Source organism: Vanellus vanellus (genome assembly GCF_965231255.1).
Source record: "Vanellus vanellus genome assembly, chromosome: 22".
In the NCBI taxonomy this organism is placed as follows: Eukaryota; Metazoa; Chordata; class Aves; order Charadriiformes; family Charadriidae; genus Vanellus; species Vanellus vanellus.
In genome coordinates this window covers 7,215,873-7,285,777 of record NC_138927.1, presented here as the reverse complement: position 1 = coordinate 7,285,777, position 69,905 = coordinate 7,215,873, and the positions used below count along the sequence as shown (strand labels likewise).

General features: G+C 51.7%; 3 protein-coding genes across 3 annotated transcripts; 1 reads left to right on the top strand and 2 right to left on the bottom strand.

The window, feature by feature from the left end:
- Positions 1-2,808: 2,808 nt before the first annotated feature.
- Positions 2,809-26,278, bottom strand: TFAP2E (transcription factor AP-2 epsilon; the record flags this gene model as incomplete). The annotated part of the gene is made up of 8 exons (XM_082494184.1): positions 2,809-3,097; positions 3,496-3,637; positions 6,982-7,100; positions 7,384-7,612; positions 10,254-10,472; positions 25,326-25,377; positions 25,686-26,132; positions 26,252-26,278. 8 exons carry the CDS (start codon positions 26,276-26,278, stop codon positions 2,809-2,811), a joined length of 1,524 nt encoding a protein of 507 aa, XP_082350310.1.
- A 5,831-nt stretch (positions 26,279-32,109) lies between these two features.
- Positions 32,110-35,882, bottom strand: NCDN (neurochondrin; the record flags this gene model as incomplete). Its single annotated transcript, XM_082494139.1, has 6 exons — positions 32,110-32,841; positions 33,165-33,307; positions 33,531-33,755; positions 33,931-34,157; positions 34,378-35,364; positions 35,781-35,882. The coding sequence occupies 6 exons, from the start codon at positions 35,880-35,882 to the stop codon at positions 32,405-32,407; spliced, it is 2,121 nt and encodes a 706-aa protein (XP_082350265.1). The 3' UTR covers positions 32,110-32,404.
- On the top strand, positions 35,881-69,517 carry KIAA0319L (KIAA0319 like; the record flags this gene model as incomplete). Its single annotated transcript, XM_082494169.1, has 21 exons — positions 35,881-35,888; positions 35,959-36,257; positions 42,625-43,319; positions 48,662-48,953; positions 51,071-51,172; positions 52,101-52,198; positions 53,386-53,473; positions 54,738-54,830; positions 55,518-55,650; positions 56,774-57,002; positions 58,045-58,168; positions 58,731-58,863; positions 59,761-59,909; positions 60,230-60,381; positions 60,573-60,711; positions 61,047-61,206; positions 63,415-63,557; positions 64,536-64,658; positions 65,208-65,298; positions 65,674-65,765; positions 67,798-69,517. The coding sequence occupies 21 exons, from the start codon at positions 35,881-35,883 to the stop codon at positions 67,983-67,985; spliced, it is 3,531 nt and encodes a 1,176-aa protein (XP_082350295.1). The 3' UTR covers positions 67,986-69,517.
- Between the last annotated feature and the right edge of the window lie 388 nt (positions 69,518-69,905).

Genomic DNA, 69,905 nt, shown 5'->3' with positions numbered 1-69,905 from the left:
CATGTAGGGAAACCTGTACTGTAGCACAAAAGCATCTTATTCTCCTTTATCATAATCTATTTTAAACATGGATTACGCTGATGCAGAACAGGGCACTCCTATTTTGGAACAACTTTAAATAGGAATAGTTTTTGTGCTTTCGGCTCACACCCTGCATTATCCAAAATAGCTTTGAAGTGTAAACAAGCCTCTAATGTGTCTGTAGTATTTCCATTCCGCTCCCTGACTCCTCCTTCTTCCCTGGCTCTTCCTTTGGGAAGGTCCAGAGCAAAACCAGACCTGCACAGCCCGTCATTTAGGTCTTTGCTTTCACAAACTTCATACCAAGGGACGTTTCCAATCCAATTCCTAATTTAAATGCATCCCTGAGATTTTGAAGGGAGTATTTAGATGCAAGTTTCTGACTCTGGGCCATCCCCACAAATGATATTTGTGCATAAAATATTTTCTTTCGTTCTTTTCTAAAAGGGAGCTCCCTCTGGAAGCCTGTGCTGCTTTTCGGGACTGTTTCATTATTTCTCTATTATCATCAGCCTATTCTGCAGCCTCCAGGGAAAACCGATGGGTACAACCCTGAGAAAGGTTCAATATAACGAGTGCTGTAATGACCCAGACCCACATCCCTCTGCCCAGTCTCGAGCTGTGACGAGCAACGGGTGTGTGGGGAAGACTGCAAACGTGCCGTCCGAAATCACCCCTCTCCCACTGCCATTTACACATCTGCTTCCATGACACGCCACGGCTTTTCACTTGTCTGCTCTCCATTCATTTAAACTCGCTTCCTGACTCTTTCGTTCGGCGTCCTGCCTCTACTTTTAGCGTCATCGGTCCCTGTTTGTATTCTTTTATACCGTTGTTTTCCACGCCTCTGTCATATACTGCTCGTGTCCTTATGAGCGGTGCAGCTCGAACCCCTTCATCCCTCCGCGCACAGAAGTCCGTTCCCACCTGCGGTCTCCCTGGCGGCTTCTCTCCACGGCGTTGCCCGTTCGAGGTAGAGCAATACCCTGCAAGCACATGTGTGTCATGCGGTATAATCTGCCTTCTGGTTTGTTAATCCTTTTCTAAGAGTTCTCATCATCTTGTTTGTGTTTCCAACCTCCTGTGAGTACGAGGTGGCTGTTTTCCGAGTCCTATCCCTCACGCCACAAACACAGCAGCTAATTTAGAGCGCTTCGCTGCATATAGATTAGGAGGGTTATCTTATCTGCTAATTTATCGCTCGTTGTCTTGATACCATGAAGTCCTTCTGCAGCTCTTCACAGACAGGTTTAGATGTGGCTGTCCTGAGTAGTTCCGAGCCACCCGCAAACACATCGTCGCGCTGTTCCGCGCCGGCATTAGCGGAGGCGCCGGCCGGGCTGCGACACCTCACGAGGTCGGGGCACCGACGCCAGCGCCCCTCCTCCCGTGAGCGCCCGGTCTGGGACGGCGCAGAGCAGTCGGACGTCAGCCGTGGAACTGGAGGATGTTGTTTCTTAAATCTATATAATATTTCAAGATACAACCGCAGAGGCGGAAGGATCTTTGCTCACAAAGACGATGGAGGTGCTTTCTTCAAATAAAAAGAGGTTTATTAAGATAATGAGAATGACATCGTGGTGTGGGTGTTGTACATCTATTGCAGCATTAAGAGAAACAACAGCAAGTACAAAATCCTGCAGAACTTCTATAGTCATTATCATCACAGCCTATCTTGTCCATGCTACAGTTTTGTGTATCCAAAACTTCATTCCCATTTCTAATGGCAGAAAATCCAAAGACTTTCATCTTCAAAAAAAAAACCAAAACCAAAACAAACGAACAAAAGGCAAAACAAAACAAAACCAAAACAAAACAAAAAACTCAATTTGATATAAATAACTTGCACTGGACATTTTAAAACTTTCAGATTTTAATTACACATAAATAAATATATACAGATTTAGAACAGTTCAGTTTGGCCTGGTTCAAGTTCTGCTCCTTGTGCTTTATTAATCAATATTAATTTTAGAAACTTGTGTGCTGTTATCTGTAGTTTGTGGAGTTTTAATTAGTCCTGGGTTTAACTTAACCTGCTTTAACCCCAGCTGTGAGCGTGGCAGTGGGGACGGCTCCTCGGTGGGTTCCTGCCCGGGAACCGTGGGCTGTGCGGTCGGTTCCTCCCCGGGGTACGGCTCCGGGCTCCTCAGCCCCGCCGAAAACCCTCCCCCAGGCTCAGTCTGAAAACTGTAAACGAAGTCTGAAACCGCTTTAAACCCAAAGCAGTTCTGCTGGCAATTTTCTCTTGGCCTGGCGTTAGGACTGGGCTGCAGGTGGGGAAACGGGAAGGTTTCCCGGGTGTTTGCCTGTCAAAACCAGCTGATAAATCCAGGCGGAGGCAGCGATCCAACGCCCTGCCCTCTGCTGCGCGTGCCTCCGGTTCCTGCCTTGAGGAGGCTTTTGTTCTTTCTTCTCAGTTTTTCCGTTGGAACGAATTCCTGGAGCATGTCAGGATTTCACTCTGGGTTTTTAAAAAAACAAAATAAAATTGCACATGACTTGGCTTCCTGCATCCACGATTTAAAAAAAAAAAAAGAAAATAAAAGTAAAACCCAAAAGCCATTAACCTGGCTTATCTTCTCAATTTCACCACGTCCATTAGAGTTGTTTTCTTCTTAAATTCTTTAAGTCTTCTTTTTTGTCTTTTCTCTGTTCGCTTCACGAGTTTCATCCCAAATTCAAACGTAGCAGTTCCAAAAACAGTGCACTGGATCATCTTTCTGCCCCGGTGCCATCTATCGTGGCCGGGGCAAGCTCCCCCCGGGGAGAAGGAGGGAGACGGCACGGTTATTTCCGATGCTTCACTTCTTTTTCTGACGCTTTGGAGTCTCCGGCCGTGTGCCCGTTCCCTGTGCTGTTCATGAACATTTTATCCAGCCCCTTGAGGGACTCCACCAGGTAGTTCTGGAAGGCTGTGAGCGCCGCGCAGATGGCCGGGCCCCCGAAGCCGTGGGTTATCAAGCTGAAATGAGTCAAACAGCTCTGGACGCCGGGCTCTAGGATGAGTGAGGGGCGGCTGTTCCCCAGCGGCGAGCGATCCTGGGCTATCAAGTCTGCAAACTCTTTGCAAATTTGCCTGAAAGAGAGAGGTTTGCGTTACCGCGAGCGCTGGTGCAAAGCCGCAGGGCCATAGGTGTGTTGGGGGGCCCTTTTCCCCCTCCCTGCCCAAGCAGCTCTCTCCCCTCCGGGAGCTCTCGGCTCCAGCCCCGGGAAAGCCCACGAGTGCGGAGTTGGAGCCGGTGCGGCTGCTGCTGCTTCGAAGGGGCACGTGTGGCCGAGCCGAAATGCTCCCTGGGGTTGGGGTACCCTCTCCCACCGCGGGGCAAGCCCGTCCGTCCGCGCTGACCATTGCCCTTGCTGCACACCTTTCAGATCCGCCTGCAGTGCGCGAGGCCATCTCTCCCCCGCAGAAGAGGATGCTTTCGGGGCTGCAGGTACCTAACGCAGCGGCGGCTGGTTGCCATCTGTACTCACTTGGTAGCCAGCAGCATGTTTTTCCTGGTGTGGAGCTCCGTGGGGTCGGAGTGCTGTCGGCACAGGTACTCTGCCGCCGCCTTGGCTGGGAACTCTGTCTCACACACGTACCCAAAATCCCGAGCCAGGTGAACGGCTTCGCCTACGAGCAGGACAGATTAACAAACTGTCAACACCCACATGAATCATAGAATCACAGAATGGTTTGGGTTGGAAGGGACCTTGAAGACCATCCAGTGCCACCCCCCTGCCCTGGGCAGGGCCACCTCCCCCCAGCCCAGGGTGCTCCCAGCCCCGTCCAACCCGGCCTTGAACCCCTCCAGGGATGGGGCAGCCACAGCTCCTCGGGGCACCCTGCGCCAGGGGCTCACCGCCCCCACAGGAGAGAATTTCTTCCTCATATCTCCCCTCTTTCAGTGTAACACCGCTCCCCCTGGTCCCACGGCTCCCCTCCCTGATCCAGAGTCCCTCCCCCGCTCTCCTGGAGCCCCTTTAGGCACTGGAAGGGGCTCTGAGGTCTCCCTGGAGCCTCCTCTTCTCCAGGCTGACCCCCCCCACCTCTCCCAGCCTGTCCTCCCAGCAGAGGGGCTCCAGCCCTCCCAGCATCTCCGGGGCCTCCTCTGGCCCCGCTCCAGCAGGTGAAAGAGGAGCGCCTTCTGTAGCAGCTTCAGCATCTCCCTGAGGTGCCTTATTTCTGCTGGGACTGGAGCACTGCACTTTCTCAGTCGCCACCCAGGAGCTCTCTCCACCTCTGGCTCTTGGTGCAGAGACACCACTGTGAGTTTCTTGTGCTCATCTGTAAGACGATTAGTCCATGTGGGTCCAAATGAACCATTGTCAACTCTAAAGAGAAGCTGGTTCCCTCCTTTGCTGGCTTTTAAAAACCCATCAAGATGGTGCTGGAGTCAGAGTGGGACGAGGCGCCACTCTCCGGGCTGCTCCTCCAAGAACAGCAGAGGCGTTTCTCACTTGGGAGCTCCCCTTGCTGCATCTTTCTCTCCCCGCTTCCAAAGTTTCCCGCTTGATGTCTCCAAATTGAGCAGAGGTTTAAACAGGGGCTGGAGGGTGAAAGAGCGACCTTAACCCCGCGACCGCAGGGCAAAAGGGGGATGTGAGAAACGGGCAGAAGGAAGGGGGTTGCATCCTCCCGCGGTGAGCAGGGGCCCTCGGGCTGGATGTGCAGGCAGCGTATCCATCACCCCGTGGAAATGCCCACCCATTGGTGGAATTGATCCATCTCCAGGCGTCCCCGCGGAAATAATCAGAGCTGATGGCAATTGATCATGCCCAACACCCGAAATCCCGGCCGGGCGGGCAGAGCTAATGTGACTTGCCCCCCTGCTGCTCATACGTATTAGCCCATCCATCCTAATAGCGTTAACCTAGATCCCACCACAGCCTCCCCAGCTCCCGCAGCTCAGGCTGGGAAGGCACATTATGGGGAAAGTGCCCGTGCTTCCCCTGTAACGACAGTTCTTTCCGCTTTATCTCCTCCTCCAAAGAAGGAGCACAAAAGGTAAACCTAGAGCATGGGAATTGCAGTTGTCTGCACGTTAAAAAACAAGCAAGAAAGTAATAGCTGCTGAAAAACAGTTATTGTGGCAACAAAAAAGGGCTGTGCGACCTCACGGCGAGAGCCCGGGCTGGAGCCGGGATTTCTGTCCTCCACGAGCGTGCGCGAGCGGCCTCGCAGCCGAGTGCTTTAAGGGCGATTTGGATGCTGCCTCGGAGAGGCTCCGGCAGAGGGGAGAAGGTGTCCGGCTGTTGCGAGCGGTGTCGGAGCCGGGGGGAGGAGAGGCCGGAGCAGAGCGTGGGACAGGAGGCCGCGGCAGGCGGAGGGGCCACAGGAGCCCGTCTGGACGCTCAGCTCCTTCTGAGAGCTCAGGGGTGTTCCTGAAGTTGAAGGAAAGCCCTGCTGCCCCCCGGGGTCCATGCTGGAGCTACTCCCCCGGAGCGGGCGAGTGCTCGCTGCTCGTGGCCAGGGCGCCCAAAGGAAGCTGCGTTTCTACCTGCAGCCCTCGCAGTGCTCCTCGGGTCCCCCCGCACCCATCCTCCCCCACCCCTATGGACGGCTGTGGGTCAGTGTAAGAAAAAGTCTATCATTAGCACTCAAAAACCACTCAGTTGGGTTTTTTTTTTTGACGTGGACAGACATTGCGAAGGCAGAGGGGAGAAAACAAATTAAGCCAAGACAGCAAATGTCCGAGAAAGAGGGTGCCCGGGGCATAGGGGCCCGAGATGGTTTCTGGGTGCTGAGTAACGACAATGCAAAAGCATCTTCCTCTGGGTGAAACCTCTCCCGGTACCATAACACTTACGTGCAGGAGGAAATGATATCCATCAAGCACCCACGGCACCACTCTTTTATTTACTATGAGCCGGTAAGCAGGAACCAAAACATCAGCAGCCACCTGAAATCAAAATGTACTTTTCTTCCTTCCTTTCTTTCTTTCTTCCATTCTTTTCTTTCTTTTCTTTTAATGGAAATCAGCCTTTCATTCAGCACGAACCAACTGCCCTCAGTAACAACCTCCGCCTAATGAAGCGGGTCATTTAATTTGCTGGCAACAATGGAGATGATTTTCTATTCAGAAACTGCAGGCAGCTGCCTCCAACACGCCGGGCGCTAACACAATGGATTCCAAAGCTGGAAGGGAGTCGGAGCTGTCATTGCGTTTGTTTGCGTCCCGTGCCCTTTTCTCCCAAGATGCAGCGGCGACATCATCATTTCCATCGCGCAAAAAGTAGGAGGGGAGCAAACAAACCAGCGGCTTTCCGCAGGGGCAGCTCACACGCGGGGCGGTCGCACGCCGCCTGCCGAGGCTGCGCTGCCCGCGGCACGTTGCCCGTACTCCGCCCTTACCGCCACGCTCCGAGGGATGCTACCGCACACTGCGCCTCCACCTGCAGCACCTCAGAGCTGTGCGGCGTCTCCTCCATGTCTCGCTTCTCCCCTGCCGTCCCAGCGGAGGAGGGCAGATATGGGCATCTCCTTCTTACCGGAGACAAGACACGGACCGGCCCGTGGTGCTGGAGCCTCCGTGGAAGAGGTCGGCAGCACCCGGGTCGTGTCCTAAGTGGACGCACAGTGCTACAGAGCAGCTGCTAAATTCTTGGCAGCGTTATTCAAGCTTTTGTGTGTGTGTGTGTGTGTTTGGCTTCTGTGCACCTGACTGAGCGTTATTAGAACGGGTTCACAGCGCGAACGGTACATTTAGATACAGCCGAAAGGAAACTGGCAGCCCCGCTCAGCTGTGGATGCCGCTGCCCCGCGGGCTGTGACTGGCCCGACAGAAACGCCTGAGTTTCGGAAGACAGAGGTGCTCGGATCAGCATGGAGACCTACGTGGGGATATTCCCAGTCCCAGTCGGTGGTGACCGCTGCGTACTTTGTTCTAAGTGTTCTCGTTTGTGGAAAGCTGCAAATGAAGGGTAGTTGAAGTTTCGGCTCTCCCACCCTCTGCGGGAGCGGAGAGGGACTCTTACCTTCCACCAGGGACGTCAGCAGGGTGACGTTGGCAGCTTTGCGCCTTCCTGCAGGTAGATTTAGGCCGATTTTCTCTAACCTTTCCCTTAAACACCGACCCCCGTTTTTTGATTTTGCTCTGAGGAGAGGAAACAAGGAGGGGGAAAAAATCATAATGTAATTAATGTTAAAATAACTATAACCAACCCAAGTTTAAGCTTTTAGGTCTGAAGGGATAGAAGAAAAAGCAACAAAAATGCTGTTCCCCAACGCCCACGCACCAGAACTTCTCGTCTCCATTAATCTGCGGGGTAAGAGCCGGTGCGGAACACACAGCTTGCTTTGGCGTTTCCCCCTGTACCCCAGCGCGCAGCCCAGCCCTGCCTCCCCGCGCTGTCCCAGGGCCCTCCGGAGCAGCCCACCTGCGGAGGACTCCTCCGAGGAGAGAGGCGTTGAGACACTCGGGGGGCGAGAGCCTTCTCTGCACCTCCCCGACGGTCACCTTGTACTTGGAGGTGGAGCTGAGAAGAGAGAGGCGGCCAGGCACGGAGCAGAAGACCTCGTTGGGATTCGTCACCCCTCCGATCAGGCCGTCTTTGTTCATTGACAGGGTGGAAATGGTGGTGCCGTTGGCCTTGGAGGGGATGGGCACTGGGAGACAAGGAAGGGAGAGAGAAGAGGAGACTGTGGCTGAGAGAGCCCAGGGCCGGGGACGCTGAGCGGTGACTGCTGGCAGCTCTCTGGTCCCCAGCGCCCGCGCACTGCCCTCCGCAGGCGTCAGCGCGGCTGGCTGGGATATCGCAGGTAGTTTCACATTTTCCTCAATAAAAGAAGAGAGGTGAGGTGATGAAACTACACTAAAGAAAGAAAGAAAAAAAAAAAAAAAGGAAGAAGCCTGGGCTCCGCTCTCGCCCGCTCTCCCACGCCTGCCCGCTCCGCTGTAATTAAACCCAAGGTTCTGGGCTGCTCTCCCGGAAGGTTAAGGACCGGCCACAGCATCGCTGCCTGGACCTGTGGCCAGCCTCGCCTGGGGGTGGGCTGGCCCGGCGGAGCGCTGGCTGCCGGCCCTCTCCCGGCTTCGGGACGGGACCGCGGCTGCAGCGCGGCTCTGCCCGGGCACGGGGCTGCGTCCCACCGCGCGGGAGCGACGGGGTGGGCCACCACCTCCACACCCGGCGTAAACCCCGGGCAATGCCGGGCTGGCCCAGAGCTGTGTTTGCCGGTACGGGCCCACAGGAACCCGGGGAAAGGGTTTCTTTGACTTTGGGATTAGCCCCACGACAAGCTGCAGCCCTGAACTTTCATCGTCCCCGGCTTAAAGGAAGCTTGAGAAGATCAAACCCAATTAATCCAGCACAGACTTCCTTTGACTTAATGGGAAAAAGTCAGTTAACACAAGAGGTTAGGCAGGCAGTGGTGAGCGCAGCATCGCACCGGGCCCGTGGCATCGCACCCGGGGGGAGGTGGGCACAGTTTTCCCATACGTCATTCCTAAGAAACGTTCTGAGACGCAATAAAGGTTTATAGGTTAAAACTGTGGCTGAAACCTCTGCCAAATCTCTTTGGCTTTTATGTTCTGAAATTAATAACCAATTTAACTCTGGGGAAAAAAACAAAAAACAAAAAACCAAAAACCACCAGGTTTTGAAAGAATCCAAAGAGGACTGCAAATGCCATCGCTCCAGATCATTCCGGCCCTGGCATTCCTTGCGGCTCCTCGGTAACGGCTGTTCCACAATGCACATTCAGGTGGTTCCTGCAAGTAACGCAGCAGCAAATACCAGGGCGAGATGCAGGTTTTATAAAGGAAATACACATGCCCAAAATGAAAAAGAAAACCCGAAAATTAATTGGGGAGCGTACGTAGACTGGACCTATTAGGGGGTGCTTACAATCAGCATATTGTAAATACAGCTCAACAACGTGTTAGTGTGGCAATAAAAAAGTAGCACATGTTACATAAAAATGGCGAATGTTTTAAGAGTAAAGGATGAATGGAAAGGAGCGAAGGTCTATTAAGTTTCCTCTCAGCATGAAACTTGGACAAAGGGGGGACTGAAGGGCAACATGCACCGGTGCCCTGCTGGGGTCAGCCCCGGCGCTGTTGGCGTTTGCCACGGCTGAAGCAGGTTGAGGATGCTCAGGGAAGAACGTACACGGGAACATCACTGTGCGGCGTAGGAAACCAGAGCTGCTTCCAGGAAGCGGCAACTTCAAAGCTTTCTTCCACGCTCCCAGAACAGGTTATATTTGTCTCTAGGGGACACCCTTAAAATAAAAAGTCAGAGCGTGTTTTACAAATATCCATGCATTGCTGCTGCCGGGGTGTGTGTCACCGCAGGTCGGGGTACCCCGCGGACGTGGGTTCTGCTGCAGCGAGGGCACCCCCGAGCCCCTGGAGAGACGGTGTTGCTTGTAGTGTCGCACACTCTGTCTGTCCACAAAGAGCTCTGCAGAATTCATACACTTCTATGTATTTGTGCGTGCCTGCAACCATGCGGTGGCGTGCATTCGAGCCGCATGCGTGGCTGGGGACCTGCAGACGCACGAGGGACTGAACGGCCATGCAGGAGCGAGGGGGGGCGCGCCTCACCGCCCGCGTCCGTGAAACATGGCATCTGGGGAGGAGGCAAACCCCGCCGGCACCGGCGTGAGTTAGCACCGGAGCCGACGGAAAACCGGGCGGGAGATGGGTCTGACAGAGCCCCCGGCAGCGCGCGGGGAGGGGACGGGCAGGACAGGGCGGTGGGAGGGCGCGGGTGGATGGCGATGCACAGCGGGGTGATGACATGGAGACACCACGACACTTTCGAAACACGTACTGGCGTTTTTGGGAATGATCCTACTGTCGGAAACAAATCCGCTGAAGAGCTGTAACCCAGAGCCCACCGCTGAGGCGGCTAATGCCCAGAGCAGGCGAGTCAGCCCCGCTCCGTGCCACGAGCAAACCGTGCAGGCACCGGCGCCCGGCACCCGGCACAGGACATGGATATTGGCATCGCTCCGCCGGGGCCAGAGCTCCGCCGCGTTTGGCACGTGCAGGCAGGGGCCGGGGCCGGCCGTGTCGCGGAGAGCTGCCCCCCCGGCCGCGGGGCAGAGGGAATGCGAGGGGAGAAACAGGACCGGTGGGTGGCCCTGCGTCAGGCAGGGGGGAGCGGCAGCGCTGGGAACTGAGCCGGTCTCTTGAGTCCTGTAACAGTGCTTCATCCGTTAGACAGCGTTGCCTCGACACAACAAGAATAAACACAGCCACAATCGCCATTAATTATTAATTATTGGTATTTGGCCTCACCTGCTGCTGTTTGCCTGGTCTGATCTGCAGCTTGTTTGCCCATAAACATGCTGCAGGAGGGAGACAAGCTACCATTAAAGCCTGACAGCTTTGTTTCCTTGGCTTTTGGGGAACCAAAATTGTCTCTTGTCATCTGAGTAAACCAAAAGTCCCCCTCGATCTTCAGTTGCTGCTTTCCCGTTCCCGCAAGCAGCAGGTGATCGGAGCACCTGAGCCAGCCTGCAGACAAGAAGGAAGCATGAGACCGTTGCGGGCCGGCACGGCGCGCAGCCGACAGCCCAACGCCCCGGCGCACCGGCACGCCGACCCCCTGCGCCCGCTGCCGCCGGCGGGAACCGCGGGACCCTTCCAAACCAAGACGGGTGCATGCAGGCGCCCGGCCCCGCCGGGAAACGCTACGCGCTGCTTCGCGCAGCCTCGTGCCGAGGGGTCACCCGAGCCACGGGGCGCAGAAATAAACCGCCGCAGCAGAGACGGCGTTTTCACCACGAGGCGCTGAATAGCCACGAGGCGAGTGGGAGGCACTCGGTGCACTGCCCCAGCAGAGGAGCGGCCGAGCACGGCGCGGACCTGAGCCCCCCGCGGAGCTTTGCAACTGGGAATAGAAATGTCACATCGGCGTCACTGCGCGGGTCGCCCCTTCTGAGGTTTCCTGCGTTCGGCCACAGGAGATACGTGTCCTCGGCACCGGGGCAGGGCAGCGCCTTTCCCTCGATGAGCCGACACTCGCCCGGCTCACCCCCACGGCAGTGGCTCGGGCAGGCTCAGCTCCCGCTCCTGACCGCGGAGAACGGGATTTTCAGCAGAAACACCCCCCAGAGATGCTCGTTGGTACAGTGATGGACCGACCCATCACGCAGGCTGCTGAGGAAAGGGTTAGCTGCCGGAGCCCAAACCGCCAGGGCGCCCAGGTGCTTGGCCCCCTCCCTCCGCCCCCCCCAATGAGTGGGACAGGGCTCAGCTGCGTCCCCCCACCCCACCCCAGGAAGCTATAAAGGGCAGGACACAAGCTGGATTTCCCTCTGCAGGGCTGTGCTTGGGTTGATTCAGCCAAAGAAAGGAGAAGAAGGGGATATTTGAGCAACTGCTCACAAAACTCCTGGGGAGCGCCAGGTCTCTTTCCCTTATGCCCATCTTTGCTATCTGTTATTATTATTAATTCCTCATTATTTCCTAATTGTGCCTATGTGAGCTCTGCAAGCCGCGTGATAGACGGGGGAATGGGGGGTGAGCTGGGGAGCCTGCGGCAGCGCTGGGGAAAGGCTGCTCCCGAAAGCTGCAGCCGGAGCCACCGGTGCTGGTGGCTTCTGATCAGCGTCCTCATGGCCAAGACACCGCTGAGTCGGGGGAACGAGAGGGTGAAGAGCGGTGCTGTGCTGCTGGCTGGCTTGTTTAAGCAAGAAATGCTGTAAGCGTGGGGGGCTTTGAGAAAATGAGCTGCCACGTGGGTTAGTGTCTCCTGGGGAGCTGGGGATGGTGGGAGAGGGACCGAAGCCCCGGGCACGGTCCTGGACAGGCGAGTTACTGGAGAGAATGTAGATGTGTCTACATTGGGGAAAGCTAAAGCTAAAACAAAACCATCTTAGTCTGCTCCCTGAAACGCCTCGGTCATTGAGGCTTGGTTGCTTTGCTTTGTCCCCCTAAAGTTTTTTTGCTCTTTCCTTTAGCTGCCAGGCGCTCCTGAGAGGTGTTTTCCCCACGGGAGGATTGCTTAGTTCAGATTAATCCCGCTGCTTCCAATTCGGCGAATCCAGAAGGGCCGGACTGCTGTAGCCGACTCTCAGCTCCTCATGCAGAGGTGAGCTCGGCTGCGGATCTCACACCCCGAAACCCCAGCGAGGCCTTTTGCCCTGGAGAGCCTCCGGTCCTGCGGCTGCTGCCGGACTAGGGACCAGTGGGGCTGGAGCGTTGGAGGGATCTGATTTGAAAGGGAAAACTGATTTCGAAATAAGGTTCTGCTGATAGACCTCAAAGAGCTTCGCAGGTTGCTAATCCCCCGCCCAGGGCTGGTACAGCACCGGCCGCTTCGGTCATTAACTCTCTCCCAGCGCCTGTGTGAGCTGGATCATTGTGGCAGCAGGGGAAAACTGAGGCACAGAACAAGTTAAATGATTTACCAAAGATCAGGCGGATGGGCACGACCTGAACGCGGGCACTTGGGTCTGTGGGAATGCTTTTATAAGCGATCGGGGCTTCACAGCACTTCCTGACACTCGGGCAATAGCTGTAGAAAGCTGATTAAATACGGCCTCTGCGTTTGTAACGCCAGACTTTCTTTTTAATGCTGTGCAAGAGTTGTCACTGCACCACCTCGTCTCACGATGCCGTTGTATTTTGACGTCAGCTGCGGAGAATGGCCGCGTGTCAGTAATAGGTGTACGATGTCTCACTGAAGGAGGGGAGGGAAACTGTCCTCATTTCACCTCTGTAATGTCACGGGCAGCGTTTCCACGAGGCTCAGCCTTTCATGTCGCAGGGCAGGTACCGTGAGCAGTGCGTTACACATTTCACGAGGGCGCTGAGCAGCAACGCGGAGTGACACAAACTCCATGCGAGTCGCCTGTCCTGGTGCTCCGCAGCAGTTACCCACAGCTTCGTCTTCCCTTTGAACCCGCGAGACCGGTGATGTCCCATCAGAGGCGCCTTTTTTTGTGCCAAGACAGATCTAGTTTGTCTTTTAAACATACCGTGGGTGTAACTGTCAGATGATGAAACTCGCACAACTCCGTTTGCTGTGGCACAAAACCCCCCGATTCAGAAAGAGAGAGTGATTTCGAAACAGGTGCTGGTCTCCAAGAACACCGAAAGCTTTGTCCCTCGATCTTCCTGAGCCGGAGAGCGCCCTGCCTGCCTGCAGTATCCCCCCACCGCACGGGGGTAGCGGGCAGCCCCTGGGCCGGGACGGCTGCAGCCGGCTCCCTGCTCTGCCGGGGAACTGTTTTATGACAGCGGGCACGTCATCTCCCCGGTTTGGGCTTGACCGTCTCCATCAACAAAACGGAGATGATAATATCTACCTGGGAGGGACGCTGCGATCCCCGATTAAAACTTGCCAAGTGATCCCTGGATGAAAGATTTCTCCAGGTGAGAAGCCCCTGGGCGGTGAATGTAGCCAGAGGGAGTTGGTCCAGCACCCAGTCCCGGGATGTGGTGATGCTCCTTGGAGAGGCAGGCAGGCGCGGGACGGCGATGCCCATGAACACGAGGTCCCGATCCCTCCAGCCGTGCCGCAGTGTGATGGGACACCACAGCCCTGTTTCCATGAGGGCTTTTCAGGAGACATCGGGCATCGGGAGAGAGAGAAGAAACACCCCTGAACTGATGACGAGTGGATGGAGAGATGAACTGGTGCTCAGTTGCGAATCGAGCTGATGGAGTTAAGGAGCTGAGTGCCTTCAAAGTGTCCCGAGACAAAGCCTGAAGTTTCTGACACTTTTGTTCTGGTTTGCAGAGGTGGGTCCCTTGTTTTTTTAAGATCCAGGTACAAAGAAGAAGGAGGAGGAAAAGAAACCCATTCTTCAAAGGCTTTTACCCAGGAGCTAGAAAGCCTCGGAGAATTTCCTGCTTTTCCCTGACGAGTTTCGGCACAGACCGATGCGCAGCCCTGTGCCTCTGTCGTCATCCGGGCTGACGGTGCTCCGTCCCCTCGCGCTGCCATCTCGCTCCCTCTCCCCTTCCCCATCCGCGCTCCCGAACATTTATTTGCGTGTGAAAATACCGCTCTGATTCCTGGAAACAGCCACTTCCACATGCAACTATTCAGTGCAAGAGGCGCAGCTGCAGCCCGGGCTCGGGCTCCGCGCGTGGGAGCTGTGGGATCGCGGCGCCCGTGCTCGGGGGCTGACTGCGCGCCGTCCGCTTTTGGGGGGTTTGAAGGGAAAAAAAAGAGATTTTTGCCTGCAAAAAGAAAAAAAGATGAAGTACTGACTCGTTTCCGTCTGAGAAACGTGCTACCTGCTTGCAAAATGATCTGTAAGCAGGAAAATCTGTGGTACTTGGAAACTGAATTGCTTATCGTGGTGTTATTTGTTCAGTTCCCGTTCCAGCTGGAGCCCGGGGTGCTGCGAGGGGAAAAACAAGTCCGGAGGGAACATGCAAATCGCCGCCCGCCTTACAAGTCTGTTTTCTTCTCTCCTCAGATACATTACAGGTAAATCCTCCTCCCCAGCAGCACCGAATCCCTGGATATTGGAGCTGTTGTTGCAACATCTCTTTCAAAAGTGGGAGTGTACTACGGCGTCGATTGCATTTTAAAGAGGTATCAGTTAATCCTTTTAGGAGACTACCTGGGACAAAGCAACCTCTCATCTTCAGGCAGGGTGCTGTCTCCAGCCGCCCCAAAAGCGTCTCCTCCCCCCTTCGGTCCCTCTCCGGGGCCACGCGGCGGTCAGCTCGGCCGCGGCGGGCAGCGCTGCGGATCCAGGGCAGCCCCCAAAACGCCGGCAGGAGGCCCGTGGCGTGCTGCCCTGCAAAGGGGACGCCCGCACCACGCAAAACTATTCGGGCCGCTCCTCCCGGCAGCGGCTGGGCTGGGCTTCCACGACACTGCAGGTTCGGTGCCGACAGCCCCGAGCCCCCCCCGGGCTCTGTTCCCCCCGCAGAAGCTCTGCCTGGTGGGCGCTTGTGCGCAGCCCCTGATGAAAGGTGCTCCGGGAAGGCGAGGGATCACTGCTGTCTTTCAGGAAGAGCTTTCAGTGAACTTATCTAACCTTCGTTTGAATGTCTCTGATGTAAATTATAAGCCGAGATACATACATAAAGAAGTATCTGCATGTGGGTGTGAGCCAGAGGCGACTGCTCCACCATCGCTTTAAAAGCCCTTTTCCACCGAGGAGGTGCTGCAGAGTTCAGCTGCTTCAATTTCCTGGTGGTTCAGCGGAGAGGTATTTATTGATGGTCCGGGGAAGGAGGTCAGTGCCATCAGCTATATTTCAAACCCGCAGTCTGTAATTATCCTTTCTTCCTAGAGGGGATTATACAGGTATTTTCTTTATCTTGAGCGCACAACCTGAACCAAGTCCCCGTGTCAAAGAGCCTCTCTAGGAAACGCCGTAATCGGCTCGAAGGCCTTTTCAAATGGAAGGATGGAAAGAATCTTGTTTTTTATCTCTGGCCTTTCCAGATGGCGGAGTCCCGATAGGGGAGTGGATCTCGGACCCTCGGAAGAAGAGAGGGAGCAGAGATACAACCCGGCAGCCTCCAACCGTTCCCATGAGAAAGCTGATCGGGAGAGGTCCCATGCCTATGCAAAGCTCCCGTACTTAACATTTTGTTTCCCATGCAAATCGATACATTAGGTTACGAACTAAATATTAAGGTGCCGTGTGACATTAATTGCATTTTTCTTTCTGTGCCTCTATTTTACCCAGCGAAGTACCTGTGTGTCACCGCAGGTGTCTCCTGGGGAGCTCTGGGACGGATCGATGGGGCAGGAAGGTTCAGCCCCCCCGAGACCCGCAGACACGTCTCGGTTGCGGACAGTACCCGCTTAGTACATCGTGTTTTGATAGGAATGGCCAACCGGGGTAACAACAAAATTTACTCAGACCTCTGCAAAAGCACCCCGTGCCCCTTCAGGACTGGGAAGGGAATTAGTAAGCGGTTTGCAGTTAATAATTCCAGCTAATGCATTTCCCTGCTTTACCGTTTAGGAGTGACTCGGCCTCAATTGTGCTGCTTGCTCTGAATATTTTGTGAATTTTTCAGAAACTGCTCACAAACAATTTGTTGTGAGTTCACACGCGTTTCCCTGCTGCGCTTCATTTTAGGGCTTGGGCTGCGCTCCGGGGAGCCTCTGGTGCAGCAGCCTGAGCAGCAACCTCGGGAATACCCCACTGGAAAGCAGAAAACACTCATGATTAAAACATCCTCCTAACGAGCAAAACCCTCGTGTTCAAACCTTTGCAGGAAACGAATGAAAAGGGATTTGGATTCTGCTTTTGGATGTCAAAGCGTATTTGTTGCCTGTGGGTGTTGCTGCTCACTGGGAGAGCCGCTCCGGTGCAGCAGTGCCCCGTGTCCCCCCCGAACACTGCGCTTCTCACTCCCCCCTCTGTGACTTCATCCAAAAAGTCAGTTTAGTGCAGTCACTCAGATTATTTCATTCCCCCTGATTCAAAATTATTTTTTTTCTGAATCTGCAGCAAAGCCCTTTCACATATCTGCGTTAGAGAAATGGCAACGACTTAAAATTGAGTGGAGTCCCGCGCTGCCCTGGCTGGCCCCGCGCAGCTCTGCCTCTGCCGGTACGCAACTCCTGCGTGTCGCAGCACAAAGCGCGCAGGTGGCGGGGAGGCAGGAACCCAGACGGGAGGCTGCAGAGCCCCGGGATTTCAGCCAAAGGAACGGGAAACCCGCGCTGCTCCGTGCTGAGGCCGAGAAAAGCTGCTCATCCGCTGTCACCCCCAGCCCGGTGCGGCAGTGCCGCGCGGCAGCGAGCGCTCCCGGACCCGCACACCCTCCGCCGCTCTGCCCTGTAGCATCAGCCATCACAGGTTTATTCATTTAGAGCAGCACAAACTCCCATTACGTTTTGGCAACCAGTCTACGGGATCTTTATGTGTTTAAACAGTATAATCCATTTTACAGTAACATGCTTGAGAGGTTTACCCTGTATTCCCTATAGAAGCGCCTGAATTTGTGTGGCTTGCATCTACATAATCTAAAGAGGGAGAACAAAGATGCGGTGTCTTTTGCGAACGGCGGCGGATCCTGCGTAAGCCACGGTAACGTTGCTCTCCATTTGTTAAAATGTACTTAGGTTATTGAAGGGCAAAAGACCCTTCAGCAAAGATTAGACTTGAAAAATAATAGAAAAATACTCTTCATATAGAACTCGCTGCCAATCCGCAGAGCACGCAGGAGGGTTTCGCTCTGAGCCTCAGACGACAGCGATGGAGATCTGCCGGTTCACCTGCCCTGCCGGCGCCGCCGGCTCGCCCGGGGACGGCTCTGGGCAGAGGCACCGCTCACCCACTGACACAGCCAAAACGCTTTTACTTTTCCTTGCTCGGAAGGTGCCCTGGGCTTCTAATGCCGGCACACAGGCGGGATGTCCGGCAAAGCAGATCTGTTGCCGCCCGGTCAGCGCCGTGCTGCAGCCCGGATGCGTGTCCCGGCCCCGGCTGCCACGGCCACACCAGGAAACCCTCTGGAGCGGCCGGGATGCACCAGGGTACAGGGAGCTCCTTCCTTGGGGAAGGAGCAACATCCGCGTCTTTCTACGGGGAAAACCCCGACCAGCCACAGAAACAGCGTGGGGAGGAGGCGGCCGGCTGTGCAGGAGAGTGGGGGCGACAGTGGGGCGGCTCTTGTGCCATCTACAAACCCTCTGCTGATGGTTCTCCAGTGACTGCCCCCGTCTCTTGCTAATCCGGACCTTGTGCTTGAAGCAACCCCGAATACCCTTGGCCAGACCCTCTGCGCGCACCGCGCCAGCCCCAGTGCTGCAGCCCCGCTTTCCCCGCCGCGCGGGGCCATCTCGGGGCTCCCGGGGAGCCCTGGGGACACGCCATCCCCACGCCGCCACCTCCCTGGGGACACCACTTGCTCCCTGGGACCTGTCCGACCAGTCCGGAGGGAATGGGGCCTGACCCCATCCCTTGCTCCCTGGCGCCTCGGCACTCGGGTGACTGATGCCAGATAAATGCCTGAGAGAGGGTGGGGAGCCTCGGCCGGGCTGGAATCCCAAGCACGCACCGCAGGCGCTGCAGAAGCTGCGATGGCTTTTTTGGGCTGCGAAGGTGAACCTGCTCGCAGGTTCCCCTCGTCCCACTCCAGAGCCCCCCCGAGCTGCGGGCGGACCGTATTCTGGGACGTTTCATTGCAGTGGGTAGTTTGGCCTCATTTATAGCAATTCTTTCCTCACTCCCTTGTGCTTCTCTGCTCTTTTCCACCAAACCCCAACACTTAAGCTCTCTCTGGACCAAAGGCGATACCCAGACACAACAGAGCTCGTTATGGGATGGAGCATGAAGATGAGAGCTGAGCATGCAGCAGCTCCTACCATTATATCCGCATTTGCTAATTAGTTCCTCCATTAAGAATTAAAATAAACAAACAAGTGGAAGGACAGCAAGACTGAGTAATTCCCTAGGATCACACAGGAAAGGGTGGGATGGTTTGGTGGTTAGGGTGCTAGTCTAGGACTTCAGAGAACCTCGTTTAGGCTCTTCAAATAATTAAGACAGATTGCAAACATTTTTTTTTCTGAGATCACCTATCTTGAAATGTTACTAAACAGGGAGGAATGGTCTACGTTCGCCTCTGCTGTGGGGTTGGTGTGACTCTGGGCTGGAGGCACATGAGCACATGCCCGAGGGTCTGCCTGTGGGTGGGTGCCCCGCGGGACCCCCGCGAGGCACGTGCCTGCTGCATGGCACCGTCTGCAAAGCGAAGAGCTCAGTGCCACCTCCTTCATGGGGACAAGCACGCAGGGTGTTTGTCACCCAGCCGGGGCTGCTCCTGGTGGCCCCACTGTTGACCCACCGGTGGACAGCGCAGCCCCCGTGGGAGCCGGGGCTGTGGTGTGGCACAGCAGCGACTCACTGCCCAGGAGGGTGGGAGCAGTTCTGTGCTCTTCCCCAAAAGCTTTCATGCCTTTACACAGTTCTTCAAATTACGAGGGAGCACGCGGGGTGGCCGGGGACAGCCCTGCTGACCCTTTCGCCCACAAGCACGCGTGGCTGCAGCCCTGCCTGCCCAACGACAGGGTCTGCGGCAGCCGAACGCTGCCCAAACCACCAAGCTGCAAAAATGGAAATCAGGAAATGGAGGCAGAGCTGCCCGGAGCCATCCAGCGCGCCCACGGTGCCCCGCTCGGCGCCGGCCCCTGGAGGAGCCTCACCTGGGGTCCCCCTCCCGAGGACAAGCGCTGTTGGTTTGGCTCACAAGCCACATGCTAAAAAGCAACCCAAGCTGGCTTTTCTGAACCTGCTCTTTAAGAACTGCTCTTCTAACAAAGAAAAAAATTCATTTAAAAACATCTAATTAAACAGTAAGTCATGACAAGGTACATGAAACTTGGAGATAACGCGTGCCTGGGGGCAGCGGGGAGGTTGAGACAAAGCCCAGCGCCGTCACCGGTACCCGCGTGTGTTATCTCACACGAACACACACCTGGTTTTATCCTGGTGCAATTATAGGACATTAAAAATATAATTTTAATGGAGGAATGGTGATCTGGATGCAGTTCAGAGTAAAAACTTTCTTTTAAGTTTCTCTGTTTGATTAGTAGGTGTTCCTGCCGCGCGCGCCTGTGTGTGCGAGGGAGAAGCGCCCGGATCGGGAGGTGTGACTGTGTTTTGATGAACGCTCTATCTCGCGGTGTGTGCGAGGGCTTGTCTGAACTTTAAAGCCTTTGTGAGCAGCGCTAAGGCAGCAAAGCCGCCAGTCAAGACCCAGCTTGTCCCAGGTGAGCCCCTTTTCCCACTCGGGCGAACTCCCGCACAGATAAAGCTGCAGAGGGCCGGGAGGGCTGTGCCAGCAGAGCTCAGCACTGCCCGACTGGAGCCCGAGCACCTCCGCCCACCTCCCTGGACAGTCTTATAAAAGATGCGTCTTCGCAGCCCCGGGTGCTTTAGAGGATGACCTCATTTATTACCTTGCTCGTCACAGGAAATGATGTTTATCTATCTAATCTACCATTCTTTCAAGATTTTTTTTTTCCTGCCACATGTGGCTTCACGCGGCATTTCTTACAGCTCAATTCCTCTCTGTGCTGAGACGAAGGAGAAATGGCACCGCTGCCGCCACGCCAGCACCCCGGTCCCGCCGGCAGCCCTGCACGCGAAGCCCACGGGGAAATTTTCCAGCAAAACCTGGAGCTCGCGTGCAGTGGCGAGTGGATCTCAGGATCTCAGTCTTAATCTCCCTCCTCTGCTGCATTCTTTAGTCGTGACAGCTACTTCTTGCAATATTTCTAAATGTGGGCTCAGAGCACTCCGAGGCACAGCTTTCCGTCCGTCTGTCCAGCATCCAGCCAAACAGGTCCACATTCCTGAGCAGAAACGCTAGCGCTGTCACTCCAGAGCAGCTGAAAAGCCTCGAATGGAAATTTAAACAAGTCACAAACGCGAGAGAGGGTGCAGCGGCCAAATCCTGCTGCCTCAACACGAAGCCAGGGGAGCCCCGTCCCTACCAGCCACGCAGTGCCCGTGAGCCATACACGCCTGGGTGCCAGCGCGAGCCCACGCTGGCTACACCCTGCTCCGTCTGTACTCCGGGTTGTAAAATGCTGCAGCCAAAACACTTGCCCGCGAGCAGGGGCACAGGCCCCCGTGGCTCTCCCGCAGGGCCCCGTCTCGCCCCGGCCCATCGCCAGCAGGACCCCGTGCTGGTCCTGCACCCCAGCGTGCCCCCAGGCTCCGGGGGCCAGGGAAAGAGATTTCTATTTTTCTTTGTAATAAAAAGGCTCTATCAGAAGCTTTTGGCTGATCCTGAAGGGATGTCAAAGCAATAAAACCCCTCCTTATTTTACAACCAAGCTGCAGGATTTTTTGCTACCAAGTGCGATGGCGTAACGCTCGATTTCATAAGCAGAAAATCACCCTCTCCTCACCCAGACCCGCACCAGGAGCAGCCGCTGCTCAGGGCCCGCTGGGTCTCCAGCCGTTTGTCCGGGGGGGTCCACGGCAGGACATGAGTAGCTGTCCCGGGGAACCTAACCACCAGGGCAGCAGGTGAACAGAGCAGAAAATGCCCGTAGCTGCCGTAGCCTAAAGCAGCCAGAGCCCTGGACTAAACTTTTTCAGAGTAAATTTTACTGTTTTCAAGTCAAGTATCTTCCTGGTGTTATATAAATGCTCGGAAGTGGAAAAAAAACAAAACCAAAACCCACCAAAAAAAAATATTCCCAAACAAATACAACAGCAATAAAAATCAGTCAGAAAATAATTTCTGAAATACTTTTGAAAAGGAGGAAGAACAAACAAACGTGTATACAAAAAATATTTCTAAAGGCTCTTCTGCCCTATTCGGGATTTTATGCGTTTAACTGTCAAGCTAAAACATATCCCCTGTTTGTCACACCACTACGGGGGCAGCTCATTCCCCGGTCTCCAGTGCTATTCACGGCTCTCCCTCCGCCCGCACACAGCCTCCCCGAGCCGGGCCGGTCCCCCCCGCACCGGGGCTCCCCGGGGACCCCCGCAGCACCCGCGGCTGCGCCGGGGGGGGGGGGGGGGGCGTCCACAGGAACAACGAACCGGAGCCAGTCCCGACAGCGAGCGTGGAAATTCAGTTTTGAACGCGTGTTTTCAGCCCGGAGCTGCCCCCGCCGCTGCGGGACCCGCGCGGCCGCCGCCGGGGCTGCGGGACGGGGCCCCCGGGCCCCCCCCGAGCCCTTACCGAGGCGATATCCCCCCTCTCCTCTCCCGAGGCGATATCCCCCCGCCGTTTGCTAAATTCGGGGCCACCTGCAGCAAAAGGGGCCGGAGCGCTGCGGGCCGGGGAAAACCCGCCCGGGGTGTATGTGGGCGCTGCACCCCTCAGATGTCCTCCCCCCTCTCCCCCCCCCTACAACCGTTGCAGTTTATTTAAAAGGAAAAGGGGGAAAAGCAGACAGGCGGCCAGGGATGCTCTGGCACCGGCGCTGCGGGGCTCCCGGCGGTGCTTTCCCCCGGCGCCCGTCCGTGCGGGGGGGACACCCGCAAGCCCAGTCCCCCCCCGCCATGGGGACGGGGCGCGGGAGGTGCCAGGCGGGGCCGGGGGCTGCGGGCGCTCCCCCGCGGTGCCGCGCTGGTGAACCGCGCCCCGAGCCCGGGGGTTAACAGGCGGCTTCGGGGCTTCGGGGCTTCGGGGCAGGTGATTAATATTTTTGTTGAACCGGGACAACAGTATCTCGGCAACTAATTAAGGAGAGATTTATCTGTTTTCACATGCACAGATTTATATCAGGTTTCTGTCCGAGGGCCATACCTGCAGGAATTCGAGGATTAATCAGCCCCGGTGCGGTATTTGGGATCTCGGCGCGATTTATGACAAAACTCTGCTTTTTAACGTTTACCCTCACTCCCCGCGGAGAGCGGCGCACCGAGACACCCCGCTGTCCGCCCGCGCACCCCCTCACCCTCGCTGCCTGCCTGGACACCCTCCGGATTTGTCTCTGGTATTTTTATTTTGGTTTTGCTTTTTTTCCGAGGGTGTAATTCATTCCGGCCGCGGGGTGCGGGGCTTCGCCTCGGGCTCACCCCTGGCTCCCGTTGTGGCTCCGGGAGTCAGCTCAAAGCAGACAGAGCCAGCGAAGTGAGAATGACCCCGGATTATATATTAAAAAAAAAAAAAAAAAAAAATTAAACAAAGCAGACTGCAAAGGAATTAATTCGCCCGGTTCGAGCGGAGGGCAGCGGCATTTGCCGCTCCCGCCCGGCAGCTCCTGCCCGCAGCGCTCCCCCCGGCTCGGAGCAGCCCCCCCCGGTTATTTTGGGGACCCGCACACCCCCAGCCGCCTGTCCCCGTCCCCGGGGGGTGACCGGCCTCCCGGGCTGCGGCGGGATCGGGCCCTCGCCCCGCGGCTGCAGCTTCCACAACTGCCCGGCTTGCTTTTGAGCTCAAATCGCCCGTTTTGGGGCATCGCTTCCAGGGCCGCCCCGCAGAGAAGGAGGAGCGCGGCCACGGAAATACGGGCGAACGGGGACCGGGGCGCCGCCGGAGCCCGGCCCGAGCCCCGGGCAGCGGTGCAGGATGCGGTCCCGCGGCCCCCGGTGCCGCCGCCGGTCCCGGACTCCGACTCCGCTACAAGAAACCCCCCGCCGCCCCCGTCCCGCGGCTCCCGGGGTCGCTGGGGCCGCCCGCGTCCCGTCCCCCCGCAACGCGCTGTGCCGCGGATCTATCGATTTCTCGGGCTGCTCCGGCAAACGCGGGGCTTCGAGCTCCCGAGCAGCGGCGGGGACCGCCCGGCAGCGCATCGCCCCAAGGCTGCCGCCGCAGTCCCATTAGTCTCCAAAATAGACTTTGAGTCTTTATTGCTAATACAGCGAGGAGAAAAGAAGAGAGCCGGAGTGGGAAGAGCGAGAGTCCGCAGGCACAGGGGCTGCAGGGAACTGCACCCACAGCCCCGCTTTTCAGCCAGGGTTATTGGGGTAATTTCTTTTCTTTTTCTTTTTTTTTTTTTTGTTTGGGGGTTTTTGTTTTGAGTTTTTTTTTGTGTTTATTTTGTTTTGTTTTGTTTTGTGTTTTTTTTTTTGTTGGTTCTTTTTTTTTTCCCCCGAAAGGAAGACCAGAGGATCTGGCAGCACAAATCTGGCACTAAACAACAACAAATCCTCCCGACGGGAGACGAAAATTTCTCAGTAATGGCGCGTTTTGGAAAAAAAAAAAAAAAAAAAAAAAAAAAAAGAGGGGGGGGAGGTGGAAACCAAACCAAACCAAAACAACCCACTGTAACTTCAACCGAACTTCCAGACAAATATCCTCGTTACAGAACATTTTCTGAAGGTACCCGGAGTGGGGCCGGGGCACACGGGACAGCGCTGCCCCCACCGAGAGCGCACCCGAGGCTTGTCCCGACCGTTCCTCACGCAAGGATATTTAATGAAATGCCTCTCGTGTTCTAATTAAAGCTAAAATAATTACGGTCATTAATGCTCCACTGAAATGCCGCGTGTAATGAAGCTGTGTTCTTACAATAACGATATTCATGGAAAGGGGGCTGTAAGGCACCGGGAGCGCTGCTCCCCCGGGTACCGGCCGCCACCGCCGATGTTGGCGGGGGAAGACCCGCACGATGGGGGTATTTTTTCCGGATTGCCGGGACCGGGCAGTTGCCGGGGGTTCGCCTGCGGCCGGGCCATGGAAAACGTGCCCCGAGCCGCGGCGGGACGGAACCGGGACCGGGACCGGAGCTCGCTGCAGCCCCGAACGCTGCTACCGACCTAAACCCTCCCGGTATCAGCGGCGTTTTGCCCGGGCCGCGGCCAGCCCGCTCCGACACCCGAAGCTCCTGGCGCTTCCCGCAGCAGTCCCGCACGCCGCCGGGCTACGGGCACCGGGCCCGCCCGCCTTAACCCGCGCCGAACCCGCACGGGCGGTGGGGTTTCGTTTGCCCGCCGGTGCTGGGGACCGGAGCGCCGAGCAGCCGTTAAGCGCGTCCTTCCCAGCTCCATATTTTTGTAAAAAATCGCGGGGAGAAGCCAAGAGCAGCGCTTGAATATTTGATAGGAGTTATCGCCCCGAGCGGCCGCATAAATCCCTCCCGCCCCCCCGCTCCCAGCGATGCCCCGGTGAAGTTTTTATTAGGAAAATATTTTACGGGGTTGAGCTGTTTTCCCCCGGGGCCGTGTGTGGAAGCAGAGGGGCTGTTGAGCAGTTCGGGGAGAATCGGCAGTAAATTAGGAGAGGCGTCGGGAGACACCGGGCGCCGTGCGGGGCTCTGCCCGCAGCCCCGCTCCCCCGCTCCGGCCCCGGGAGGCAGCGGCTGGGCTCCCCGCCGGTCCCCGGGACGAAGCCCCGTTTCTGGGGCCGCAGACGGACAGTCCCCGCAAACCCGGGGTTGCCGCTGAGGCGGGGGGAGAGCCGCGGCGGCGGGATGGGGGCGGCCGCTCCGGGGTCTGCGGGACACTTCCTCGCCGCGGGGACCGGCAGCACCGGATCCTCCGGCCACGCCACCTCCTCGCCCCCGTTAAACGCGTCCTTCCCCCCGGTACCAGCCCCGCCGAACGGGCCCGCTCCGCCGTGGCCCAGCGCCTCCCACGCCGCCGGGCGCAGGGCTCCGGCCCGGGTCGGCGGGACCGGGAGCACCGGGAGGTGCCGCCGAGCCCCGCCGGGGCATCCCCGGGGCTTCCCACGCAAACCGTCCGCGGCCGCCGGCGGGGCGGGCCCCGGGGGCTCTCCGATAGCCGGCCCCGTCCATGCGGGCCCCTCGGTCCCCGGTACCGGGAAGGTGCGGCGGCCTCGTACCCGCCGCTTTCGTTTCAGCCCCGCCGGGGACAGCAGCGAGCCCTTCCCGACGGGAGGGGAACGGCCCCGCGGGACGGCTGTCGCGGGGGGAAACCCGACGCGGGGGGAGCCCCGAGGGCGGGAGTGGGGCGCGAGCCCGGCCCGGTGCCGCGTCCCGCGGTGCCGCCGCGCTCTTACCTTTCTTGATCACGGACTGATCGAGCAGGTTCATCCCGCCGTCGTCCACGGCCTGAAAGAACCGAAGCAAGAGCCGTCAGCCGGCGGCTCCCGGTGCCGACGGGCCCCAAGCTGTCGGTGCCCGGTCCACCCGCTGCCCCCCGGCCAGGAGGAATCGTTCGGGCACGGACGAACCCCGGTAACGGGGCTCCCGTCCCGGCGGGTACACACGCCGTGGGGCCCGACACGGCCCGGCCGGGATCCCCCCCCCTCCCCTGCCTCGGGGCGCACAGACGGCGGCGGGATCGGTCCCCGCCGTTCCGTCGTCGCCCCCCCCCCCCCCCGGGGCCACCCCCCGTCCTCCCTCCGTCCTCCCGGTACCTGGATGTCGTCGATGCCGTGGTGGCCGAGGCCGTGGAGGCCCAGCGGGCCGTCGGCGAGGCCGTGTCCGCCGTCGGGCAGCCCGTGCAGCAGGCGGGGCACGGCGGGGTATTCGCGGCGGGGGTCGAGCCCCAGAGCGCGGTGGGTCTGCGAGAGCAGCCCCGCGTCCTCCTGCCGGCCGCGCTGCGGGGGCCAGGCGGGCTGCTGGTGCTGGTGCAGGGGGCTGAGCGCCGCGTAGGGGTCCCCCAAGTGCGGGTAGGCGGGCTCCTGGCCCTGCGGGTAGGGCAGCGGCGGCTGCGGGTACGGCGGGGGGAAGTAGGGCGGCTGGAAGTCGGCGGCGGGCGTGTGGCAGAGCGGCGGCGCCGAGCCGTAGGGCGCCTGGTTGAGCGCGGGCAGCTGCGGCAGGCGGGCACCGGCCGGCGCCCCGGGCAGCCCCTCGGCGCGGTCCTGCGGCGGCGGAGACAGCGGCGGTGAGGCGGGAGCGGACCCCGGCCCCGACCCCCCCGATCCCATCCCATCCCATCCCGGCCCCGGCCCGCCCCGCCCGCGCCCCGGCCCGCACTCACCATGCCCGGGTAGCTGTGCACTAGCATCGGTGCGGGCCCGCGGCGAGCCCCGGGCGGGCCGGGCCCCGGGGGTGCCCCCGTCTCCGCCCCTCTATCCCGCCGGAGCGGCGTCTCCCATCGCCCGCCCGCTCCTCTGCGCCGGCCCCGACTCCATGCACGCCAGTTATAGCGGCGGGGGCGCGCCCGCCGCGCCGGGAGCGCGCGTCAGAGCGCGGGGACGGGGACGCGCCTCCCGCTCCCGCGGGGCCCCGACGGCTCCCGACAGCTCCTGACGGTGGTCGGGGCGAGGGGCGCCCGCCGCTCCCGGCAGCGCGGCCCTTGCCGCTCCCGGCGCCGTCGGACGGCCCCGCTCTCCCGCCGTTCCCAGCACCACTCCCGTGTCGCACGGGGCCGCACCACCCCCCCACCCTCCCGGTGCCACCCCGGGCTCCCCCCGCCCCGGGCCGCGCCGCCTGAGAGCCCTGTCGGGGATCGCCCCGGGCCGGAGCGGGGGCCGAGCCCCGAGGGCCGGGAGGGCGCGGGGGTGCGGGGAAGCGGCGGGACCGCGACGGTGCTCTACGATTTGACTTTATTAGCCCGAGCGGGGAGCGGGGAACCGGCCGTGAGCGCAGCGGGGGCCCCGGCGGCAGCTGTAACCTCCGCCCGACGGCGGCCGCAGCGGGGCCCGGGGCCGGTCCTGCCGGGAGAGCCCGGGGGTACCCCTGGGGCGCTTCCCCTTCCTCCCCGACGGGGAGCGGAGAGCCCCAACCGGGCCCCGGGCAGAGAGAGAAGTGTCTGGGGGTGCTCCGGGCCCGGCTCCCTGCCCGAGGGGACGGGCGGGAGGGCGGACGCCGGGCGAGAGAGAGCGAGGGGAAACCGGGGAGCGACGACAGGGCAGCATGCCTGCCTCCCCGCCCGCCCCTCCCTCCTCCCGCCCTTCCTCCCTCCTCCTCTCCCTCCCTCCCTCCGCCTCTCCATCCCTCCTCCTCTCCATCTCTCCCTCTGTTTGGGCCCTCCCTCCGGGGCAGGACGAAGCGGGCCCGTAGCACCGGGTCCTTGAGCAGGGCACCGGGCACCGGGCGCCGGGCACGGGCGGCAGAGCGATCCCCATCGCCCCCCCCCCTCCCCCGGTGAGACGCCCCCGCCGGCGGCTGCCCCGGCCGGTGCGGGGGTGCGGCCGCACGGCGATGCGCGGGCACGCAACGGCAGCGCGCGCACCCGCGCCCCGCGACACACGCTCCCGGCACCCGGACGCCCCCGGACACGCGCGCACACTCGCACACGGCCCACGGGCGCCGTGTCCCCGCGGGGTCCCCGCCGCCTCCCCGTGCCGCCGCCGGGAGCGCGCTGCCCGTGGCTGTGCGGGGCGCTCCGTCGGCGGCAGCGCGTGGTTCGTGTGCGAGCAGAGAAGGAGCCCGTTCCCCCCAGCTGTAACACGCCGTGATGTGTGATAGACATTAACAAACACAATCCCACATTGCATTTAATTTAATTCCACTCTTCCTGCCCCGAGCTACAGCTCCCTTCATTTTCATTTTTCCTCTGAATTCCCACAACTCAGACCTCTTTGATTTCCAGGTTTAATTAACAATGCTCATTAAATGAATTTTTATTCATTTCTTTTAATATTACCCTGCCACCTGTCTTTAGGAGGCAAGGGCTGATCATTTATTCTAATTTATTTCTATTAAAGATGGCATTTAAGGGAGGGAGGAGGGATGTGTAGAGGTGTAAAGGGCTGATCTATTCAAATCTCTTCATCTCCCCTCAAATGCTGTTGAATGCTGCCGCTCCTGAAAGTTCCGTATTTATTTTCCACCAGATCTGTTTCATTTGCTAGGAAAAATTGGATTGGACATGCTGTATTTTGCAGTTATGTTCCAGTTCATTCTTAACGTCCCTTGCTCGTCTAGCCCGTGTAATGTCGAGTCTTTATTCATCGGAAAAAGGTGAAACTGTGCAAAATCCGGGTGGGAAGGGCCACGAGCCGGCCTGCGCGTGGGCCCGCGGGGCAGCAGGGGGACGCTCCCCTGCGGCAGCTCAGAGGGAAGCCGTGTTTCCACCCAAAAATGAGACAGAGCAGAGGAAACCCGCAACACTGGCAGACAAAGGGAAGCAAAACAAAAGGCAAAGCTGCCCCGCTGCCACTGAACACGCCGGGTGGCAACGCGGTGGGCTGGGGCAGGGGGCTGGGGCAGCCCGAGCCTGGTGGGGCCATGGGGCTGCCAGGGGTCGGGGCTTCTCCCCCCCCCCAGCCCAGCGGTGCCCAGGAAGGGGACGAGGGACCTCGCAGCAGACAAGAGCGAGTGGCTGTGGCTGCTGCTGGGGGCTGCGTGTGCCCGTGCCAAGGGCGAGCTCTGACCGTTCCTCTCCCCCAGGCTGGGTGGACTGTCACACCGGGTGCTGCACACACGCTGTCCCAGCAACTGCCTGCTTCTGTTACTGGTTCAGCGTGGGCAGAGCAATTGCTGGGGGTCATCTGAACACAGGGCGCCCAAACTCAGCTCTCCACTACCTGCTCTTTAGCCTCCCGGTTTAAGGACCACATGCACATCCAGCTACGCTCGCCTTTTGCTCTGCCAAATATCCTTCATGTTTGCTACCAGAATGACGTGATCATGCCGAGGTCCTCAACACGGGACCTGTCCCCTCACCCCTCAGCCACGGGGAGAGTTCCCTGTCTGTCTGGGCCACGTCTCCACCCCAGGGACCACTTGTTGCGTTTGCACCCAAGCCAGAAATCTCTGAAAAACTGGTTTTGTAACAAAGGTCCCAGTGCTCCTTCCCAGGGAGATCGATGTGTATGTCGGCTCTTCCAGGAGCAGGTGAGGGGCTTGAGGCACCAATCTCTGCTTTCGGGGGTCAGCAGCAAGAGCCTGAGATGGACTGGTTCTTTCCCAGATGCTCGGCTCCCATCAGAGAAATGCAGGCTGCTCCAACCATTTCCCACATGCCTTTCCCAGGAATGCAGGTGGGGAAGGAAGCTCTTTGCCATGGGGCTGGAGAGCCAGGTGGAGCTTTGGGGAGAAGGACGGGGGCCCCATGGAGGGGCGGGCAGGGAACGGGGCAGCCTCACTGCTCAGGCCTCCCACCCCCCCCGATGTCTTGCGGCAGGTTTGTGGGAGGGGGCTGTGCCTGGTTCCTGCACCACAGCAGCCAAATAACAACCTTATGAAAAATTTAATTTTATTGCCAGTGCTTGTGGGGTGATAAGAATAAACACTGTAAGATATGTATGCCGTGGTTGGACTTACAATGGCGTTATGACATTTAAGCTGTCAAAGCGAAACAGAAAGTGCATCTGCTCCTCTGGGGCCTTATCCGTCTTGTCCAAGCCATGGTGAGTGACCATCCTGTGTCTGGAGAGCTCGCCCTGGTGTTGAAAATGCAGAGCAGGGTTTGCTCTGGGCATTGCTGGCTGCAATTCCACTCTGTGCTGGGATCCCAAAGCTCTGTGGCAGACGGGGGACATTCAGTGATGCCATCATCCACCTTTCTGGCACTAGAGGATTGATGCCCGCAGATGCCAGCTGCCAGTGGCAGAACTGCGTTGGGCTCACAAAGCTCAGGGTGGCCGAGGAGGGACCCCACAGCCTTTGAAGCCTCGGCCGTGCTGCTGGGGCACCATCTCCCTTGCGCTGGGCTGAGCCGGCCTGGGCACGCCGGGACCTGCAGACTGACACAAGCAGAGCCAACGGAGACACCCACACGGCAGGAGGCCTCCACCAGCTCCAGTGCTCTCCCCTCCTGAACGTGCTGTTATTGGGGCCCAGGGAATGGAAACCAGGCTTTTAGGGGTGCTCTATCCAAGAATGTGTTTGGAAAGTAGTGTCCTGGGACAAGAGAGCAGGGATATTGCTCCAGGAGCCCTGGCATGTACACAACACATCTCCTCTGGTGTTCAGCTCAGGAACATCCCAGGGCAAGACCGGTGTCTCACCCTGTCCTCTGTCAACTCCCGGGCAGCCAAGAGGAGTGTGTTCCGTGTTATGCAAAGAAACAAGTATATGGTGAGCCAGCGGGGTCTCAGGGAGCATCCAGCTCTGGCAAGGCATGGACGGTCCTTCCCACACCTGATGGGACTTCCCATTGAAGAGCGTGAGAATGAGGGACAGGTGTTCCTCTCCAGGCACCTGCTGGTGGCCAAACCCACTGCCCTGGGATGTGGTGAAGGATGAGCTGGAGGACCGCCCTGGGCTCTTGCTTTGCTCCCAGGTAGCCTGCCTGGGAATTAAAGACCAGCAGCCAAAGGCCTCTGGGTCTAGGACTGCTTGGGTCTAGGACGGGGTCTTGCAGGCTCAGCCTGGATCTCCGGTCAGGTGTCGTGGAAGCTCCTACCGTTGCCCATGAGGATGAGGGACGGCTGAGCCAGCACTGCTAACCACAGCGAGCCCCATGCAGCGCTGGGGGAGAGAGGAGAGCACCCTCCTGCTGATACAGGCACGTATCTCTCATTAGTGCTAATGATAGCCTTTCATTAATGGGAAGCCCACACCCTTTGACCAGAGGCAGAAGAGTGTACGGGACTGGGAATAGTTGAAAGTAAAGCATTTGAGGGTTTGGATGCTTTTTCTGACAATCTGAAATGCGTTTCTGCCTCCTCCAACGCACTGATGTTCCCCCGCAGTGCAGGGCTGCGGCGCTCTTGGCAGGACGGGCAGAGTCTCCCAGCCCACGCTCAGGCAGAGTTGTGCTCTTTTCCGGGGCCAGGAGGCTCATTTGCTTGTTTGGCTCATGTCGCTTTTTTCTGGTAGCACCTGCCTTTGTTCCAACTTGCATTAACTTTGCAGGGCTGAGCTGGAAAGATCAGAAAGATACTTTTCCTGAGCACCAGCAGACCCCTCCTCTCTGGTTGTGTCAGGCATTTGCCTTTGTAAAACGGTGAGCTAAAAAATATGTATAAAGCAGGAATACACCCAGACTCAGCCCTCTTTTTGAGACAGCTCCTCTCTTGATTTTTCTCCCAGTCAGACGATTCCCCGGCACCCCCAGCACGGGTTTCGAGGGCAGCCAGGACCGGTGCCCGGCTCTGCGCGGGGAGCGGGTCCCGGCGTGGCCGCTGCTCCCAAAGAGCTCCTCGGCTGACACCTGGTGGAAAAGCCTCCCCGGAGCCGCTGCAGCCATCCTCCCTCAAAGCTCCCAAATCCCACCCCGGCCCGGCTGCTCTCTCTGGGGGTTTTTACGCTCAGGCTCACAGGGTACCCGAGAGCGGACAGCCCTGGTGCAGCGCCAGTGGTTCAAGTGATTTACTGCCCCAACGTACATGTGGCCTTCTCTTCCCTAAGGCAAACTACCCCTCGGTCCGCCGGGAGTCAGCGAGGTGCAATTCACTCATTTCTGCCTTCACAATCTGCACCTGACGGCTCTCCAGAGAGCCCAGGCTGCTGCAGGTCGAACCCCTCGCCTTGCAAGAGTGAAAAACTCCCCCTGTACGTCCCATCCCTGCAGGGAGAGGGAGCCTGAGCAAGTACGGCCGTGCCTTGTGCAGGGGTTTTACAGGGCAAAACAGGCAACAGCACATGGTACCGTGGTTTTCTGGGCATGAATTTGGGATGATGGTACCAGCTGTGGATATGAGCCAGGGGGGTCGTCCCACAGCACGGCAAAAGAGCCTTTGTATATCTTCACCCCAGAAGGGGACAGGTCTGTGCCAAGTCACAGCTATTCTCACTCCTACCGGTAAATTTTAAAGCTTTTCCTGTTCCCGCCTTTTGCACCCCTCTCCGTGTAAAGCCAAGTTACTTTACTAACATGTGCAGGCCTCTGACATAAGGTGACATCCTGAAGGGTTTACTGTGACAAACTTGGGAGATCGTGTTAAAGGAGAAGCAGGCAACCACCTTGGGCAGAAAGAAATCCCAACACTGCAGGAGTTTGAAAAACAAAACAACAGAAAACATCTTTAATAATAAATCAGGCTGTTTTTAAAAAGAAATACTGACAGAAGGTCAGGCAGGTGCATGTTGAAATGTTCTGAGGCAGCAACGGTTCTGCACATCAGGCTGTGGACAGTGCAAATCCCGCTGAGCTCTGCGGCATCACTCCAGTTTTACAAAGTTTGTTCATTTCAATGTTTTTTGTCCCCATCCAGCACCAAAGGGCGCATGAGAAACGTTGAACAGATCTTGTGCAGGTGTCTGACCTCGTTTCCCACACCGGCGTACTGCTGGCTCCTCATTGCTCAGATAGACACTGTTCCAAAGCTGCCATACCGTAAAGGTTGGCCCACTCCCCGCCGTGGTGTGACAGGATCACGTCCCTGCACACCTCGCTGGCTCTGGCCAGCTCTACCAACACGCCCTGGAAAGCAGCAACGAGTTCAAAATCCACCGAGGCTGGAGCGACACGGGTCAGTAACTCCGAGAGGCTTTCCAGCCACCGCGCCTGGAGGACAGCTTGCGGCAGCCAGGGGAAAAGAGGCACGCAGCCGGCCAGGGCCTGCATCCCCAGGAACCAGAGCTCACGGACGTCAGCCCAGGCAGTCGCGTAGGCAGGTGACACAGCTGCGGCCAAGCTGTCGCTACCAGGGTCTGCTTGGGTGGTGTGGGCCTGCGATAGGAAGCGAATGGCAGCTCCGAAAAACTCCTGGGCAGACCGAGTCCCCTGAAGAACTGGAAGAAAACAGAAATGAATGACTCGATACAGAGCTTGCCCAGCTAAAGGAGGGACCCTTTGGTGGGTCTGTCTGCAGCAGGGCTTTCGGAGAGAACAGAATACCGTCCTCCTGCCCTACAAACCTCTTCATGTCAGCCCATCAGCCTACTGAATTTTTCTGCGTATTCCTTGCTCCTCCAGGCTTTTGGTTTTGTCACTTTTCCAATGACTGAAACTGGACGTTTTTCCCTTGTATTTGCTTTCTCCAACCCAACCACCCAGACTTGGTCTCTGGCCATGCAGAGCAATGTGCAACTTTGCCAGTGGGAACTCTTCTTACCTGCTGAACTTGCAAGGATCCTGGCCATCATCAGGCCCAGAGTGGCAATGTTGGCTGCTAGAACCAGGTGATCTTTCTGGGGCAGCAGTAGCGGAAGAGACTTCAGCAACATCTCCATCAAGGAGGAAAAGGTTTTGTCTCGCCTAGAGAGAAAGCAAACCCTGAGACACATTTCCTGAGCAGAGCCAGAAGCCCATGAAAATACCAAGGTTAAATGCAGCACCAAAAAAAGTAACGTAATTCGTGTTGAAAAAGAGACATCTCTGTTTCAACATAGTGTCTTAAAAAATCGTGCAAGCTTATTTCACAAGGCACCCTCTTTCTTCCCACTGGCAATCTTAAAGCAAGCTCCTGCAGCTCTGCTACCTGATGAGGTCCGGTGTAGTCACGACCAGGTTAAGGAAAATCCCACACGCAGTCTGTAGACTCATTTCAGTGCTTGTCAGTGGCGTTGGGGACCCAGGCTCGGTGATCAGCACCTCCCACTGGTGCAGGAAGTACTCACACAGCAGTGCTGGTGCCCCTTCTGAGATGAGGATGTCCCGGGGCCTGTCCTCTGCTGTTAAATGGCAAAAGCCAGGTAGCAGAAATCTGGAACGGGAAGTGATTGCAAACATGAGGTTGAATGGGTCTAAACCCTCCATTTGCATCCAACTGGGGGGAAAAAAAGAGCCCAGGAATTGGCAGTGTAGGGAGAATGGAAATTAGAAAAAGATTTGAGCAGGTTTGTGCTAAAATGCATCAACTCTGTGCTTATAATACGCACCTCAAAGCATCCTGGGGGAAGCCAGAGCCCTCAGTGCTGACCAGCTCTGGCTGGGGAAGACGCGCAGCTGGGCTGCCCTCTTTGAAAAGCTTCTTGGCATAATGGACAAGGAAAGGCAAGAGCTCACAGATTTCCTGCTTGAGGGAGGATGTCTCTTCTGCCATCCAGGCTCCAAGGATTCGAACAGAAGCAAATATGAAAGGATCTTGTAACTCCTCCTCTTTAACCTGCATGAAGAAGAAAGTAGACAGAAAATGACATTAGGGCTGCTGTCCTATCCAGCTGCTGCAGGTATGAAAACCACAGTGGGCAAAGATGCACATTTTGCTCTACACAGCTATGGCCGTGAACTGCTGAGCACCCATTAAGCATCCCAGTGAACACCCTATCAAAGCCGCCCAGAAAAAGCCACATAAGCATGCTCCTTCGTTGAAAGCCTTGCATTACCTGTCTCAAGTAGAATATTACAGCTCCAAATGCCTCCTCCATGATCCTCATGAGCTGTATTTTCTGTACCTCTTCTAGCAGTGGCTTCTCTTCTCTCAGGCACTCCTGGATCCCCATCTCAATAAGAACATAGCACGCTGTTACCACTTCTTTCTTCCCCTCCACCTCCAAAGGATTTGGCTCCTCTAGGGTCAGGCGGACCTCCACACATGCCAAGTTCACCAGCAAGGCCAGGAACTTGCTTCCAGCACTCCCTGCTGGGATCCACTCTGACCCACAGGCCTGCACGAGGCAGGCAGCAAGCTTCAGAGCAGGGTCTCGCTGCGACTGGCTGAGTTTGCTGCCCAAGATGTTAGCTAGCCCTTTGTAAAGTCTATGAAGGCACTCACAGCCCTGCGAGTCCTGTGTGATGGGTGGCGACAGGGGGATGAAGTGTGGCAGAATCTCACACAACTCGAATTTAGTTATGTCTTCAGTCTTGAGAAAATCATCAGAGAGCTTGCTCAGCACAGCCAGGAGGTGTGGAGCGTCTCTCTGCCAGCACTTGGCTTCTGCTATGGCCAACAGCCCCAAGAGCAGCGTCAAGGCACGGTCAGAGCCATAACTGCGACTCACATAGGCCTGGCACAGGGCAGACACCGTCCCTTTGGTCACCAACTCTCTGGGGCCCCTGGTAGTGGCCATGACAGCACTCAGGCACTGGTATACATCATCGATCATGGATGTGCTGTCCGGATTGCAGGGGGAAACCAGGATGTCATTGAAGGTTGGGATCTTGTTCAGGACCTGGGAGTGACCAGCTAACTCCGGATCGGTGCAGAAACACGCCAACAGAGTAAGGCCCAGTGCCTGGAAGGTGTGCTCGGGGCAGCCGTCTGGGGGCTGCCTGGAGGTGAGCAGGCGATTCGGAAACGTGAATCCAATTGCATCAAAGATCTGGCGACGGGTCTTAGCATCTAATTCTCCAGCTTTGACCGCTTTGGTCACCTGTAAGGCAAACCAGGGGTGAGCGTGCAGCACAGTAAGAGGCTATGCTAAATTTACAGGATTGAATGGGGACGATAAGAAGCCAAAACAACTTTCATTAGTATGGAAAAGTGAATCCTTAACCACCGATCTGGGCACTTGGTCTAAGCGCTAATCCAGAATTTTACCAGAGTGCTTCAAGAGCTGCAAATGGCGCTGACTAACCCCGGCACGCCCAAGCCAAGGCCGGGCTCCCCCCACCGTGCTGATGGGGACACTGAGGCACTGGAGCACCTCGCCCCGGAGTCCCCAACGCCACCAAGCACCGCTGCGGACGCCGCTGGGCCTCTCCCGTTTCCAGCGGCGGGTTTCGCCTTCCCCCTTGCCCCTTCCTGAGGCGATGGCGCCCGGGGTGCCGCCCCACAGCGGTCCCTCACCAGCAGCAGGGCTGCGAACTGCTCGCTGTCGTTCCTCGCATCTCTGAGCACGCCGAGGCACCGCTTCAGCGTCAAGTCTCGGTCTCCGCAGTCCGACGCCATGGCCAGGTAGGTCTGTTGGCACCCGGCCTCTCTCAGCCCCTTCCTTCACCACTGTTCCGCCCGTGTCGCCTCTCAGCCAATCCGCGCGCCGCCGCCGCGCCGCCGCCCAACCGCCTGCCGCCTTGTTGCGCAGTCCCCGAAGCCAGATCCTCCGCGCGGCCTGTGTGGGCAAACCACCTGTGGCTGCGCGGCCTCCTCACCCGCTGGCTGCGAGAGGGCGGCCCCGCCCCGCCCCGCCCCGAGCGCGCACAGCTGGCCCCGGAGCTCCGGCACCCACCGGACGGCGCCTGCAGAGCCCGTCCCGGTCCCGGTCCCGGTCCCAGTCCCAGTCCCAGTCCCGTTCCGGGAGGCGGCGGTTCAACTTCCGGGTGAAGGGTGAGCGGGCGCCCGCCGCCGCCGCCATGGCCGCGGGGCAGGAGGCCGCGCTGCCCCCCGGCCCGCCGCGCTGGAGGCCCGGCCCGGCCCCACCGCCCGCCTGAGGCCGCCGAGGAGCCGCCGGGCTCGCCTCGCCATGCGCCCCTGGTACGTACCCGCCGGTGCGCTCCCTCCTCCCGCCCCCGGGGGCACTGACAGGCGGCGGGGGCGGGGGTGGGTGGAGGGACGGCCCGGCCCGGCCCCGGGTCCCCGTGGACGGTCCCCGCGGGAGCCAGGGGCCGGCGGAGCGGAGACCCGGGGGGTGTGGAAGTTTCCTGAAGGACCTGTTGTTGGGTGAGGAGCCGCGGGTTCACGTCAGCTCTGTGAAGTTTCCCTCCCGGGGCTGTCCGGTCCGTGCTCCCGCGGCTGCCGCTCTTCGGTGCCGGCGGTTGGGTGGGATTCCCTGGAGGTTTGACGAAGGATGAGGGTTTGAGCCGTGCCCCGGTACATCCCTGACAATATTCCGGTTTGATTCTTCAGAAATGGCAGGTTTAACTCCTCGTGCCCAACGGCGCATCGATACTCTTTAAAAACAGGTAATAATTATTACTTGTGAAATAATTAATGGTTTCATATCACATCACCTAGAGCTAATTTAGATTTCAGTAACGTGACGCTGTAAAAGCGCCTTTGGCATTAGAAAGGCTGATGAGGAGCATCAGTGCTTTCGTGATTTGTGCCCTGCGGAGCAAAATACAAGGCCAAGCAGGTCTTTAGCTCCCTGTTTTTCAGTGTTGCTGTCTTCTTGTCTCTCTCTGTTTGTGGCTGGTACCGGCCAGCACCAACGTGCGAGCGATGACATTGCCAGGCAGCTGTGCCGGCTTTATCAGTGCCCGTGTTGTGCTCGTGGCGCTGGCTGGGTGTCCGCTGCCTGTGGAATATTTGAAACTGAAATTTCCCAAACGCGCCTTTGGAATCCGGTAGACTGTAACATGAGATATTTTGCCACTGAAAGTGGTGGAGGAGGAAATCACAAGGGTAATGGGAAAGGCCATCGTGGTGGCCCACTGTGGTTCAACACTGGGAACTTTGCTACTACAGGTTTTGCTTTAGTATTGTATCTTGATGGTTACTTAGCAGCAGCTGGACTAAGTCACAGCAGATAAGATAAGACATTCCTTTTCCTCCACAAATGCCCCATGATCTTCATAATGGCAACTGAATCTGTGCAAGAACATACCAATTGCCAGTGGATGTTTTGTGTTTCATATCTTGTATGTTTCCAGAACCCCGCTGCAGCCCACAAAGGCCATGGAGAAGAGGTTGGAAGCCAAGTTCAGCATCAGCGCCCCATTTCTGTCACGGTACTGCCTGGGAAAACCTGCAAGGGAGCGGAGAAGTCTGCGGCTGTTCTACCTGTGCACTTGCCTGTGTGCCTTGTGCTCCTCAGCAGGTGATTCTTCTCTTCTCTCTGGGACTGTGTCTGTATTTTTTTATGATATTTATCCCTCTCGCTTGTTGTAAAATATTCTGAGAGGAAGGTGAAATTGTAGCTAGACATTGTAGCTGGTGTAAAAAACAAATAAACCCCCACCCTTAATAGTTACTAAATGAGCTGTGTAGGAGAGATGTGGAGCACGAGGGGGTCACTTCTCGTAACATTGTATAGCTCTGGTAACCAACTGCTATTTTGAGTAACCGGGTGGTCAGCAGCAGGGTGTCTGTCTGTCCCACAGCTACTGTTGTGCATCTTCACACACACTGCTGGCTTTCAGGCACTTGCCTGTATCTCGTAGAGACCTTTCTCTGAGCTGAGAATCCTTTCTCTGCAAAAATGACCAAATGATACTCTGGAAAATAATTTCAGCTAAGGAATACTGGAAGCAAGCTGGGAAGGCAAGAACATTATTTTAGCCCTCATGTATAAGACTCTCCCCAAATGCAGTATGTCAATAGTCTATATTTGCCTACAGGCAATTGTTATGTTTGGGTTTTTATTTCCTGTTCAAACTTGAGTAACCAACCTCCTGCTCAAGTAAATAACCAAGTTAGTGGCTTGTGTGGAAGTTTTAATGTAATGGATTGTGTGGTGTTTTTTTTTTTTTTTTTTTATTTAAAAAGTTCAGATTCTGGCTTTTCAGAGACGTGTGTTAAGCTCCTGTGTTTTGAGGCCACATCTTCACCAAAAGGCGGTATTTTTCCGATGCGTGCATGTAGCATTCACCAGATCCTAGTTGAGGAAGTTTGTTCTGTGCAGTTTTTTTCCTCTGTGTTCAAGTTGCAGTGAATTATATGTTCAAGGTAGCGGTGACTTCAGTATGTGTCAACCCGTGTGACAGCAGCCAGCTGCTTTCTTTTTGCTGCAAGTTTGCTATGTCTTAATGGTAGCAAGGTTTGAAAAGGGGGTTGTTTTGCTTTGTTTCCCAGTTTTGTGGCCGTGTTCTCTAGGCTGCTGCAGTGTCTCTGTTGTTCCATCGGGCCTTTCTGGACACTCACCCAGTGACAAATTTGATTAAGCTAATGAACTGTGTGATCAGCTAATTTAGAACCTGGAAAGACATTTGTATTCCTGGTCCTAGCAAAGGTCTCTCAGCACTGTGTGTTTGGATGGTGTGTCAGGTGGATCGCGTGTCTCCTTGTAGACTGGGCTTCCTGCGTGGTGTTTCCTGTCTTTAGTAATATCTTGGAAGTCTAGAGCTAGTGCTGCGAATCCTGTTGCTCTTAGGGGTTGTTCCGCACAGTGCTGCAGTGTTTGAGGGCTGATCTGCTTGGGAGAGTTAAAACCCTGAAGGCTGACGCACGTGCAGAAATAAATGTAATTATATGTAACATAGTTATCTTGATGTGGACACTTTTTCCACTGTAGAGTTCTTGGCCGCCTTTGTGTCACTGAGGCTGCAGAGTTTGTTAAACTGAAGAGGAATTATGGCTGCCTAGAAATTAGTGTGATCATGCAGAGTTACGCAAGAGGAACTGTGTTGTCATAATTGGTTACACGTGACAGATTAAAAAAGCCCATAGAGTCAAGTCTTTAATCATTAATCTGATATCAGGAGGGATTAACTGCCTGAGCAGGTCCACGAACCTGAGCTTATTAATAGAAACTGTTCTTGTCGCTTCCATTCCCCTGCTGTTCAGCAAAGCTGTGAGCTGCGTCACCGGGACAGGAACTCCCGACTTCCTGAGGAGAGTAGTGGTCTCTGTACCAATGTACTAGAGAAGAAAAAAAATGACAAAAACAATATTAAGAAGTGACTAAGCACACCCACTGTGCAGGCATCTTGTGATTTGTGTTGTGCTAGGCTGGGGGGGCCGCTGGGGCTTAGGAGGGAACTCGTCCTCAGGGACGTTCCTCCTGACGGGTTTCTCATGCTTTTCTCTGAAGCTGCTGGCATTGGCATTGATGCTGTCAGTGACCAGATTTACTGCTGGTCTGACCCACCCTACGAGTTCCTGTATGTGCGTGTGGCTGCCTAGGGTCCAGCACAAGGAACTGGAAGGGACTGAACAGGCTGCTCTCCCAGTAAGCTGGTGCTCACAGCTGGTAGTCACTTCATCTTTCCAGAGATGAAGTGCAAGTGTAGACTGAGGTGCTCTGCTTTCTGCCATGGCACTTCAGTAAAGTTGCGCGAATGTGTGATGCCCACCAAAGACGATGGGATTTGCTTAGATGAAAATCAGTATGGTTCTGTGGAAAACGTACACCTAGAATGCTGGGCTGGCACGTTGCGAGTTGCCTGGTCACTTCTGTTGTTCCTGAGAGCTAACTGAGTTTTAAACTATCCATGTACAGCAATTCAGAAACCATATGAACATGTCTCAGGTGGGCATTAGCAGAGTTCTGGAAATGAAATCTGGCCAATGTCCACAGTGGTGTCAGGGTGACTGTCAGTCCGAGCACTTTGGGGTGTAACGAGGTCGGTTGTTGCCCTGGGCAGACAGGCTGCCCGTCTGCTTGCTCACGAAGGAAGGGCCGTGTGTTGATGAAGTGTGACAAGGACGGTACTGATTTAAAGGCGCTGTTATCAACTTCTCTCTCTGCTGAACATATGCAAAGTTTCGTTTACATGTTGCAGTTGGACATTGCTCGGGTGAAGAGCTTCCCCTCCTTCTGTGCAGTTGTCGGTTCAGACACCCACAGGGAGCTCTGCTCCCCCGTGACTCGGTCACAGATCTCGATTGCGTTCTGTTGCAGCTGATGCTAGCTTTCCTGAGCCTTGTCTTCAAACTGCCTTTGCTGAGCTGGCTTCCCAATAAGCTATAAATAACACTTTTGCTTTCTGATGTCTCGAAACCCAACTTCTCCTGATGGTGGTGTGAGTTCCCTTTTTGGGTTGAAATTCTTGGTATAGGAGATTCCACGCAAAAGGTACATGAATATGCCCATTTTCCTTTATTTTAAATAAGAGGCTAATCCATTCTGGGTGAGAAAATCACTGTGTGTGGATACGTTTAATGATCAGGAGTAGAAAACTGTTACACCTACTGTGGTGTTTGGGACAACTGAATTACAACAAAATATGTCCTCAGTCTTCCCCACTTGCTTTCTTTGGTCATACAAGGTTATCCTGGTCATACAAAGTTATAAAAGTGCTATGACTTTCCCCTTCCTCCTGCACCTGGGGGTGGTATTAGCTGTGATTCAGAGGGCCAGAGTTCCGTGCCATCTCAGTAGCGTGTGGTAAGTGTCTTTGTGGCTGGAGTTTAAAGTCCTGAAGTCAAATGCTTCAGGTAGCCTAAACCAGCCAGAGTGGAAGACGCCTGTGTCCGTCTGTACTGTTCTTGTCTCACAGAGAGTTTTCCAGGATTGATGCTTCAGGAGGTTGAGGTTGACCACTGCTTGTGAGCTCCAGACTTGATCAGAAAAACCCTCCCCCTCTGCACTTCTGTCTGTGTCGTGGTTGGCGCTTGGAAAGTTTCCCGCTGTGCGAGCCTGCCGTGGCTCAGCAGGGCTGCCCGGAGTTGTGCCAGGCAGTGGGAACCTAGCGCGATTTCTTCCAAGAATCATAAAACGCACTGCAGTGCCATCACCAAATTACTTTTATTTGGTGGATGATGACATTGAGATTTTTTTGTGGCCTTTCTCCCGTGCTTCAACATATTCCATCTTTAATGTGTTTGTAATTTGGAAGTGACAGGAGAAGTCGGGTGAGAATTCTTTTCAAGGGAGACAGACAGATCAGGCTCTGCATCCATGCCTGCTAATTTGTTCAGTTCCCACTGTAGTGAGTGTGGGTATAATGCAACATGAACTCTGTATTCATTCAGAGTTACTGGAATAGTAACTTGTTACCGAGTTACTTTTCTTTGTATGCTGTCAAGAAATACAGACTAGGGTATTATAATTTCAGTTCAGACTTCTTTATTTTAATGGAGAAAAAAGTTTCCCATTTGTGTTGTGTTCAAGAACTCCATTCTTGACAGGCAGGGAGCCAGATCTGGAGCGTAGTCTCCAGCTGCACCACTTAGAGTCCAGCAACATAGTTTGTAAAGTAATCTTCCAGTGACCTATTATCCTGTGGATGCTGAACACAGCACAGTGTAACAGTCCCATAGGTCATTAGTCTATTTTTAGGGAGTCCTTAATCTGCAGAGCTCTGAATTTTGGAAGCCTTTAATCCATTGATCCCTGCAAGCACTCAAATTTTTCATGCAAAGAAAAAAAGTAAATCCATATGCAAAGCAGTTGCTGCTTTACTGCTGGTCTGAGATCTGAATTAACTTGACTCTTAAAAATCATGTTTGACAGATAATTTTTATTCTAGAAAGCACTACAGTGGAGCAGGTGGTGAGGATGGGCCTTGCCTATCTCTGTTCTGGAAGATGTAGCGACTTCTCAAATGGAGCAGTTTCACTCAAGTGACTTGACTTCAGACATCAGCATGGAAGAGGAAAACGTGCCTTTATACTATGAACCGAGCCAGTGTCGCTGTTTCCTGAGTTCTCCTTTAAGGCAAACTATGGACAGAGAGGAAGTGCTGTTTGCTGGTTAGAATAAGAAACTGTACTCAGGATACCCGAGTTCAATTTCTGCCTTTTAACTTGCTGTGTAACCTCAGCCTCACTGTTCCATCTGTGCCTTACAGCCTTCTCTGAAACAGGGATGTTTCTGGGTTTGCTTCTTTTGTTGTAGATGGATTTAGCTCCATTGCTATCAAAAATGGTCATGGTCCTGTTGACAGGAGATGATTGCTTAAAAACTTGTGCAAGTACTAGATACTGAGGGCAGGTATAGATTCCGAAAAGCCCCCGTTTTACTGTCTTGTACCCTCTCTCCCGCATTACTCCCGTGCCCTAAATTCATCTTGACAATAGTGATGAGGATCTATTGTCCACTGCTTTAAAGGATTGAGAATTGTCTCTATTTGTCTTCCTTCTGCTTTCCCAGATGCAAACTGGAACAGACCTAAATGTGAGCCGGGGAAGATCCTGTTTGGTGGCCGTTTGAGATCGTGGGAAGATCACCATTTACAGCTTCTGGAAGGATTTCATACTGTACGGTCCTGTCAGACTGCTTGCTGCCAGAGCCCCACCTGTGATGCCTTTTGGTTCTTGGAAAATATGTGCATCCAGGTGAACTGCAGTATGCCTGGTATGTGTCAGGCAAACCGGACTGGCTTTTCTGACTCAGTTTTGGTGTTTTTAAAGAAATCACAAAGCACAGAGCACTTAAAGTTTCAAACGGAGGGTGATGTGAAGACCTGGTTTCACAAGTGGTTGGACTGGGGCATCCCTGTCCAGGGGAAAAAAAGACTGCGGAGGTCATCCCAGAAGTGGAGCTTGGCAGGTAACAGGGTGGAACTCCTGAAAAGGGAGATAGCAGCGAGCCCCAGCAGTGAGGCTGCCGCCAGAACATCAGACAGCAAATCTAGAAGCAGCCAAAGTGAAGCAGAGCGCTTGAAGGATCAAGTACTGAGGCACTTAGTGGCAGACAGGCGTGTTCCTGAAGGCCATCCAAGTCAAAAGGAAGACTCGCTGACAAATGGACAGAATCCGAGAGAGCAGAAAACCAAAAGCCTGTTCCCCTCTAAAAGCAATAACATGAATAGATCAAGTGACGCAGATGGCGTTGGCTTGCCACAGGTAAGTGTGATTGCTGGGGCTGAAATGGGGCTTTCTCGGACAGCTGTCACCCTCTTGCTCAATCTTACTTTACGGAGACTTTGACTTAAAACTGCTGAAGTGATGGGGTACGTTTCTGGATGCCTGTTTTCAGCCTCCTGTCAACGCAGCAAGACCAAGGGTTGTTTTTTTTTATTTGTTGTTTCTGGGAGGTAGGATTTTTCCCTCCCTCTTTCTAGCTGGGGTAACCTGTGTTTGGGAAGGTGAGGGGAGATGGAGGTCATGAGGATGCTTGTCCTTTGTATAATCATACAGCGTACTTGCCAGATGAGGAGGAAAGGTGAGATGTGATGTCAGTGGGAAGTGCCTGGGAGTTGAAAACTGTTACCAGTAAAAGTACCTTTTTATATCCACAAAAAATTTGTTTTCCTTCGATTGTTGAATTGAGGCAGTTAAATATGTTATTTTATAGACTCATGCATAGAGTTTCCAGTGTACTTTCATGTCAGCCTGCTTGCTTGAGTCGGCATTTTAGTGCCGATTTTTTGTTCTGTTTTTAAGACTGCTTCAGTTTGTCAAATCCATAAAAGCTTACATTGGCATTGGTTGAATGAAACCAGCTTAGTCTCTACTCCAAACATGTACAATGTTAATTTAGTAAATCTACATGTTAGTCTTAAGGAGAAAATGGCACATTTCAATTGTTAAATAATTTTTGTATTTTTAAATCTGCAAATAGTTTTTCAAGCCTTATCATACAAAAAAGCCCATCCACTTGTGGTGGTGAAATAGAAATAATTTTACTTTCTGAAACTGTTCTTTAAATACCCTTTGCCCTTTTTCTAGGATTTGGCACTGTTGAAGCCTGATGCATTTTCCTGTAGTTACAGTCTTGTTCTGGAAACCTGACTGAATTTGTTTCTCTCCCTTGTATTTAAATCTTGGTTCCAGGTAGGGCTGTGACTGTTGTGAGCCACCACCCTGCAGAGCAGGATGTGGAGAGCAGCCAAGGGACACCGCCGAGAGCTCCAGGGCAGGCCGGGAGGCGTGTGAAATCATGCACTGAAACTTTACAAATGTTTGATTTTCCAGAACCCCACGGCATTTAGAGCTGACTCAAGATCTCAGCTTTCTCTCTCCCTTGCAGTATTGCAGCATTTCCACCCTGCCTGTTCTTTCCTCTGCCTAATATCTGAGGCTTCTGCAGTGACCCCATTCTCTCAGTTGTTATGCGTGCGTCTGGGGAGCCTTCTTCGCAGCCAGTCTTAAATGTCTTCTGTTGTTCTTGGGTGATAGTGGTTAGATCTCCGTGCTTGTCCAGTTTGAAGTGTTGCATTCTGAGTTGTATTATTACTGTTCAGTGCCTTTCCAGTAAACTGGTTGCAAATATTAAACTACATGGATTATTCAGCTTCTGAATATTGCTGAGTATCCAGGATTTCCCATCTTTAGGAAGCACTCTCCATTATCATTAAGGTGCACTGTTGGGTGTACGCTGGGGAAAGGTTTTTCTTCTTGTTACTGATTTTTGCTAGTGAGAAAGTCCAGATCTGTTGACAAAATGCAGGTTCATCAAAATAAAAACTTCTTCCTAAAATATATTGGCTGTGATGGAATTCCTGGCAGTCACGTTTTTGAGGTTTAGGATAGAGTTTGTGGGGAGGAGAAAGAATTAAAAAATCCACCTTAACAGGAGTATTGAGTTGAAGCTGGTTCTACACAGCCCTGGGCTAATTCCTTGATTATTGAACCATCCAAATTTCACTGGCAAAATATAAGGGAAGCTATGCAGCTGTCCTTGCATTTCTGATCTGAGAGCAGTTTAATTTAGGCCAAGGATATAACATTCAAGGCTGTGTACTTGGGACGTGGCCAGCCTTTGCAGGAGGGAGATGCTAAAGCAGGGAGTTTTCGAAGCTGGGTTGGTTTTGGGCCAGAATAAGTAAAGTTACACACGTGATGAAATCAGTAAAACTTCACCTGAGCTAGATTTAGTCCAGTACGTGGAGCTCGTGGCTTCAGCAGGTGAATGCTGAGCATTTAATACTGTATTCCTAAAGAAGGTTTGGCAGGTGGGCTGGAAGGTGGGGAAAATACTGGATCATCACTGCATGCAAAGCAGTTCTTACCTGGGAACATCTGAAGTGGGAAAGGACATCCAGGTCAAAGTGGCTCTGAACTCCTTTCTAAAAGGGGCAAAAGAAATTAATGTGCATATTCTCATCTTCTGTTGATGAGCGTCGAAAGCGTGGCAAGGCAAATCTTTTCCTAGAGACTCAGGGAAAAGTCAAGTGACTGTTTTAGAAAAACATTGCGTTTAAATTTTCTTCTTGCAGTTCTCATGGCTCTGTAGCCATCTGTAATGTCCTGTAATGTGCAGCCAGCATTAATTTGTGGTTTTACTGTATCCATGCTCTGGAACCAGAGATGGATGAAGGAGAGTGTACCAGGGTAAACCGCAGCGCATGCTGCTCATCAGCTCTTATATAAGGAAGGAAATTTGTGTTTTTCCATGAGTGAATGGCATTTTCCAGGCACCATTTTTTTTTCCTGCCTCACTGTAGAAATACTTGTCAATTTTAAAATATAGCAATGCATTTAACAGCCAGTCAGGACAAGCACTTAAGCGCAGCACTGCTGATGAGAAGGGCTGCTGCAGCACTGCCGCAGTTCTGCAGGCAAACCGTGGAAAAAGCTGCAGCCTTTAAAATGGGGTTGTTACAACAGAGCCGGAGAGCTCGTTCCTGCACTCACAGCACTGGCCATGGTTGGCTGCTGTTGGCCATAGCAAGCTCTGCGTTCAGCTCTTGCTGTCCTGTTTCGTGCTAGTGCTGGTGCTATTTACACTACGAGGAAAGAGGAAGGATCTCTCTTAACAGCCAGCACTAATGCTGTAATGGTTTGTGACATTACCCACATTTTTGTGTCTTGTCTCTTCACAGCCATGGCACCTAGTGAAAACAACTAAGGGCACACTCTAAGCTGAAAAGAGCCTATGTTTTAAATTCAGACTGGGCTTGGCAAAGTCAAGCCCATTTAAATTTAAAAAAAAAAATAAATTCCAGAACACAGGTGTTTTACTTTCAAGTAACTTAGGTTCGGTGTGGGTTCTGATGCACATAGCTGCTCTAGATCCATCTTGCAGACATGGGACTCTCAGACAGGGAGAGCGGGTCACTTGTCCCAGGCCAAAGGCAGTTAAGGGTCGGAATCGAAAGCATCTGGCACTCCTGCGTTCACTCAGGCCAATGTGCCACTTCTCTCTATTTTTCTAAGCTAATAAGATAGGACAGCTGGCAAACTTCTAGTCTCCTCCTCGTTTATCCTCAAGAATGAAGTCTTCTGTTCTTTGCTTTAAAGAATTCGGGGTTATGGAGTAAAGATAAGAAATGTCTCAACTTGCAAGCATTAGGGGCATTTTTGACTGTTATGTTGCCCCAGGCAAAGCTTATCTAACTCAAGCTCTCCACAGACATTTGGCTGTCAATACTGTTATTCTTCCTCCCAGAAGTCTTCAGGATGAAAAGTTTTTTTTATTTTAGGCATTAAAAAGTGAGCCAAGGAAGTGTCCAGCTCACTGAAAATATTGCCGAGCAAAGTGGAGACTCAGTGCAGACCCTGGTGTCCCGTGTGCTGTTTGTGACAGCAGGTCTTGCCACCCGTCTGGGTTGATTGTTGCTCAGCAAAAAGTGGTTCTCTGTAGTGGTTTGAAGTCATGGAGACCTTCTGCTCCTGTGCCCTTCCTAAAGAGTCTGTCTCAAGCATCCAAATTCCTGCCCTGCTGTTCCCCTCTTGTTGTGCCAGTGTTTCTGGCTTTATTTGCTTACTTGGCAAGAGGGACTCAGTGTCTTGAGTTGACCAGAGTCATGGATGGGTGTAAGACGGTACTGCTTGGGACAGCCAACTGTCCTGAGGCCACCAGTGAAGAGCAGCACAGAGCAGTATGCCAGATCTTGCCTGCATCTTTGTTCCAAAGAGTCCGTAGTTTTGTTAAAGATAAAGGAAGCCCATCAACAAGCAAGCAAATGGAGAAAACCAGCTTATGTTCATAACGCTAACAAATAGCGTTTGGTTCTTTGGTCCATAAAGCTCAGACATTAATCAAACATACAAATTAATTGAGATGTTTTACATTCTGTGACTGAGGGAAAGTTAGCTGAGATACAGGGGGAGGAAATGATTTGCCCGAGACTGCAAAAAATCCTTCTTGCGGAGAAGCCTTCAGTGCCTTCCTTGCTATTCCTGGCCTGGCTGGCCGTTGCAGTATGCGCAGGATGGCTTTGTTTTTACAACTGGCATTTAGTGTTTTCTGAGGCCCAGCCCATTTACTGATGAGGATGTTGCCCACCATGGTCTAGAGCAGTTTTACAGTTCCTGTTTCCTGGACTGAATGCCAGCAGCATGGTATAAAAGCTTAGAATATTTCCTCCAATATGAGCTTTTGATCAGCTCCTCTAATGGGGAGTACTAGTGGGCAATTCAGCTCCAAAACACTTCCCAAGTCGAAGATGGTAAATTGCTCCATTTTAAATATTTAGCAGATGTTCTCAAAATAAAGTTAGCTCAACAAAATGTGCTACACACATGCACTTCATGGTGGAAGGTGAATTGTCAAGAGTATTGCCTGCCAGGCTAAGAACTGGAATGGGGCTAGGTACTGTAAAAGGAATTTTCTGATGAAAGAAAGGAAATTGTTACTGCCACTTTGATTATTTTCAATAAAGCGGCTCATCCTGTAAGGATGCGAGCAAACTTTCTGCCGCAAGCTCGGCTCCCTGCCCCAGCAGCATCTCCCGTGGCATGCACGCAGGGAACTGTTTGTGTCAGGTCACCTTGCTTTGAAGAATGATTCTGAAGTAAATTTCCTCTTGCTGCAATGATTTGATTATTACATAAAAATGCCATTGCAATCCTCCTGCTTTGGGCTTGCCAACTGCACAGCTTTAGAAAAAGGAATATATGGCCAAAACAAATGGCCCAAGCGAACCCTGTTTCCTGGTCCCTGGTTTTTGCTTCTGTCTTATCCCACCTCTCCCTTCTTTTAGCTCCGCTCGCTGCAATTTTGAACCTAGATCTTCTCTCAGGTTTGCCACATCAACAGCAGTGATACTTAAGGCGGTGTAGTTAAACCTAAGGTCCTAGCCAGTGTTCAACTGAGCTGGAAACAGCCTGTCTGCTGTGGAGGAAGAACATGGAGAAACATTTTAGAAGAGAGAAGGGGAAGCAGTAAAACATCCTGCTTCTGGGAAAAACAAACCAGGGACTTTTCACCCTCCCTAACTGAAGGAGGTGACGTGCAACAACACTAAACCAAAACTGACATTCAGCATTCAATCAAACTAAGACAACTTTTTTCGTTACAGATTCACATGGGAACATCTGCACCAGAACCCTCAGTGTTGGCTACATTCTCCAGTCCTGCAGCACAGGGCTTGACAGCCACCGGAAAGGCGGAGAAGCCTGGGCAGCCAGATGATGCTTTGGTCCATCCTTACTCCTCAGATGTGTTGCCCACAGTCAGCCCCATGCCACGGAAAAGCACAACGAAGATGCAGACAGCTACTTCTGTGCCAAGTGGAGTTCCCACAAATGGCAGTGTTTCTACAATCCAGACCAACACTGCTGTGTCACCAAGTACTACTGCCACCACACCAGGTGAGGACCTACAGTGCTCCAGCAAATGTTATTTATTCAGGTTTTGTTGACAAGCCATTGCAGCATTGAAAAATACAAGATAATTTCAGAAATTATGGTACCTTTGAAAAGGTGCCGAGATACACGCTTCAGCGCGCGTGCCAGTTGGACCCCATTAACTCATGAGGTCTGAGAATGGGACTTTGGCATCATAAATCTGCTCGGGACCATTGGATCTATTTCCAAGAGCAGCTTGAAAGTAATGGTGATGTCCTAATTCCCAAAGTGAAAGTTGAGATGTGGCACAAGGCATAGTCCTGCAAAGCATTCTTTTGGTGGTCTTGACACACTCCTGTCTCTCAAGTTGAGCGGAAGTCTTAAAGTCTTAGGGTGTAACTACTTCTTTTCTCTTCTGTCCCTGAACCATCAATGCACAGTTCAGCCATGGAGAACAGTGTACTTGGCCATTAGCTCATGCTTTACTTTGCAGCAAAATGATATTTCTCTTCACACCGGTGTTCCTTAAAGCAAACTATCGAAAATGTATAAAAGCCAAAACACGCTTTGGACAGCTCTGTTAACTCACCCAGGCTGTTAGCTCACCCTGTAAGGAAGCGGGCTTAGAGTGAATGGTGCATACTGGTCGTGTGGTATCTCAGAATCCAGTTAATCCTGTTTGCTGAAGTATTCACAGCTGAATTTCTTTCAAATTTAGGGGTCCTTTCTCTTACAAGGGAACAAATAGAAAATGTAAAAGGACCGCTGCATCCAAAGACATCTTTGGCAGGGAGCTGATTGGATGCTTGTGCTAATAAATTAGTATTCTTTTAAGGGCCTGTCCCTGCTAAAACTGGAAAATATATTTTAGACGTCTTCAGTGGCTTGTGTTGGAAAAGGAATGTAGCCAGGGCCTCCTTGTTTTGCTAGATAATACAAAGATGATGTGAAGGGTACTTTATCCAAGCAGGGGGTTGTTTTTTTGTCTATTGGTTGTTTTGTTGTTTTTTTTTTCCTACTGAGATCAGATTTCTTTTTTGCCTTGCAACTCTGCAGCTGAAAGACTGATGGAGTTTTAATATCCCAGGATCTGGAGCAATTGAGAGATGAAAAAAGAATTTGATGAATTTGTTTTCTTTTAGTTAACTGATTAATTCCAGTAGCTAATAAACAGATGGAAGAAAGGCTAAATGTTCAATGACATTTTCCCCATCTTTTTTAACTTGAATTCTTTGTGCATATCTCTGAAACGTTGTCTTTGACAGGGTCAAACTAGGGTAAAGCAACTTTAATTCTTGTTTTCTATGCGTAATTCCTAGGCCTGATAATAAAAAGGCAAAAATAAAGCACATGGGAAGGGAAGAGGAGGATGAGGAGGCTGAGAGGTACTCTTAAGAAATGCGGTCAACTTTCTGGTTACCTTAACGCTAATAACAAGCAGGAAAAAACGTCACTGGCCATAGTTTTCAAGCCTTTACCCTGCAGTCTTTAAAAACAAGCTACCTGTCCACTTATTTGAAATAGAATGGCAAGAAAATTCATAAGCAGGGGTTGAAAAGAAAATATAAATAAAAGGAACAGGTTTGTGTTTTGAGTTCCCATACTCAGTGTGGTAGCTATGCAGTTTTTAAAAAATCTCTTAGTCTGAAGCAGTGTTTCGAAAAAGAAGTACCGTGGATTCTTCATATATTTGTGAAGATCTGAAATTGCAGTTTGGTAAACAGCAGTGTTTGTCTTGCTGTGCCGTGAGACTGCAGCCGGGTTCTATGCTGAAAACCTGTCAGGTAAAAAAACCCCTTCCCATCCTGCTGGACCTGGGTGAATAGGTTCCCCTGCACAGGGCCGCAGGGTCACGTTTCAGCTCTTTAGAAAAGGAGCAGGAGCTGCACAGTATCTGCAGGGAGAGAGATGACTGAGTAATTCTGGGCTTGTCTTAAAATTGTAAAACCCCATTAGTGCTTTTGCATTAACAATGAGAGCGAAACCTGAACCGGGAGCTATATTGAGTGATGGGATGTTTACAAAATACAGCCGTTTGTAGCTGGTGTTTATTCCACAGACTCTGAAGCTGAGGTGGTTCTTATGTATGTATCTAATTTTTTTTTTCCTGTTCCTCTTTCAATTCTGTGCTTTTCCCTCAGTTATGAAGGAGCTGGTGGTTTCTGCTGGAGATAGCGTCGAAGTGACCCTGCCAAAGAATGAAGTGCAGCTGAATGCGTTTGTGCTTCCTGAACCACCACCTCGTAAGGCTTCCCTGGGAATTCCGCTAAGGGCTTATGATGGTGAAATGGCAAATAGGCATTATATACAGCATTACATAAGGACAATCTTGAAAATGTCTTTTGTCAGAGAACGCTTTCTTGTAGAAATCTTTTATCCTGTGCTATTACCTCATGCTGCCTCTCACAGCAAATAGGAAGACACAAAAAACATTGAAAGTGCTACAAAGTCATTAGATTTGGGAGATGGCATGTTCTCAAAGTGATATGTGAGGAAGCAGTGGATCTTCAGCCTCTATTCATGACATTTACTGATGGGTGACAGGCTGTCTTAGCAAGCGGTCTTTCATTTGGTGGATTGAAATCTGATTTGGGGGGTTGACATGCTGAGGAACGCATTTCTATACGTTTCTCATTTCATTGTGCAAAGTGTTCACAGGTATTTGTAAAGCTCTTGTCTGTAGCTCTGTCCACAGTGGCAGTGGGAGACGGCAGGGGAGAGGCAAGCATCTTGCCTGTTGTACAGAACAGGGCTAGATGAGATGCGTTCACAGAATCACAGAATGGTCAGGGTTGGAAGGGACCTCTGGAGATCATCTAGTCCAACCCCCATTCCTCTTCAAAAACTGGCATTATGTTGCGTCTGCAGGATTTGAGAGCACAATTTTTCTCTCTTATTATCCTGGAGCTGTGGTTGTTCTAAAGCTCTTTAATGCTTTAGAGGCTGAAAGATGGGGTTTGGCTCCAGAGTAGATGTGTTTAGAAGCACAGATTGTCTCTTTTCCTGGGTACATTCCCAAAAAGCTGCAGTCCAAATTCCAAGCTGTCTCATTTCTCCATAGTGCAGCAGAATGTGCCTTGTAAATGTTTAATACCTTTGCCTTTATTTAGCATGGCAGAAAGGCAGTCTTTTAAAAAATAACATCTGGACTTTTTTTTTTTTTTTTTTAAGGAACCACTTATTCCTATGAGTGGGAACTGATTACTCATCCAAAAGACTACAGTGGAGAAATGGAAGGGAAGCACTCCCAGACCCTTAAGTTATCTAAGGTAAAGCTTTGCTGCTTAGTATCCCGTTGTGTGAAATGCCAAGTGGAGAAGATGGGAACCCTGGCGGCCAGGAGAGACATGTGTGTGATTTCAGGATGAATAGGAAATTGCATGATGGGCAGGCAGCCAACATTTGACTGCAAGCCCTCTTCTAAGTCTCTTATAAAAAGGAGATTGATCTGGCATGAGGGAAAGTAGAAATTGATTTCAGGATCTAAAAGCTGCCTACAAGCAGTGTGTCAAGCCATACAAGTGGCACAATTTAATGTTAACAAAGGGTTGTGAATGTTTCTGCTACTGAAACATTCTGGTGGTGTGTTTAGGTCTGAAGCCTTGTACTACCCACTGAAAAAGGGACTTGCTGATTCCGTTAACGAGAGCTGTGGACTACCTCGTAGCACATTCCTGGCTGCTGCTTTTAGACAAGTTCTAACAGTGAAAGGATTGCCAGTTGCTGCACATGGGGATTCTTAACAAAAGAATTGCTTTAAATATTGTGTGAATATCCAGTTCTGTATTTATGAGACAGTCCTTTGAGCATCTTGGATTCTGCTGCACTCGGAAAAAATCCACAGGCTCTAATCACGATACCATGCAGAGAAAAGCCCTTCGAAAGGAGCGTGTCTGTCCCTGTCAGGGTTTCAGCCTTTTGGATACCATGATTTTTGTCCAACACCTAGTCCTTCGCCCTCTCATCTTGATTCAAGAGTGAGTGATGAAGGGGTGACTGCCTGACTCATGTCACCTAGAAGGAAGAGAAGAAATACTTTCCTTTGAGAAAACACACAAGAAGAGATTTTCTTCTCTTACATACAGCCTTTCTCATCTCAAATGCAATCTGTTCGTACAGATTCCTGTGGCCAGACAACCTGAACTAATCTCTCTTATCTTTCTTCTGTTTGCCCATTGTTGCTAGAAAATAAAGCTTGACTGACAATCCTGTGGCACCTGTGGTAGAAAGAAATATTAGTCTCTGGTTTCTGCATAGCCATTGTAAACTAAAAGATACGTAATACCATTTTGGCATGGAAACCATCCTTTGCTGTGTGTGCATAGGTTGAAGCATAATTGCCTGTTTTATGCTGCTAATGTACTTCTGTGCCAAAGCAAGGTAACTTGACCTTCTAATAGCTCCTGACAAGGTGCTACCGTCCTGAAGGTAAATGATCTTTTGTATTTACTTCCAGCTTACTGTTGGTCTGTACGAATTCAAAGTCGTCGTTGATGGGGAAAACGCACGTGGAGAGGGTTACGTGAATGTAACAGTGAATCCAAGTGAGTTGGTGGAATTGTATGTTTCCTTACCTTCATCTGTCTCTGATACCAGTATCACGGTGTTTTGATTATTTGACTGGACCCTGGTTTAATGTAGTGAAAATTCCCTGTGCTGTGAACTCAGTATATGTGTGTTAAATCATTTCCTGAGATCTGAAAGTATTGCTAATACACATAGCTATTTCTGCTATACTGCATACAGGCCAACCACTCAATAAAAGAGCTGGAATACCGACACAAAAGTGCTTAGCAAATGCCTCACCCTGGAAGCCACTGCTTCAATAAAAACTAGTTGTAACCAGGTAGAAAGCCTATAGCAGCAGGAGCAAAAAATGAAGGAAAGACAGAGCTTTGAAGCTCCTTTGGAGGTTCTTTTCTTCCCTGTCCAGTAAAGAATAGCATTCCCAGCCACAGGCAGGTTAAGTCAAATCTCATTCCTTACTGTAAGACATGGTTTGCAGATGAGCTGGTGTGGATACGGTAGCTCGTGCTGACTGTCTCACCAGGTCTCACTCTTTAGATGGCCTGTGTAAAGAGGGAACCACAAGTTCTTTTATGAGAAGTCCTTTTATGAAAAAAAAACAAACCCAAACCCACCTTTATTTTGCACACTTCAGCAAGACTTTTTCTACAACCTTTGTGGGCAAAGAAGTGCTTTTGCACTCCCTAAATTAGCAAAAGTGCGTGGCTGGCCTTTTGGATGCTGTTGCTGATCATTTCCTTATAAGCAGTGAATCTGCAGCTGGCAGCATGCATCAAAATCATTCATTTTTCAGAGCAACAGCCGAACTTTGGCAAGAAGCTCTAGGTGCTGCTCTGTTAGAATGGTCTGTGCTTGAATGCTTGACCCAGTATGGGAGAACTGATGCAGTGTGGCCATTTCCAGAGCACTAGTGTTGCAGTTCACTACCTTGCTTTTTAAAATCCCTTTTTTTAGCACTGTTGCCCCCAATTGCTGTATAACTTTGTGAAAACACAAATCACTGTTGCTGATTGTGCAGTTCTCTGCAGTCATTCTGATCAGCAGCTGTTTTGGAACCATGTAGCACAGCAATTCCACGCTTCGGTCTCCTCTCCTGGACTCGCTGCCTGCAGGACAGAGGAGGTGGATAGGGCTGGGGAGAGGGAAGAGGACGTGCCATATGCATTCTGCATGCTACTGCTGGTGCGCAAAGGCAGAGTAGTTTTGCAGAATTCCTTGGCCAGGGCTTTGTATCGTGATCCGCCTGTAGATGTCATCGTAACAGCTCGGTTGTTGTTGCAGAGCCTCGGGTGAATCAGCCCCCTGTTGCCATCGTGTCCCCACAGTTCCAGGAGATTTCACTGCCGACCATTTCAACTGTTATCGATGGCAGCCGTGAGTACCTGCTGTTTTAAATGCAGTAGTCTAGCAAGCCTGGCTTCTGTGTGTTTGCTTCTGGTCTGGCCCTTTGGGTTAAGTTTAAGAGGAACTGGCTGTGATGTTATCAAACGCACTTTAGTGAAAAGATTCGGCTTCTCTTGCCAGGAGAGAGGAATACACACACGACAGCACCTCTCCATGTTTCCTTTTGAAGGGCACTGGTCTAAGTCAATCTCCTAAAAAAGGAAAAGCTCTGGACATTGCTGCTTAGAATAAAAAAAAATTGCTGTCAGTCAAAATTACTGTCCTCTTGCGTTAAGCTTCAAACATGTTAGTTAACTAACGCACCACCTTTACTGATCCTGGCCCGCACTGGAGCTCTTCAGGGAGTTCTTTAAGTATGTTCAGGTTGTCTTACCCCCAACTAGTATTACTTTGTTAGTGTTTTGGTTTTGGGGTTTTTTTGCCTTCCCCCAGCACACTTATAATCCCAGGATTAAGGGTGTTCAAGTCTACCTGTGAAACAGGGTAGAGGAGAGCATACAGTTTGGGTATCTGAGCAGAATAGAGACCTCTGGGCTTGAACCAAAAATGCCTTTGCTCACAAGGGCCGGTACTGAAGTAGGGGACTGAACATCTGGGGTTTGTGAAGCAGCATTTTCCAATTCCTTGTATGTGTATTTTCTTCCGTAATTGAAACAGAAAGCACTGATGATGATAAAATTGTCAGCTATCACTGGGAAGAACTGAAGGGTCCTTTGCGGGAGGAAAAGGTTTCTAGCGATACTGCCATATTGACGCTGACCAACCTGGTACCCGGGAATTACACGTTCAGGTAGGTTATACCTGGAAGAGTTGATCAGTTCTTATCCTTTAAGAGTAAAATTTACAAGATTCCTGAAGTGTTAGTGTGGTTTAAAAAAAAAAAACAAACAACCAAACAAACAAAGCACAAAAAAAATCCCCAAACAACCCAGCGAGAGAACTCTTATTTTGTGGTGTACTCTCTCCATTTCTGCGATTTCAGGGGGTTTCATAGCTTTTCATTTCAGGATAGATAAGCTATCCAGCTACTTTTTATTCTTAAGTTGTAGCACTGGTTTAAGATGATGGCAGAAGGGAACGTACGGTCTGCTAGAGCTACAAAATGTCTCTTGAAATGTCAAATCTAAACTGTTTGGGTAAAGGCTTAGGAAGAAGTGCAGTCTTACATCCAGTTTTTAAATGTGATGTGTTTGTCCCAGATAAGTGAACGAGGCGTAATGGTTTTCTGCACATACCTGACTAATAGAAAGTACCTGATTTTACTTTAATATTTGTTCTGTTTTTCCTTTGGTCTGCATTTTGGTGTGATGTCCATGCACTGCATCAGCAGATCTATTTAAAATAAAATAAACCTGAGTACATATAACTGAACACTGTTTTCTTCTTAAGCAGTTGGTATATAAACTAATCAGATCGACGTTCAGATCTAGATTTAGCAAAAAGCAGTTCTGTTTTGTGGTACTAGCCTACCTGAGGAGGCATACTGTGTTCGGGCCACTTGTGGTTTAGTAATGAACTTGTATGTCCATGTTAATGAGCGTCTCCTGTTGGGAGGCAGTGTCATACTCAGGGAGGTCGTTTCCGTCACAACTGTGTATGTGAAAGCTGATGATCTTTCACTAGCATGGTTTTATCTTGGTAGTTGGTAGATTTCAAGTGAGGGATGGATGTGACTGTTGAATTTCTTGCATCACTTTGAGGCTGATAATTGGGCATTTGGGGGAAGTTTCTATTCAGAAAAAGCACAGTTACTTCAAACCATAGTTTTTTTCACTCCTGAAAAAAACCTTACTATCCTGTCCTTAAGTGTTTTAAGTTTCTAACTTTTCTTTTGCATTTCAATTAACTCCAGTCAGTGATAATCATGACTCTCTACTGCTTTCACTTTTTTGGTTTTTTTCTCCCCTCTTCAGTCTAACAGTGGTGGACTCGGATGGTGCCAGCAACTCCACCACTGCAAACTTGACTGTGAACAAAGCAGTGGATTATCCTCCAGTGGCAAATGCGGGCCCAAACCAAGTGATCACCCTGCCTCAGAACTCCATCACCCTCTACGGGAATCAGAGCACCGACGATCACAGCATTGTCAGCTATGAGTGGCTACTGAGCCCGAACAGCAAAGGGAAGGTGATGGAGATGCAGGTCAGTGCGGGTCTCCTGTACTCATCCTGGATTACTCACTAGCTGGCTTTTTTTCTATAATCAAATCATTTTTGACTGTTAGCAAATGTTTCTTATAATCCTACAGAGCAAGCATGTGGTGATTAAATATATACTTAAAACTAAATCCGCGTGAAGCTGGTATTGGCTTAGGGGCTGAGCTGGTGTACCAGTCTAGCCAAAGGTTTTCACTGGCATCCCGTTTCCTTTTTTGAGCAATGCAGTTTTAAATAGTGCTCAAGAATGGAGGATTGGGAGAGATGGGAACTTGATGGCTTTGGATTCTGATGCCCCATACAGCAGGTCTCACCTCAACTTGATCGCACCCCCGTATCTCACTATAACCTGTGTGGCTGCTAGGGAAGTGTGTTCTTCCCATGTTCAGTTGCTGACTTCTCAGAACATCAGTGATAGCTATATCAAACAGGGATGCTTAAGTGCTGTCAGCAGTTGTGGAGCCAGACTGTGTGACCTTTTAGGTAACTGTCAATCAGGATGGCATTGTGCCAGGTCATGCATTCCTTAGCTGGGCAAACACAGTGGCAAACAGTCAACTCTTTTGAGTTGCACCAGAGTCTAAACTTTGCTGATACTGGCCAGACACTGGCTAGACACCCCTCAGTCCTAAACAGTTAAAGCTGGAACTTGTTTCCATGTCGTCATTTGTCTTTTAAAGATTATTACTACTGTCAACTTTATGGAATAAGAAAGTCCACGAATCAGGTTCTCAATGTGTGTGATTTGTACAGGGCTCCCCAGAGGTTTTGCCCAAGTTGCTATCTATTGAATCTGAAAAGGTCTGAACATCTATATGGTACTAGTCTTGTTACATTCCACAACAGTGTCCTTGTTGCTGTGCATAATTTTACCTGTAAGTGGTTTGTACAGACTTCTGGCCCCATAGCAGGAGTTAACAATAAGCCCCTAGAATCTGCTGATAATAATTGTTTTAGAAACAGAGTCTTCTGGTCTATCATCATCTGTCTAAGGATTCTTCTTAATACACGAATATGTTTTCTCAAAGGGGGTGAGGACGCCAGTCTTACAGCTCTCTGCAATGCAAGAAGGTGACTACACTTACCAGCTAATAGTGACGGATTCTGCTGGGCACCAGTCCACTGCAGAGGTCACTGTGATAGTCCAGCCAGGTAAGCTGCCTTCAGCTGCTTTTGCCACTTCCATTCCAGGGGTTAGGGGTGAGCATCAATCTGTCAACATATTCCAGATGTTATGGTAGCTTTGTGTTGCTTTCAGAAAAGCTGCTCTAATTTAGGACCATTCTGGGCTGGTATATTGCTGATAAACCAACAAAAGAAATTTTCTAGAAATATTGCCTTTCTAGGCTATTCTCTTATTTCACACAGTGTGGTTTAATTGACATTATCCCACCATAATGGCAGGATTTTATTTCCAAGCAGCTGTCTCTGCCCACAGGGCTTGGTCCTGGGACAGGAGCAGGAATAGTGAAGTAATGCTTAGAGAACGAGAGCAAAAATCACAACTCCTAGGTTCTTTCTTATTTTATTGCAGATGTGTGAATGAAACACTGACCTGAACTCTTAACTGCTCTTAACCTCACTTTCTCTGAGTACAAGGTTGAGATAATGGGCAGGAAATATACTAGGGATCACGGAGAAACTTCTTAATGCTGGGGTTTTAAGCTCTGCCTTTTATGGCACGTGTACAAAAAATATTGCAATCCTTTTTCAGAGAACAATAAGCCCCCAAAGGCAGATGCTGGTCCAGATAAAGAATTAACTCTTCCTGTGGACAGCACCACTCTAGATGGCAGCAAGAGCTCAGATGACCAGAAGATAGTCTCCTTTCTCTGGGAAAAAACACGGTGTGTATCATCTTCCAGACTGTTCTTAAGCAAGTATCTACATCTTTCATTTAGAACAAGACACACACCCACATAGTTCCCTTGTGTTGCATCCTGGTAACATCAGGCCTGACAAGCTTTACCAGTGACTAGAATGAGACAAGGATTTATGTTTAATTGGAGAGAGGTGGAGTTTTGTTTGAGCATTAGAAATACCTTTGCCTTCATCTCAAGGTCTGATTCCCATTCTGAGGGTGGTTGTGGCACGTAAAGGAGACGGGCCTTGTTCGAATCACAGCAGTGTAATGGGGTCTTGGCCGTATGAAGAGACTGACTCTTGTAATCAAATAGCAGCAGGGCCTTCTAACTCGGTCATTTTGCAGCGTGTCTGAATGAGGCAGTGCTTTCTCGTTGTCGTGCTTCTCTTCAGACTATAAATTCCCTGAAGTGCTTTAGGGAATTCGGGGGAAAAGCCTGTGAGCAACTTGCAGTAGCTTTTTCTGTTTGCTAATGCAAAGTCTGTGCAAAGCTCTTATAAACAAAGGAACTATTTTTGCTGTCTACCTTTTCTTAAAAAAAATGGCTTATTGTGCAGTTCACAAGCCAATTTTGGTGAAAGTACCACTTTTTGTAAACCCTACTTAAATGCTGGTATCAGTGCTCCCCTCGTTTAAAAATAACCAAAACACTAAACCACCGGAAATTATGCTTTTTATTCTGAATGCTGCACTTACTCTTTTGATTATCTTACTGTAACTGGAGAAAATAATTTTACTTTTTGTCATGGACTCTCTGTTTTTAGACAACTGTCTGTTTGCATCCCCATAAGCTCTGCTTGAGCTTCAGCCTCCTGTTTGGTGTGAGGCTGGTTCCTGTGGTCTGTGCAAAGTTTAACTCATCCTCTTGCGCTTTGCTTAGGGGCCCAGATGGTGTCAAGCTGGAGAATGCCAACAGCAGCATTGCCACTGTAACAGGCCTTCAAGTTGGGACATACGAGTTTACTCTGACAGTTAAAGATGAGAGGAACTTGCAGAGCCAAAGTTCGGTCAATGTCATTGTCAAAGAAGGTATGTCCAGCCATGAGAAGAGCTGCCCAAGACACAGGTTATCTCTGAGCAGTTCAGCAAAACCTGTGTTCAGAGGCACAATAAGAGTAAGGAATGGGGGAAAAATAATGTGGAGAGCACTGAAATGGCCTTCTCTAAATCAGGGGTTTACCCCTTTGTGGAGGAACAGTATCTTCAGCTGAATCCCACAGTGTGTGATTTCCCTTTTCTTCCCCCAGAGTTAGATAGGGATTTCTGGGTTACAATGGAGATCTAATGCCGTAGGTTTTGATTGAGTGTTACCAGATTTTTCTCCAACTGCTTTCTCTCTGTTTGCTTAGAGATAAACAAGCCGCCAGTTGCAAAGATTACCGGTAATGTTGTCATCACCTTGCCCACAAATACAGCCGAGTTGGATGGATCGAAGTCCTCTGATGATAAGGGAATTGTCAGCTACTTGTGGACCCGGGATGAGGGGAGCCCTGCAGCTGGGGTGAGGTTTCTTTTTTAAATAGCAGTCTGCAGCATGACAGAAGTCAGTGGGAGGTAGCGTTGGCAGCTCCTGAGGGAGTATAAAGCTGATTGTTCCACCTGTTACCTTTTGGTTATATCTTTTAAGTATGATGCTATATCATGCCAGTTTGATCCTTTGTTTCCTGATGTTTATTTTGCTCTGCCTTTCAGGAAGTCTTAAATAATTCAGACCATCATCCTGTCCTTCTCCTGTCCAATCTGGTAGAAGGGACCTACACATTCCACCTCAGAGTAACAGATGCCAAAGGAGAGAGTGACGTGGAAAGGACCACAGTGGAAGTCAAACCTGGTGAGTCTGGGCTTTGTGCTGTGCCACGTTTGCCTGCAGTGCTCTAGCAAGCCCTCTGTTTGTCTGGATATAGTGTACTGAGATTAAAACATGTAGTCTCGTCCAGCTCAGAACTGTAGAAGGTCAAAAGTTTGGGGGGATGTGATTGTATTTTCATGTGGTTCTTGGGGGCTCACTCTTTCTGTTGCTGTTACTTGCAAAAGTCATAGACTTGTATCGCTTTCTGCATTCTATAATTTTGTGTTCAAAGATTCTGGAAAGGTAATAGAAACCTGACTTGTACCCGGGCTGTTAAATAGAAGTTCTAAGGTCTGTATTATCTACGTTCTCACTAGATCCTAGGAAAAATAACCTTGTGGAGATGATTCTGGACGTTAATGTCAGCCAGCTGACTGAGAGGCAGAAGGGTATGTTCATCCGACAAATAGGTGTTCTGCTGGGAGTCCTCGACTCTGACATTACTGTGCAGAAGATCCAGCCGTACACTGAACAAAGGTAGGGTTTGTCCGTGAGTGCACATGGAGGGGGATTGCTTGAGGGTTTAGTAAACGAAGAGGTATTTTCTCTTGGGAAGCAGATTGGACAATCAGAACATGTGGAGACTTTGCTTAAAATTGGTATTCCTGCTTGCTTGGGTCAGAGAAGGTGTGTTGCCAAGCAGGTCTTGGGTATCTTTCCCCTCTGCGCATAGTGCATTGTCCTCAAAAGCTGTTTGCTGCTGCTAATGTCTTTGCCCCCAAATCTGTACAATAAGAACTAATCTGGTTTGGTTTTGAAAATTGTGAAGACTATTTGAAGGATGTTCTACAGCTGTGACTTATAACTGGACAAATAGTGGGGCTCTGTACAGGAGCAGTTTGGTGGAACACTGACACCACACCAGAGGTGGTGGTGTAGCCATCCCCTGAGCAGCAGCCCCGCACGCCAGCTTCGTAGTATTACATTAGCTTTACTGCCTACACAACTGCTTCCATTTCATGTAAAATAAAATGTTGAAAACCAATGTAATTTTTGTTTGAAGAGATAGGGAGAACTTGGGTTTGATTGCTATTTAGCTTACAATAAACTACAGCCGGTCTCTTCTAAACAAGTGGAAGTTTGCTTATAGGCAGGGCTGTAGGCCAGGGCTGTGCTGCCTGGACAGTGTTGCTCAGCTCCAAGTACAGCAGCCAGCAAGTCATACAAGGGATGGTTTAGCCCAGCTGGATCCTGCCCGTGCTGCTTTGGCATGAAAGTACCCGATCGAGTTTAGCTTTCCGCCTCTGTACAAATGGCTGGTCTGGGAAATTCACTGTTCTGCTGAAAACTTCAGCGACTGGCGCTGTAGCGTTGTCACAGCAACAGCTGCGTGTCTCCATACTAACAGCAGTCCATCGTTCCTGTAGGTGTGTTTGAGGATGCCTGAACATGCGTGTGAGTGGCATGGCAACAAGCTTGTCAAGGGCGGAGTGGTAATCTGCTGAAATAAGTGCAATATTGCACTTAATTTTTACTAAAAATGGAGTAGTTCTAAGGTAGATAAAGCACTGAAAAAGATTTAAGGGACATGCTTAAAGTCATGCAGCAAGTCAGCAATAAATCTGCAGTTATACTTTAGACTTTCCTGAGTTCAGTAATGTATCGATTCCTTCGTGTCCATGTTGCCTGCTGTAGCAGTAAAATCAGAATTCATAGTCCGTGCAAAACTAAAGAGCTCAGCCAGCACTTTCTGTTGTAATATTACCTTTCTGTCTCTGCCATGACCAGGCCAGTTGCCATTGTTCTTCACTGAGTAAGGCAAGTAAGGGATTCTTGTAATTAATGCTTCATCTGTTTATATGTTTATTAAGTAGACAGAAGAGTGGGAAGTGTTGTAAAAGAGCAGAGATTATTTTCTGACAGATGGCTTTAAGATGCCATTTTTGCCTCAGCTATCAAAGTAACTTGTACAGTTTAAAAAAGGTCTTTTTCCCCCAGCTGCTGGTTTGTTTTGGGTTTGGTTTTTTGTTTTTTTTTTCACATACTCTGAAGGCTTCACTGATATCCTTTTGACTCATAGGCTCACTGGTAATAATAAATCTGAAACATCCATGCATCCATTTGTGAATCTGAAGGATACACAGGGCTCTGCAAGGCTAGCAAGCCTCGGGGAGCAAGTTCTTCTGCCATAAAGTTAATGCAATAAAAGATGCAGAATACAGTATCCGCTACAGCTGTGCTTTTTTCTGGCTATAACACTTTGCACATTCAAACTAACCTTTGCAAAAGAGTGTAAACCTTCACTGTCTTCTCTGATGCTGGAGCTCTGTGCTGGGCAGTGAGATAAGCCCCCAAGTTCCGTGTGTAGTAAGAACTAAGGGTCCCACAGGGAGGGAGGGAGGAGATTATGAAAATGGCAAGACCTTAAAGTTTGGGGATTTTTATACCTAGGATGAACATGCAAAGGTGTATTTGGTGGTGTTTGGAACTAGACTTGACAAAACCATGAACAAACTCAAGAACAGTCCAGCCCTAGCTTTGAAAAGATGGATGGATCAGATGTCCCAAAGGGTTTCCTACTGTGTGACCAGGTCTAATGTTACTGCTTCCAGGATGGAGACGGAAGTCTGGTCTTCAAATAACTTTGGGATTCTGAATAAGCCTGTCTAATGACAGACTGGGGAGAATGGCGCTCTGCCTGATGTTTGGAGAAGCAGCAGATAATAATTTTTGTTTGACTTCCAGCACGAAGATGGTGTTTTTTGTACAGAACCAGCCTCCCCATCAGATATTCAAAGGACGAGAAGTAGCCTGGACACTAAAAAACGAACTAAGGAAACAACAGTCAGACTTCCTCATCTTCCGGGCATTAGAAATTAACACAGTCAGTAAGTAAGAGTCACTGTGGTACAAGCTAACATCTTTTCCCTTCTCAGATGCCTGCAAGAACAATGACCTTCATGTGGGCTAAAAACACCTGCGTGCGCACACACATACACTCACTCCAGTAGCCTTCATATGTTAGGAAATGGGAAGCAGAAAAATAAGTTGGTTAGACTATACTTATCAGTTATTTACCAATTGATTCTGGCTGTTCACTGTTGAACTTCATGTACATAGTAACTTGTAATGTTGCTGGGAAGATAAGAATTGGCAAAATCAAAAGCAGATTGATACTTATGAAACTAAAATATAGTGTTAATGGAATACAGCCAATGAAATGAGTGTCATAATGAAAACAATAAAACAGCAGATCTTGGTAGCTGTGAACATACTAATTTCCTCTCCAGCACATACATCAGTCTGAAGGAAATGTTTCCCTTCTATCAGTTTTTTACAAGTTTACATGAGTGCTGTTTTTCTTTTATGAGCTCCATCCTGTGAGGACCATGTGTTGATCAGTTAGATATTTTAAACTAGAATTATGTAAAGTAATTATTTTCATGACTTCCTGATCTTATGATTTTGTGGCCTCCAAAAGCCACTCTTCAGTTCTGTTTGGTCCCTTTAAAGGATCTATTTGTTTCTTGTCTGTCTCGCAGGCTGAGTTTGAATTTGAAAATCAAAACCTTATTTAAAAACATTTACTTAACAAATGTACAAATTCCGTAACTTATAACAAAATCATGATTTATTAGGCAAAATCTTCTTAGCATGTTATGTGTGTCACATTGTTAGGGAAGCAGCACTTTTTGATTTGACATGAGACCTAGGTTCTTACGTTTGCACTTCTTACAGCTATAATGAACTACAGAGCAACGAGATTCAAGTTAGAGCCTATGGGGGTTGGCCGTATTGAACGATACTGTCCCATTTTTGCTTCATGTGCAAGTCATTTAGTTCACCTTGCTTGTTTTGGTCCCTAGCGTGTCAGCTGAACTGCTCTGAGCATGGGCGCTGTGACTCCTTCACCAAGCGGTGTGTCTGTGACCCCTTCTGGATGGAGAACTTCATCAGGGTGCAGATGGGGGATGGCGAAAGCAACTGTGGTACGTGCAACCTCCCCGGGATTGTTCATTTTCGGAAAGCAAACAGTGTTTGAAACCCAGGGTAGGCAGAGTAACGGGTACCTGCTTTGTCTCAGTATCTCTGACATGATGCTCGCACGAGGAGATAGTCCCTGCCCTGCTCTCACTACACGTCACCTTCTAGGCAGGCGATACTTGATAGGGAGGTAACTCCTCTTCAGATGCTCTCGGTGAACACTCACTAAGAGTTGAGTCTGTTCTTAGTGTATAAATCACACCTCTCTTCTGTCGTGCCCCTCCAGAGGCTTTCCTGCCACAGGAAAGCAAATTTTATAAATCGACACACATTGAAAAATGCCCCTGAGCAGCGAGTCCACACACTGGATCTCAAGCCTCTGGCTTCCGTAGGTGAGTTAGTGGTGCTGTCAGTGATGGATGCTAGCCTCTACCTCTAAGTCTGCAAAGGGTCGGGCCTTTCTTTTTCTTTCCCAGGAATAGTCATCTAAAGCACACACTGTCAACTGTATGAGGTGCCAAAACGTCTTTATCTCTGGGGTGTTTTGCTTTCAGAGTGGAGTGTGCTGTATGTGATCATTGCATCTTTCGTCATTGTGGTTGCCTTTGGAATCTTATCCTGGATGGTGATCTGCTGTTGCAAGAGGTGGGACTGAGGCCATAACCCCCACTGTATCAGTGCGTCAGAGCCAAGTAGCTGCACTAGGAGGTGAAAGATTCAAACCCATCGCCCCAGCAGGTCATCTGCTTTGCCCTGGGATGTCAGTTTTTGCCACTCAGTGTTTCATGTGAAACAGTGAAGTCCTAGAACTCTGGGTTCAATTAAGAAGAAAGATTTGGATTAGCCTATAAATGTGCAACTAAAGCAAAGTTTTTAATGTTTTGCTTTGTGACATGAACATAATCTGAAATAAGCAAGTGACATGAACATAATCAAAATAAGCTTTGAAGGTCAGAGTTGTTTTTTCTTCTGGCTTTTTCAGAAATGGCCTGCCTCTTAATTCCTTTTCTTCACTTTTAGACGAAAAGGAAAATCCAAAAGAAAAAGCAAATACAAGATTTTGGATGCAACGGATCAAGAAAGTCTGGAGTTAAAACCAAATCCCAAAGCAGGTAAAACATGAGAGGGAAGAGCTCGGTGTTTCCAGAATGCTGACTAAGAACGCTCTTCCTCAGCGGACTTAAAATCACAGAGTGAAACAAACATGACACTGACAGACGAGTCTCAGAAGATGTAAGAGCTTGTTTCAGATCTGTAGACAGGGCATTTAGTCAAGTTATCTAACTCTTTGGTTTAGAAATTGGGGCTGAAACTGGCCTGGTCCTGATGTCTCCACTTCCTGTGACAGAAGTAGTACGTGGACGCATGTAAGCTGTGCAGAGACCGGCCTGATCCGGGAAGGCCAACGCTGGGTCTTCACTATAACTTCTCTTGCTCTAAAGTTTTCCACTCTGTTCCGGTAGTTTGCTTCTTGCCAATATGCAATTCCTTCGCCTTGCTCTACAGCAAAGCGTGAGTTCGGTGTCACTAAGCGTTTCACTAAACCGATGGACTTTGGCTGGTAAGCAAAGGGACACCGAGCAACCTGAAAATACACACGGCCTGGAGAGAGCGATGTTTATCTCTGCCCCCATATTCCCCCACCCCAAATGACTTGTTCATAAATTCATTCACTCTTGTCCTTGTGAGCATCAGGCTCTGCAAGTTTCACATTTTAGCTCATCCTCTAATTTTTCCAGGAAGCAGATGCTTCTCTTAGGGGGGAGACCCGTGAAGTCCTCAGTGCTCCGGGTGGCTACAGGCCCATTGGCCCATTCCAGAAAGGCAGTCATTTGTCTTCAGTGTTCTTACCCAGCATTTTCCTGTCCGCATTGCTGTCCTCAAGAGTGCTTGTCAGGTGCTTTGCAAAGATCATTGAGTTATTTCAGGCTGGAGCGTTTTTGCTGCGATTGTATCTGATACCTGAACCGAGCTGTGGTCACCTGCTGACCGACCGGGAAAGGAGGGAGGCGAGGGAAAGTGTGTGCAAAGCGTGGCCCTGCCAAATGCTGGGCAGCACTTAACTGCTGAAATACGTGTTTCAAATAAGGGTGTGCATCCTGGTTTTGTCTCAAGGAGGGGTTATTTTAACTGTGCACGGGAAATAGTCCTTGATCCTTGTTTGCTGGTGGAAAAATAACTGCTCATCCTCGTATTATCCCATTTAATGGGATTCCAGCAAAGTGAACAGTGCCTAACGACAGCGTTGGAGGGCATTGCAGTGACAGAGCTGATCAGACAATTCCTCTGAGAACCCGGCTATCCCAACTGCACAAGTACGGATACCTTTGAAGGAAACCCGGGTGCTTTTTCCTCCCTCAGCACCCAACTCTGCTTTAATCTGACCATCTGCCACCTCGCACAGAAGACCCCCACTGTTAAATGAAGGGCTCATTGTTCTGCAGTCTGTAGCAAATGTGCATCAACCGTTTGCTCTCTGGTAACCAAACTCGTCTTGCTTCTTCTGAGGCTTGCTGCTGACTAAAGTCTTTTTCCCCGCTAGATATGTCCAGGGAGCATTCTGCTAACAGAGGAAATGTTGCACTTCTCCATTAAGGAAAAGCTAAATTTAAATATTTCCTCTGCTGACAATATCAGTAAATGTCTCTCTCCTGTCCTTGTGCATTAATCTAAATTCAGCCTGCTAATTTATCTCTCTTCCCTTTGCAGGCAAGAGGAGCAGAGATGAGAGTAGAGAGGGTAGTAAGAACGCAGCGATCTTCCCTCACACACCTGCGTATTCCCTTTACTACAGCCGTTAGCCCTCAGAGAGCTTTCTAGGCAATGCCCCGAGCAAGGTCAGGGAGGCAAAGCTCCCATGTATCCTCACAGCCCCTTCTGGTAATGTAATTCACTTTTTTACCTGTTTGTTGCACTTTGCAGTGTCTCAAAGTGTCTGTGTGACCTCTGTCATGCCAAAGTATCTGGAGGAGGATTGCTTTGGCTTCAGCGTTTGAAGAAATAAGTGACAGACATGGAAAAGTCTGATTAGGCTGTCCCTTTGACATGACAGGAAAAGGAGATTTAAAGAGGGAATGGAATAAGGTGAGGTTGTTGGCCAGTACTAAAAGTAGTTTTTAACCTGGGAATCTCTCTCCTTCAAAGGTGGCAGACAGAAAGCCCAGGTCCTCAACACCAGCCTGATGCACTCCGAGTCTGAACTGGACAGCGATGAAGCCATCTTCACATGGCCCGACCGTGAAAAAGGGAAACTGCTCCGTAGCCAGAATGGCTCCTTGCGCAATGGACAAGTGATGCTCAAACCCAAGAACCAGAGGGAGGAGATCCTATAGCTCCCCTCAGGTGGCCTTTTGCTGGAGCTCAGTGGGAAAGGCCACTCCCGTCCCTATCCTACAAGGGCCCTTGGAGGCCAGTTTGATTAGGAACAACGCTGCTAACTCCTTTCACAGAAAATAATTTTGGTTTTGTGGGTTTCTTTTCATTCAGTTAAAACTGGTTGTACTTGAATTTGAACTTCAAGGGAAATCAAAGGGAGGAGAAAGCAACTGTGAACCCCAGGCAAAGCGTCAGGAAAGGACAGAGCTGGCATCTGGAGAGCGGCAGGACAGAACCACTTGGAGCAACTGTGAATGTGCAGGACCCTCCTAGCCCACCTCAGACTGCAGCGGAGGAAATGCCCACGGACTTCCAGCTCACTTCCCTTGAGAGCTCCTGGGAGAAGGAAGGTCAAGGCTGTGCTTTGAGCTGTGCTCTGAGCTCCCTTCAGGCGCCAGTAGCCTTCCACGGGCTACTTGTGCTGTCGAACAGCTTGCTTCTCTTTTACTCCCACCTTCCCTAATGGTTTTAGCACTATTTTAATTTAGACTTGTCCTTTCACATGCACTTGGCTGCTTTTGGAGTGTAGAGGAGGGAGAATCTAAACGCTATGGTCACCCTTCATCAGCTTGCAGGTAGGAGAGGGTTTTGTAGCTGTTCTAAATTACCGTCAGGCTTTTCTCACTGGAAGTGTTGGTGACACGGTGCCTGTTCAGATGTCACAACTGACCTGTCTGTGGTAATTGGCTGGGCTAGCAGACCCCCCCCTGCAGCAAGCTCTCCTGCGGGGTACCACAGCCAGGAGGGGACACCCACCTTTGCTGCCTGTGTCTGACGGCTGACTTCGTTCCAAAGCTGTGAGATATTTTTCAGTGGCCCCAGCACTTTCTGTTGGTCACCAAGCCGTCCACGAGTCTGGACATTAACCATATCTCAGTTATGAAACGTTATACATTATGGGTTTGGGTTTTTTTCCTTAAAATTTGCACAAGCCAGGCAAACAGGGGTTGATACCTTCAGTTCCCAGCAGCTCCCTCTGGCTGGCAGCTTAGTGGCCTCGTGGTGGTGCAGCTGAAGAGCCCTGTGCACTCCTAACGCGGAGCGAAGGACACAAGTGGTGTCCTTTAATCGGTGGAAAAGGGAGCTCTCAGTGCTCGGGGGCATCGCATGGTGAGCACCAGCAGCGAGTGGCCGTGTGTCCCCGCTGCCTGGGCGCGGGGAGGCAGGTCTGTGGCCGTCCTTCCCCGTACCCGCTCCTTTATCTCACTCTGCTGCTTTCATGAGTCGCACCCCTGTCCTCGGGCAGAAATCAGCCTCTTGCTGGCATGAAGGATGCCACTGCTCCTCTGTGGATGGGTGGGCAGTTTATTGCCTTTCTTTGTGTTTAATTTAAAAACTGGAAACTTGTTTCATTGGCTTTTTTTTGAGCTATGAAAGCCAAAAGGCTTTAACTTCCTCGGTTGTATTTATATTGCTGCACTACTGATTTGTGTTGAGCCTAGATGAAGATTAAACACTATTGAATGCGAGGGAATGTTCCCTCACTGAATGTAGTCATGGCTGCTGCTGAGTTTGTTGTTCTGGGCAATCAGCTGTCTTCCCCAGGCACCAGCGCTGGAGCCTGCTGCTCCCCGGAGCACCGAGGCATTAGCCTCCTTGCCCTCCCGGCTCCGCCAGGCACGGGGCTTGCCTCTCGCTTGCCTGCGTCACGGCCTGGGCCACCCTCCGGCTTGTCTGTCTCACACGCAGCTGGTGCTCCGAGCCAGGCTTCCCCTTCCCGGGCTGCTCCTGCACCCGCTCTCCCAATGGCTCCTTCCATCCCAGCCCGCCTGGGACCACACACAGGGACGGCTGACACCGGGATGCTCCCCGCGGCGTGCCTCAGTGCTGGCTGCGGCCGCTGTTGCGAGTTGTACGATGGCCGGACGCTTAACTCT